This window comes from Phalangium opilio, unplaced genomic scaffold (genome assembly GCF_054372755.1).
Source record: "Phalangium opilio isolate 3A_F unplaced genomic scaffold, DU_Popi_V2 ptg000100l_1, whole genome shotgun sequence".
Lineage (NCBI taxonomy): Eukaryota > Metazoa > Arthropoda > Arachnida > Opiliones > Phalangiidae > Phalangium > Phalangium opilio.
In genome coordinates, this window is record NW_028324203.1 from 3,283,137 (window position 1) to 3,355,225 (window position 72,089).

At 37.7% G+C, this 72,089-nt stretch overlaps 1 protein-coding gene and 3 long non-coding RNA genes across 5 annotated transcripts; 2 read left to right on the forward strand and 2 right to left on the reverse strand.

Annotated features, from left to right (window-relative positions):
* Nucleotides 1-12,918: 12,918 nt before the first annotated feature.
* On the reverse strand, nucleotides 12,919-24,870 carry LOC149632464 (uncharacterized). Its single transcript, XM_089851128.1, has 12 exons — nucleotides 24,759-24,870; nucleotides 22,495-22,604; nucleotides 22,234-22,424; nucleotides 22,050-22,168; nucleotides 16,075-16,725; nucleotides 15,303-15,845; nucleotides 14,498-15,116; nucleotides 14,332-14,423; nucleotides 14,026-14,223; nucleotides 13,700-13,959; nucleotides 13,580-13,637; nucleotides 12,919-13,184 (listed from the first exon to the last, which is right to left on the reverse strand). The coding sequence occupies exons 1-12, from the start codon at nucleotides 24,868-24,870 to the stop codon at nucleotides 12,919-12,921; spliced, it is 3,219 nt and encodes a 1,072-aa protein (XP_089707254.1).
* Nucleotides 24,871-28,832: 3,962 nt separating this feature from the next.
* On the forward strand, nucleotides 28,833-29,429 carry LOC149632465 (uncharacterized). Of its 2 annotated transcripts, XR_016373895.1 has the most exons (3): nucleotides 28,839-28,884; nucleotides 29,020-29,200; nucleotides 29,263-29,429. It is a non-coding gene; the product is annotated as an uncharacterized LOC149632465 (long non-coding RNA). The 2 variants fall into 2 exon arrangements; XR_016373894.1 differs by having other exon boundaries at nucleotides 28,833-29,200.
* A 31,330-nt stretch (nucleotides 29,430-60,759) lies between these two features.
* Nucleotides 60,760-61,164, forward strand: LOC149632466 (uncharacterized). The gene is made up of 2 exons (XR_016373901.1): nucleotides 60,760-60,865; nucleotides 61,059-61,164. It is a non-coding gene; the product is annotated as an uncharacterized LOC149632466 (long non-coding RNA).
* A 403-nt stretch (nucleotides 61,165-61,567) lies between these two features.
* Nucleotides 61,568-63,064, reverse strand: LOC149632467 (uncharacterized). Its single transcript, XR_016373900.1, has 4 exons — nucleotides 62,845-63,064; nucleotides 62,487-62,784; nucleotides 62,328-62,423; nucleotides 61,568-62,247 (listed from the first exon to the last, which is right to left on the reverse strand). It is a non-coding gene; the product is annotated as an uncharacterized LOC149632467 (long non-coding RNA).
* Nucleotides 63,065-72,089: the final 9,025 nt, after the last annotated feature.

The following is a 72,089-nucleotide window of genomic DNA, read 5'->3' on the forward strand; positions in this document are numbered from 1 at the left end:
TGAGGTGACGGTGACGTAGAAGATGATGATGATTCAGATGAAGTAGTTGAGGAAGTCGCCGTAGGAGGGTGGTCTATGGTACCACCATTTGTTGCGGGACTAGGCTCGGGATCATCTGCAACGTTCGATTGTGAAGTGGGGGCATTTTCGGCATTGTCGAAGACAGCTACGTTTGTCCAGTTTTGTTTTAAATGCTCTAAGTTAACTTTCCCTACATTCTGTCCTGAGTTAGCGTCTTCTAACTCATAGACTTGAACGCTTGGACACAAGTCTTTGCTGTAATAGTTTTAAGTGGTATCATTTCCACGAATTTAGTCATATAATCAACAAAGACTATTAAATATTTATAGTGGTGTCTACTTGAAGAGAAGGGTCCCATTATGTCGACACTAATCTGGTCCCAAGGACTTGTTATCTCAGAGGGTTGCATTAGCCCTGGCTTTTTTCTAGTCCTAGCCTTAAATTGTTGGCATAACGTGCATCCTCTAACATAATCCTGGACATCACTAACTATAGTAGGCCACCAATATCTATATGTCACTTTACTTATTGTCTTATCTTTGCCCTGTGAGCTGATAGTGGGTGGTCATGTAATAACCTCATGGCTTCTAGCCCTAACCGACGAGGTAAATAAATTTTCTCAGGATAATTCCTGTAAGGTCTACTATAGAGAAAATCATTCTATAGTTCGAACATTTTATTCCTAACTGGGTTAGGTCCTTGCAAGGAATTTATAATAGGGGAAGCGAATTGGTCTTCCCTTTGAGATGTTCTTACATCTTCTAATGTAAATATTGAATATAGGGCTCTAGGACTATACGACCTTCAACAGACTCACAACTACTACTGGTAGAATTTTGTCTGGTACTGCTACTAGTTGGATCCTGGTTACTAGTAGAATTTGAAGTGGAGGAGCTAAAGTTTATGCTTAGGACGTTTATCGGAGCTCTCGATAAAGCGTCAGCTACTACATTTTCTACACCCTTCTTATGTTTAATGGTAAAGTCAAATGTTTAAAGGTACATAGCCCATTTAACTAGTCGAGAATTTGGTTCCCTGATATTAAATAACCATTGCAGAACCTGATGCTCAGTAAGGACAGTGAATTTACGACCTTCTAGAAAGGGCCTAAACTTTTTAACTTCCCAACAAATGGCTAAACACTCTTTCTCGCTAGTGTAGTACCCCAAATAAATTTTTGATCCTTCCTTTTAAGCTTGTTAATAGGGGCTACTATTTGAGAGTAATGATTAATAAACCTATTATGCCAACCTGCCATCCCTAAAAATCTCTGGACTTCCTTAACATTTTTAGGAGGAGGGAATTTCTCAATGGCTTTTATTTTTGAAGGGTCATTATGCACTCCTTTTTCGTTAACTGTGTGACCAAAAATAGTAGCTTCTTTTTAAGCGAAGCGACACTTCTTCAACTGAAGGGTGAGACCCGCTTCCTTTAATATATTTAAGACATATTCTAAACACGTCAAATGCTGATCCCAATCTTCGCTAAGCGAGATTAAATCATCTAAATAGTCAATTAATTGGAAGTAATCATCGTCTCTAAAAATCTCGTCAATTAAACGCCGGAAAGAGTTAGGGGCGTTACAGAGCTCAAAAGGGAGTACATTAAACTCGTACTTTCCCATATGAGTCACAAAAGCAGTTTTAGGTCTGCTTTTAGGGTGCATTTCCATTAGCCAATACCCTCATTTAAGGTCAAGGGTTGTTATAAATTTAGGTCTTCCCACCCTATCTAACATGTCCTCTATATTAGGCAAAGGATAAGGGTCCTTTATGGTAACCTGATTTAGCTTTCTGTAATCAATACAAAACCTATAGGGTTTACCCCGTTTTGTTTGATCAACTAAAACTACGGGCGAAGCCCAAGGAGATACAGAGGGTCTGATTATCCCGTCATCTAGCATTTCCCTGACATGTTGTTCAATGATTTTCCTTTTCTGGTCATTAACACGATGAGGCTGAGGTTTCATGGGCGGATTATTTCCCGTATGAGTCTCATGGAAGACTAGTCCTGTTCTTCCTACTTTATCCGAAAACAACTCAGAAAATTGCAATAAAAGGGATTCTAATTGATGACGTTGTTCATCAGAGATAGGGGCTGCGGAAACTGCGTCCCTAATGTTATCCACAATCTCCTTATGTATTGGATCCTTTTCAGATGGAATTGAAAAATGGATCTTTAGGTTACCCACTAAACATTGTGACTATTCGAAATCAAACTTGACCCTATGGTCTTCAAGGAAGTCTTGTCAAAATATAAAGTCACTATTGAGGGAAGGAACTATGTAGAATTTAAATTTAAATTGTTTCTCACTTTCGTTTGACTTAAGAGTTAACTCTAGTTCTTGAGAATCTTTTGTTAAAGTATATCGGCCAACGCTCCAAACTACACAATCTAATTGTTCATCTTCAGGTAATTCTGAAGAGTTTCTATATTTACAAATTTTCTGCCACTGATCTAAACTGACAAAAGAGGCATCGGCCCCACTATCTAACTTAGCGTGAACTGTCACGTGTTCAAAAGTAACGGGAATGGTAACCCTTTTATAAACTGAACCTTTCCTGACGGATTCAATCCTCAGGGGGAACGAGAAACGCTTTTTCGTAGGGGAATTTATTGGGCACCGGGAGGAGGACCACGTGGGACCTCTCCCGTCTGGGCTTCCCCCGACTTGCAAATCTTTTTTTCTTGACAGTCGGGTGCTAGATGACCTGGTTTTTGGCAATTATAACATGTGATAGTACGTGCAGAGCGGTAGGACAAGGCCAATTGACGACCAGGAGATTTTAATCTCTGACTATTATATCTTGTATAGGATCTTTGACCTCTATTGGAGTTGTTAGCCTTAGCTTTGGCTCTAGAGTCTAAAGGTTGTAAGGGATATTCCCATTGAGGAGAAGTAGGGGGATTACAAGGGCTTTGACAATGCCCGGGGGAACACTGACTATGGGCGGAGCCCTTATTAGCTAGGCAAGAGGACTCAGTTGTAACCCTAGGTTTAGGGGGTGTTCTCCTCTTTTCCCTTTTCTCAGCATTCTTTTTCCTAACTTCGATATCCTTTTCAATTGTTTTACAGGAATTCCTTAACTGTTCCATTGTACTAAATTGCAAGAAAAGGAGAGGAGTTCTTGGTTCATCTTTTAAATTGCTCTTAATAATAGGAACTAAATCCTTTTCGGAAAGAGGATGGGTCATCCCTAAATTTAACTTCATATCATCCCCGAAGAAATCCTCTACAGATTCCTTATCTTTCTGACTCCTTTGGGAAATCTCTATTTTAAGTTTCGAGTCAGCTTCAGAGTTTCTAAACTGAGCCTTAAAGTGCTTTTTAAATGTCTTCCAAGCTAAATGAGGATGAGCAGGGTTTGAATTACAAATATCGTCATACTGACGGATTAAATCCCGGTACCAATACAAAGCATGCCCTCGTAAAAGGAGAGGCAATGCCGCTAACCTATCTTCATTCGATAGCTTATGAAATTTAGCGTATTCCTCAAAAACAGCTAAAAACTCGGGGGCATTATCGCTCGATGATCCCAAAAACGCTAACCTTTCCGGAGGTTCAATAGGGACTTTTCCCGTCTGAGGAATTGTACTTCTATTTATTGTCGGTAGATCCCTAACTAATTTATCCAAACTAGTAGCTATAGCTTTATTTATTGCTACATTCTAAGCTACGGCTTTAGCCTGTGTGGTAGAATTATCTGCCAAAGTTTGGAGTAAAGGTAATATAAAGGATCTTAATTCCTCGTCAGTAGTGTCTGGTCCAAATTGAGGGACTTGTCGAGACGGGGACATTTGAGTTCCGGTTGTTTTAACTCTAGGAGTAGGTAAAGTTTTAGCAAAACTAACTTTAGGCCTAACGTTTTTGACGCAGATTTAGGCGGAACCAGGGAATCAATCCCAGTTTGAGGAGGTAAATTTGAGGGAGTTGAACTTCCCTTGGGAGCGGGAATGCTCATATGAGGGAATAGTTGATAGGGAGAAAATCCCAATACTGAAGAGGCTGCAGTCCCCTTTCTCGTATCAGTATCTTCTTCATCCTTCTCTTCTTCAAAACGAAGAATCCGGTTAAAATTCTCCAAAGGATCATCTGTTTCTGGCGGTGCTAGCGTGTCGCCATCATCCCCCGCAGAGGCAAACAGATCTTCCTTTGTATGATCTTCCCCTTTATGCAACGTGGAATCATCCTCCTCATCCTCAGATGTTCGAGGCGACCTCCATTGTTGTTTGTTGTCCGAATAGGCCATTATTTACTTAAGTTAAGTTTTACAATAATCAAAATAGTTAAACCAGTTAAGTTTATATACAGGGTGTTTCCGGAAAGTCTGGCACAAATTAACAGGCATGTTCCTTGGGTCAAATGGAGACCGAAAGGTCCTATGACGTTTTGGGGTAAAGCGCTCCGTTGCGACGTTATGGGCTCTCTAAAGTAGGCCGAAAAACAAGGAGATTTTTCAGAATTACAGCAATAGTATTGTGGTTTTGACCCAATTGTTTTCGATTATTGAGCATAAGGCAATGATCGAAATAAGTTCAAACCTAGTGGAGGACCATGAACGTGATAAACGGCCAAAAGCGTTAATCCCTTTGTTTTTATTAATGATTGTAATTAAAGGTAAGGAAAGTAGCTCAGATATCGGTTACTTGTTTGTTCAGATGTACTGGTAACTGACCAGTCTTTTATTCTTTATTTGAATTAGACACATTACTTTCACAATAATTCGAATGAACCCCATTACTTTTACAATATTAATTCGAATGAACCCCATTACTTTTACAATAATTCGAACCGAACCCCATTACTTTTACAATATTAATTCGAATGAACCCCATTACTTTTACAATAATTCGAATCGAACCCCATTATTTTTACAATAATTCGAATCGAACCCCATTACTTTTACAATAATTCGAATCGAACCCCATTACTTTTACAATAATTCGAATCGAACACCATTACTTTTTTAATAATTCGAATCGAACCCCATTACTTTTACAATAATTCGAATCGAACCCCATTACTTTTACAATAATTCGAATCGAACCCCATTACTTTTACCAAAAACGGATTTATGCAAGAAGAACGTTGAACGTTGCAAATTCACTACCCATCCTCGCATACTTTATTGAGAAACTTCGTCTGCTTATATTTTGACTCCACCCACAAGTTCTGTATATAGCAATTTCGAAAAAAAATTTAACCAGAATTTGTGGGTGGAGTCAAAATATAAGCAGACGAAGTTTCTCATTAAAGTATGCGAAGATGGTACTAGAGGCTAAAGCTACGATCCGACGTTCTTAGTACATAAATCCGTTTTTGCTTTTACAATAATTTTGTTCTACAAAAATTGTTCAAAATGGGCACCATCAACGTTTAAGCAAACGTACGCCATGAAGCACGTTAAGGTACACAAATTTAAGCCGTCTGAAAAAAACCTACAACTTCTGACGTTGAAAACTACCCTAATGTTTAGACCAACACAGCAGGGGGTAATTCGAATTATTGTAAATGTAATGGGTTCAATTCGAATTATTGTAAATGTAATGGGTTCAATTCGAATTATTGTAAATGTAATGGGTTCAATTCGAATTATTGTAAATGTAATGGGTTCAATTCGAATTATTGTAAATGTAATGGGTTCAATTCGAATTATTGTAAATGTAATGGGTTCAATTCGAATTATTGTAAATGTAATGGGTTCAATTCGAATTATTGTAAATGTAATGGGTTCAATTCGAATTTTTGTAAATGTAATGGGTTCAATTCGAATTATTGTAAAATTAATGGGTTCGATTCGAATTATTGTAAATGTAATGGGTTCAATTCGAATTATTATAAATGTAATGGGTTCAATTCGAATTATTGTAAATGTAATGGGTTCAATTCGAATTATTGTAAATGTAATGGGTTCAATTCGAATTATTGTAAATGTAATGGGTTCGATTCGAATTATTGTAAATGTAATGGGTTCGATTCGAATTATTGTAAATGTAATGGGTTCGTTTCGAATTATTGTAAAATAAATGGGTTCGATTCGAATTATTGTAAAATAAATGGATTCGATTCGAATTATTGTAAAATAAATGGGTTCGATTCGAATTATTGTAAAATTAATGGGTTCGATTCGAATTATTGTAAAATTTAAGGGGTTCATTCAAATTATTGTAAAATTTAAGGGGTTCATTCGAATTACTCTAAAATTTAAGGGGTTCATTCGAATTATTGTAAAATTTAAGGGGTTCATTCGAATTATTGTAAAATTTAAGGGGTTCATTCGAATTATTTTAAAACTTAAGGGGTTCATTCGTATTATTGTAAAATTTAAGGGGTTCATTCGTATTATTGTAAAACTTAAGGGGTTCATTCGTATTATTGTAAAACATAAGGGGTTCATTCGTATTATTGTAAAACTTAAGGGGTTCATTCGAATTATTGTAAAACTTAAGGGGTTCATTCGAATTATTGTAAAACATAAGGGGTTCATTCGTATTATTGTAAAACTTAAGGGGTTCATTCGAATTATTGTAAAACATAAGGGGTTCATTCGTATTATTGTAAAACTTAAGGGGTTCATTCGGATTATTGTAAAACTTAAGGGGTTCATTCGAATTATTGTAAAGGTTAAGGGATTGTAAAAGTAATGGGGTTCATTCAAATTATTGTAAAAGTAATGTGTCTAATTCAAATAAAGAATAAAAGTCTGGTCAGTTACCAGTACATCTGAACAAACAAGTAACCGATATCTGAGCTACTTTCCTTACCTTTAATTACAATCATTAATTAAAACAAAGGGATTAACGCTTTTGGGCGTTTATCACGTTCACGGTCTTCCACTAGGTTTGAACTTATTTTGATCATTGCCTTATGCTCAATAATCGAAAACAATTGGGTCAAAACCACAATACTAGTGCTATAATTCTGCAAAATCTCCTTGTTTTTCGGCCTACTTTTGAGAGCCCATAACGTCGCAACGGAGCGCTTTACCCCAAAACGTCATAGGACCTGTAGCGACCGCAAGATGTCGCCAGTGCCTCTAAAAATCAATATAGCGTTCGCGTCCTCCGCTCCTACAAACCGAGTAGAAAAAACTCTCTCTCGCCCGGACTCTCGACTGGTAAGCACGGAATTTAAACGCTCCGCGTACCAGAGTTTTTAGTAAGCCTAGGCCCGCCGCGTGGCCCTAGAAATCTTTTGTTACCTTAAGATAATCATTAATAATTAATAACATGTATGCTTAATAAATAATTAAATAGTTTTCTTTAATGTTAATGATCCTGCCTCCATTGATTCTCGACCCAACTACAAAATAACATAACTTAAGGGATCTTACGATTCCCTTCATTGGTGACCCGAACGTCGATTTCAACGCAGTATTCTATGGGACAAAGATCGCTACACCGGACCGTATTTATCCCGCGGTAATGTACGCCCGTTTTCGCTTAGCTCGTGCCTTTTTTTCGCGCTAAAATTACCGCCACTCGCGTTTTTTCCGCCGTACCTCGCTAAGCCTCGGTTTCCTTTATGTTCGCTCCCCACGCAGACAACGCCATTTTTTTTTAGTCCACCGCTCGCGTTCTCGACATGCCTGGGACTCCCCCACCAGGTGCGTCGGCTCCTGCTATCGCCCGCGTTTCTTTCAAAGCCCCTCCCTTCTGGAAAGCTAATCCGGCATTATGGTTCGTACAAATCGAATCTCAATTCGTTACTTCCGGAATCTCGGTGGACGATACGAAATTTCATTGTGTGGTAGCCGCAATGGAGAGCGATATTCTCTCGTCGGTCAGCGATCTCGTCGTTTCGCCGCCTACTACCGACAAGTACGTCGCTTTGAAAACGCGCTTAATCGCTCAATTTGCGGACTCTGAAACCCAACGACTAAAAAAACTTTTGCAAGAGGTCGAGCTCGGTGATCGCCGCCCGTCTCAGCTCCTTCGCGAGATGAGAGACCTCGCTCAATCCGGCGTTCCGGACGACCTCCTTAAATCTCTGTGGCTACAACGCCTGCCAACGCAGGTACAACAGATCCTGTCCGTGACCTCCGGGGACTTGGCCACTTTAGCGACTATGGCCGACAAAATCTCGGAAGTCACGTGTTCGTCGCCGGGGATCAACGCCATCGCCCCTTCCCCGCCCGCGGATGCCTTCGCCCTCCTACAGGCTCAACTGGACAGACTAACTACTCTTTTTGATCGCCACCTGCAGCTCAACGAAACTAGCCGTTCCCGTTCGCGCGACCGTTCTTCGCCGGCGCGCCGCCGCACCTCTCGATCTCGTACGCCTTCCGGTAAGGCCACTCCGCAGCAGTCCAACGGCTCTGCTACGGCCCATACCGACTGCTGGTACCACCGGACCTTTGGGGCGGATGCCAAGAAGTGCCAAGGTCCCTGCTCCTTTTCGGGAAACTAACCCGGCCGTCGCTCGAGGCTGCGAGTGACGAAGGCCAAACGTTAGCCAGACTCGTAATCGCTGATCGCTCCACAGGACTCCGATTCTTGATCGACACCGGGGCAGACATCTCAGTCGTCCCTCCTTCCTTTCAAGACTCGCGCAGACAACCCGGGAAGCTTCAGCTATTCGCCGCTAACGGTACGGTTATCCACACCTACGGCGAACGACTTTTGACGCTCGATCTTAACTTACGCCGCACGTTTCCTTTTCCGTTCGTTATCGCGGACGTATCAAAACCGATTATCGGCGCGGACTTTCTCCGAAAATATGGCCTCCTCGTCGACGTTAAACACAAACGTCTGATTGACGGGTTAACGACTCTCTCCACTTCTGCCACAGTATTTTCCGGTCATTCATCCCGGGTCTCAGCTGTTCAGGGTAACTCTCCCGGGGAACAACTCCTGAGCCAGTTTCCAGAGCTGACGTCACCGGATTCCGCCGCCGCATCACCACCCAAACACGAGGTTCTCCATTTCATCCAAACTACAGGGCCACCGGTGGTCTCAAAGGCGAGACGCCTGTCCCCTGAGCAACACAAGGTCGCGAAACTAGAGTTCGAGTACATGGTTTCCCAGGGTATTTGCCGCCCGTCCAAAAGTCCTTGGGCCAGCCCTCTCCACATGGTTCCCAAGGGGGATAAGGATTGGCGCCCTTGTGGCGATTACCGTCGCCTGAACGCTTCGACTGTGCCGGATCGGTATCCCGTTCCCCATATTCAGGACTGTACGCAACTTCTCCACGGTAAGAAGATTTTTTCCGTCATCGACCTTTCACGGGCCTATCATCAAATCCCTGTTAACCCGGACGACGTTGCCAAAACCGCGGTCATTACCCCTTTCGGGCTATTCGAATTTACCGCGATGCCTTTCGGTCTCTCCAATGCCGCGCAAACTTTCCAGCGCTATATGCACCAGGTGTTGGGCGGACTCGACTTTGCCATGGTGTACATTGACGACATTATCGTCGCGTCCGAAACCGACGCCGAACACCTCGATCACTTACGCCAAGTTTTTAACGCCTCCGTACATACGGGTCAAAACTAAACGCGTCTAAGTGCCACCTCGGTTTACCGGTCGTGAAATTCCTCGGGTACAGTGTCTCCGCGGACGGACTGCGCCCGCTGCCAGAGAAAGTCGCCGCGATCGTGGACTTCCCAGAACCGACCACTATCTTTGAACTGAGACGTTTTCTGTGTACTCTAAATTTTTATCACAGGTTTCTACCTCATGCTGCTCACAATCAAGCTCTCCTGAACGAGTTCCTCAAAGGTTCTACGAAGAAGGATAAACGCCCTGTTCCCTGGACCGAGGACGCCCGCCTGGCGTTTCAACGCTGCAAGCAGGAGCTGGCCAACGCCTCAACTTTAGCGTATCCCCGGCCGTCTGCCCCCTACGCCCTCATGGTCGATGCTTCTGACTTTGCCATGGGTGCCGTACTCCAGCAACACACTCCCGACGGACTTCAGCCCCTTTCCTTTTTCTCCAGGAAGTTTTGCCCCGCACAGCAAACATACAGCGCGTACGACAGGGAGCTCACAGCCGCCTATGAAGCTGTCAAACACTTCCGGCACATGTTGGAAGGTAGGCCGTTTGTTTTATTCACTGATCATAAGCCTCTTACCTTCGCCTTCAAGCAACGCTCGGAACAAGCTTCGCCCCGCCAGCGGCGCCAGCTGGACTATTTGGCACAATTCACCACCGATTTTCGCCACATCCAAGGCGCTGACAACGTTGTCGCTGACACGCTGTCCCGGATCGCCACCATCTCAATGCCATCCGCCATCGACCACGCGGCGCTCGCCACCGCTCAAGCACTGGATGCCGAGCTTCAAACGTTGCTCGCCCAGCCAACCACACACAGCCTGGACTTGAAACGGTTTCCGGTGGAAGGTTCCCCAGACATTTTTCTCTACTGTGACGTAGCCGGCGGTCTCGCTCGCCCCTACGTTCCTGTCGACCTCAGACGCCGCGTCTTTGATAGTCTGCACAACCTTTCCCACCCGGGAGCTCGGGCCTCTCTCAAGCTCGTTCGACACCGTTTCGTCTGGCCCTCCATGCGCGCCGACTGCACGTCCTGGTCGCGCACCTGCGTGCCCTGCCAACGTTCCAAGATAACCCGCCACACATCTAGCCCGCTCGGTTCCTTCAACGTTCCCAGCCAACGGTTCGAACACATCCACATCGACTTAGTGGGACCTCTCCCTCCATCGCAAGGGTACTCCTACTGTCTGACGTGCGTCGATCGCTTCACCCGATGGCCTGAAGCGATTCCTATTGCGGACATCACGGCCGAAACAGTTGCCAACGCGTTCTACACCGGCTGGATCGCCCGTTTCGGTGCCCCTGTTCAAATTACAACTGACCAAGGCCGTCAGTTTGAGTCGGGCCTCTTTAGGTCTCTATCCGCTCTCATGGGCGTCACTCAAGTGAGGACTACTCCATACCACCCGGCTGCCAACGGTCTAGTCGAGCGTCTGCACCGCCCTCTCAAGGCCGCTATCAAAAGCCATGCTACGGAGAAATGGGTCGCCGTCCTGCCATCCATCCTTCTGGGCTTCCGCGCTACGGTTAAAGAAGACATCAACGCGACATGCTCCGAACTGGTCTACGGTACGACGCTACGCCTGCCTGGCGAGTTTTTCGCGCCGGGACCAGACGTTACCGATCCCGCTTCTTTCGTCGCCCGACTGAAAGCTTCCATCAACGACCTTCGACCGACGCCAACCACTTCACACTCCCGCCGCCCGGTTTTCGTACACAAGGAACTCTCCACGTGCACTCACGTGTTTGTACGGCGCGACGCCGTGAAGAAACCTTTGCAACCGCCCTACGACGGCCCATACAAGGTGTTGTCCCGCACTGACAAAACCTTCGCACTTTCCATCCACGGTACGTCCAAGGTCATCAACATCGATCGCCTAAAGCCAGCCTTCCTGCACTACGACGTTACAGACGACGCACCTCCCCCTCCGCTACCGGCCCCTCCCGTAACTCGCCCTCCGGCCCTCCCGCCAGTAGTGGCGCCTCCGCCGCCTACTGTGGCACCTCCACCGCAGATGACGCGTTCCGGTCGGCGCGTGCGTTTTAATCCGAAATATTTGTGATTCGCCGTCTCGCTAAACACTGGTAGGGGAGTACTGTAGCGACCGCAAGATGTCGCCAGTGCCTCTAAAAATCAATATAGCGTTCGCGTCCTCCGCTCCTACAAACCGAGTAGAAAAAACTCTCTCTCGCCCGGACTCTCGACTGGTAAGCACGGAATTTAAACGCTCCGCGTACCAGAGTTTTTAGTAAGCCTAGGCCCGCCGCGTGGCCCTAGAAATCTTTTGTTACCTTAAGATAATCATTAATAATTAATAACATGTATGCTTAATAAATAATTAAATAGTTTTCTTTAATGTTAATGATCCTGCCTCCATTGATTCTCGACCCAACTACAAAATAACATAACTTAAGGGATCTTACGATTCCCTTCAGACCTTTCGGACTCCTTTTGACCCAAGGAACATGCCTGTTAATTTGTGCCAGACGTTCCAGAAACACCCTGTATAATCAAAATAGTTAAACCAGTTAAGTTTATACATAATCAAAATAGTTAAACCAGTTAAGTTTATACATAATCAAAATAGTTAAACCAGTTAAGTTTATACATAATCAAAATAGTTAAGTTTATACAAAATAAACAAGTAAGTTATCTCAATTCAATACAGAAATATAAAGATAATTTTATTTTTAATTTATTATTTAAATTTGTCATGATTAATTAAGATTGAATTTAAATATCTTTAATTATTTATCAATGTGGAAGCCAAGGCTTAACTCCACGTGGGGGGCGGATATACCGACAATGATAAACAGTTTTTCAACGGGACTGACAAAGGCTTAAGGCCTAGTCATATCGAGTCGAGTCCGTGTTCGGGCGCCATTTATGTAACCCTCAATAGAAATTAACTAAATAGGGAGATTCACCCGAGGGCCATAAAAATGAATCAAAGACAACTTACAATGTAATATCCAAAAAACTGAAGACAGTTCTTCGTGACTTTATTGATGTAAAAATAACTAAGGGATAACGATCCCGCAACTTAACTTCGTTAATACAAAGCTCCGTCTTAGGAGAACTTTAATAAAAAAAAAGAGAGAACTACTCTCGACCGAAGCCAACCGTAACTAAACTCTAGTTGCAAAATATCGCAGTAAGAAAAGAGAGAAGGAGCATGTAGCATGGAGGCAAGAGCCCTGCCAGATCCAAGGAGCGGAAGCTTCAAGGATCTGGCAGCCATGCTACACTGGACTAGCCTCTTTGGTGGGATTTTCACCGGTGTGAGGTAATGTTTCTCGATTGGCATCTTGACTGGGATCTTGTGAAGAATTGATCTTGGTGACGTTTCCAAATTACCTTATTTGGAGTTTCGATATGGTAAGAAGTTGGTCCTGTTCTCTTTATTACTGTTGCGGGTATCCAACTAGGCTTAGCTGTGCGTAGACTCTGTCCCCTATGTCGAGAGTTTTGTTGTTTACGGTACTTCTTCTTAAGACTTGAGAAGTTTGATTTTTCCTGACCGTAGCGTTAATGTCTAGTTTGATTAGAGTTAGTCTAGTTCTAGGAGTGCGTTTAAAGAACATATTCGCCGGGGTTTCTCCCGTTGAAGCATGTGGAGTGTTACGATAAGTCAAAAGGAATTCATCTAGTTGTTGTTGGATGGAGGTAGCTGTAGACAAGTGTTTCAGATTACGTTTCAGGGTTTGTACAAATCATTCCGCTTGTCCGTTTGTTGCGGGATGAAATGGAGCCGAATAAACGTGTCGAATTCCGTTATTAGCGGTGAAGTTTGCGAATTCAGAACTGTTGAAACACGTTCCATTGTAACTTACTAAACATTCTGCCAGTCCAAAACGTGATAAAAAGTTAGTAAGAGATTCTATATTTTGTTCTGTTGTTGATGTATACTTCGGGCCATTTAGAGTATGCATCCACTGCAACGAAGAACATGTGATTTTTGAATGGACCTGCATAATCCATATGTACCCTCTGTAGCGGTCTGTCCGCATGAATCCAGGGGTGTAAGGTTCCTTTTATCAGGTTTTTACTAAGTGTCTGAAATACCTAACAAGACTTGACCTTTGATTCCAAGTCCTTGTCTATCCCCTTCTAGTAAACAAAACTGCGAGCGATAGCCTTCATGTTTACTATACCGGGATGATTTTGATGTAACACGTCCAATACCCTAGTACGACATTTGGTCGGTATGACTACCCTCATTCCCCTCATCAAACAACCTTGAGTGGCTGTCAGATCCTCCTTTCGAGCGTAATAAAACTTGAGATCGTCATTCCAATTCTTTGCAACGGAATTTGGCCAACCCTGGAGGGTAAATTCCAGCACTTTTGACAGCAGAGGATCAAGGCGAGTAGCAGAGGCTATGACGGAGCTCGTGATAGGTAAACAATTTAAGTGGTTCAATTGGACCACTTCGGCGCCATCTTCTTTGTTTGGTACGGTGATAGCGAGCGGTAGTCGTGAGAGCGCGTCCGCGTTTCCGTGTCAATTACCTGGTTTATACTTGATAGTATAGTCGTGAGCGGCGAGCATGACCGCCCAGCGCTGGATGCGAGAAGTCGCCAAAACCGGAAGACCCGTATTGTGACCGAAGATTCGCGTCAAAGGACGTTGGTCGGTAAAAAGGGTGAAATGGCGTCCGTAGAGGTACGAATGAAATTTTTTATGCCGAAAATGATAGATAGCGCATCCTTTTCAACGTGCGCGTAATTCTGTTCAGTTTTAGTCACTGTTCGTGAAGCATATGCAATTGGGCGTTCATCGCCATTCGGCATGACGTGAGCTAAAACCGCCCCTACTCCGTAGGGTGACGCGTCGCAGGATAAGATTAATGGCCAGAGCGGGTGATAATTTACTAATACGCGGTCCGAAAATAGGTCGTTCTTGATTTCTTCAAAAGCTTTGTGTCATTCTAGAGACCATTCCCAAGGGGTATCTGTGTGAAGTAGTTGATGTAACGAATACAGCTTTAGACTAATGTTGTGAATAAATTTTCCGAGGTAGTTGACTAGTCCAATGAAGGAACGTAGCTGCGAAACGTTTATCGGAGGGGGTGCGTTTAAAATCACAGAAAGCTTCTTGGGCGTAGGGTGTAGACCCGAAATATCAATGATATGTCCGAGACATTCTAATGAGTCTTTAAAGAAATTACACTTATCCTTTCTCACTTTTAAACCGCGATCCGCCAGACGAGTAAGAGCTTTGTCTAAATTCAAGAGATGCTCTTCGTCCGTTTTGCCTGTAACTAAGATATTGTCTTGAAAGTTACTGTTAGAGTCAAAACCAGAAAGGACCTGTTCCAATGCTTTTTGGAAAATGGTCGGTGATGAAGCGATACCGTATACTAGTCTATTTACTTTATAAAGTCCTTTAGAGGTGTTAATCGTAAGGAGTTTACTAGTAGCTTCGTCAACTTGAATCTGCATGAAAGCTTCGCTGAGGTCTATTTCTGTGTACCTTTTTCCATGTGACAACTGGTCAAACAATTCTTCTATCCGTGGCATCGGATGGTGTTCTACTTGTATCGAGGGATTTACCGTTACTTTATAATCGCCGCATAGGCGAATTGAGCCATTTGGTTTAACTATTGGAACCACCGGAGTAGCCTAATCACTGAATTCAACTGGAGTAATTATACTCTCGCGTTCCAGTCTTTCCAATTCGAGATCTACTTGTGGGCGTAGAGCGTATGCTACGGCGCGTGCTTTACAAAACTTCGGAGTAACACCCTCCCGTAGGTGCAGGTGTGCTTTAAATGACGTTAGTTTACCAATCGTAGGGCCAAAACCTTTGTGCTTTTCGAGAATGTCGTCTAATTCCTTCTCGTAGTCTCCAGAGGATAATTTGGAAATCCTTCTCCGGGAAGAGAGCAATTTCTTCCAGTTTAATTTGAGTTTGTTGAGCCAACTACGTCCAAACAGAGGTGTGTTATTTCCCTCTATAATGTACAGCATGTCCTGAATCTCCTGTGATTCATAACTAACGGTAACTTGTATAACCCCTATTGGCAGTACCGGTTCCTTTGTATATGTCGAAAGTTTCTTCCGAGTAGCTTGAATAGCAATGTGTTTAAATTTTTCGTCATAGAGTGTCTTTGAGATAACCGATACGGCTGCACCAGTATCTAGTTCCATGGACAAGGGTTGTTGGTTGACCAATACCTCCAACATTAGCGGCGAATCTTCACCCATGAAGATTGAATTTAACGAATAAATGTTATTCTGGAAAGATTCTTCGTCGTCCGACTCAGAGTTTGTCTCCTTTGGTGCGGAATCAAGTGAGTGAACCTTATGGTGCTTAGAACTCTGTGACCCTTTTGTACAGATTCTAGCTATATGGCCGTGTCTGTGACAGCTATTGCATTTAGGGCGTTTGAAACGGCACGCTATCTCAGTGTGTTTAGTATCTCCACATCTATGACGCGCAGGTCTTCGGTTGTTAGAGCTTTTCCTCTCCCGTGACGAGATCCAGAAGAATGGGGAGAGTTATAGTCATAAACCTCGAAGGTGTTGACTGACGAAAAGCTGATCGCCAAGACGTACCGGTGCTTATGGCATGGACTGTAGGAGTGGAAACCGAACCGTGCAGTTCAATGGCATCTTTAGCCGCCGTGTCCACTGAGACTGCAATATCTACCGCTTGTTGAAAAGTAAGAGTTCGTTCTGACCAATGTCTCTTCAAGATGCTATCGTTAGCGAGACCCGAGATAAACTGATCGCGTAAAACATTACCTAAATTTTCACCAAAGTCACAACGAACCGATAAGTGTTTTAGTTCCGCGACGAAAGCCGAAATTGGTTGCGACGAGGACTGCCGACAGTGGTGAAACCGAAATCTTTCAGCCACTAATAAAGGCTTAGGGCACAAGTGGTCGCCTAAAATCGTCATGAGCTCAGCAAAAGTCTTCGTAGAAGGAGCTACCGAAGCCGTGAGACTGCGTACTAACGAAAAGGTTTTAGGGCCTAACAAATTTAAAAACGTGGCCACCTTTTTGGCGTCGGCGATATCGTGGGCGATGAAAAAAAGTTCGACGCGCTCGACGTACGTGGGCCAATCACTTGAAGATGAGTCGAAAGGTTCTACAACCGAGAGGGAAGAAGCCGCCATTTTGAGACGCCGGAATAGGGTGTGGACCGTCGGGAAGATCAGTAATCTCCGTCGCCAGTTATTATGATTGTTGTAGGCTTGTAAATCTACTTATCATAAGTGAGCCTATTAAACAAACTTACGTAAATGTATTCTCATTTATTGAAGTTATTCTTTAGTTAGTAAGGCTAATACAATTTATATTCTTATTTGAGATCGAGCGTGGTGTTTCCTTATTCCGACTCTGAGCGCTTCCCGGGCGCGACTGATTCTCTATAATGATAGTGTAACGAGGGAATAACTAACCCCTCTAAGAGGTGGCACTATGGCTATCTAGGTGTAGATATTAGAACTAGTATAGAAACACAACACAAATATATCTTATATTGATATATTTAATTTCGTTGGTACGGTGGCCAATTCCTCCTAACCATTGAACGAACCCATTTTGACCCTTAATTCTAGTACTCAACTCTTATTTAAGCCATAAACGTCTCGTTTCAATTTATTTGCGTTGTATCTAAAATTGTTCTTGGTCTTGGTCTTGTTGAATCGTGTCTTTCGTATCTTTCTACTCCCGTTGCTTGTTAAAAGGCACAGCCTCCACGCTTCTTATGACGTAGGGTTTTACAACTTTTGTAGCAACGAATATTTGAAGACGGCAGAATATGCAGGGTTCTTACGAGCCTGGAAAAACTCTGTAAATTTCGAATTTGTAGTAAAATGAAGAGAAATCAGTGGTGAAATGTGTTGACAGGGCTGAGTAAGTTTGCTCTGAAGGGGTTGCTTCAACTATAGAAAATCACTGACGTTGTACGTGAAGAAAAAAAACCCTGGAAAACTCGGGCGAAATAGGTTTTCTAAAGTTGTACGAACCCTGTCTCGTTTCCAAATAAGACTTAGTCAAACGATCTATGGTCGAATATGGATGTATCTCCAATATAGTGCTTATCTCACCCGCTTTACAACCGAAAGTCTCGGCTTCGGCCATTTTTTGTACGCTTGTTAGTTTAAATTCACAACTAAATTAGCTCAAAAAGCGTTCAAGAGCGCGCAGTGTCTAATAACTCGGCTACTGTTTACTCGAACCCCAAGTTTTTAATTTGGTTGGATGAAGAAAACAATAGACTATAACATACTCAAAGGCCATCCCCGTATCTCTAGTAGAACCAGAGTTTCGAGCCTCCAAAGTTTAGCGCAAAGTAACTTTCTAACTATAAGTGAGACGCTACCCCAAGTTGAGCATTTTCCTTAACTACTCGGCCCCTGTTTACCCGATCACCAATAATAACATATCTGTCAGGACTTGACATTGCTACGCATACTGCTACAAACATTTAAATAGTTACCTCGTTGAACATTACTCTGTGCTTTTCATTTTAAGGTGACATACTTCGTTTGAAAAATGTAAATACACTTAAGAATTTACTCAACTTTAAACCATACAAACTAGAATCAAGAAGCGATATCTAGTTTACTAGGGAGAAGTTATAAGATGCCTAAGTATTGGCGCGCCATAGTCCTGCAGTCCTCCTTTCGAAATACAAGGGGGGGGAGCGTAAAAGGAGGCCGGGCTATTTCGCCTCTCCTTAGTCGGAAAATATGACTGTAATTTTCGTCATTCGCGTCGCGCTGTCATGAGTTTTCAAGAACCAATGAGATGCAGCTGGTTTTAATTTAGAGGCAGCGGGGTTACGGGGATGAACTCCGGACCTTTTTTATTAAAATATTCAATTCAAATCTCACTCTTAAATTCACCATTTTATATTGAAATTAAGGTCACATGATTTTTCAAAAACCTTTCGGGCCTACTTTTTGTCTTAATAAACAGTGGTGAGGCGCTGTCAAAGGCTTATGCCTAGTACTTGCGGGACTAAATAGGGAGACGGAAGATATTTTAGTTAAAAATTAATTACTAAGCCTATTTGAAAATAGGAAAAAATATTTCAGTGAAAAACATATTTCGTTTTGAAAATAGGCCTTAAACCCTCGGTGAAAAAATAGACAATAATACCTTTATATTACCCCATGCTAGAGCACTTTACTTCTAGTTTACTACTTGCTTAAATATTAATTGATTGATTTGTTTATTGTTAACTAGCTGTTACCCGCGGCGTCGCTCGCGTGTAATAAGAACTTCCATCAAAATGATATAAAGAATGGGTAGATTTTACTGATGACTGATATTTTTGTAGCACCCTAGGAGCGAGGGCACTCGGCGTTGCCCGTCAGCCCGTCGGGACATTTTATATTATTTTTCACGCGGACATTATTCTTTAAAGACGGGTTTTGAGTTTTTGGCCTCCATTTAAAATAATGGCAACAAATAGAACCCATCCAGCCCGTCTATAGGTTAAAGGAAACCAGTGTACTAAATATTTGTGAAATCGGTTGAAACGCGCGTACTTAATTGCATACAGAATATTTTTTACATTTCTGGGCGCCATTTTTTAAGATGGCGGCGGATTGGGGGGAAATCTCTCTTAGTACGCGCCTACTACAAGCGGTTTGGGCTGGGCGTTTATTACCAGTCAGTCTGTCAGTCAGTCAGGACTTTGATTTATATAGATATAGATTGGTAATGAAGTCTGAAGTCTTTGTTGTCTACTCGGTATAAATTCTTTATTATTCAAATTAGAGCCATTTCAGAAGCTTTAGTGTGACGTCACCCACGCAGTATTTTCCCATAGAACCAAAGTGGTACCAGACACGGCCACCCACTGTCAAAGGTAAGCCCCTGACATTTTACCTTTGCACTGACGTCACAATTGAGATATCCCTATTGAAATTAAAACTCATGTCCATGAAAACATTAATTCTAGAGGGCCGGTAGGCCCTTCTAGATAACAACCCACACCCTCCCGTAATGTTAAAGAAATAATTCACAGATTTTAGGCTTAGCGTCCCATTGAAAAAGCATGGGATTTTTGGTGTTCCACTCCATCGAATAACTCAGAAACTACTGCGAAGTTAAGGTTCGGAACACTTTTGAATTATCAAGCAATTATGGAATGTTGAACTTCTGAAGTTTGATTAAGAACAATTAAGTCTAAGTATTTTATTTTAATTAATTTATAAATCATGGTAAAACCGTTACATATATTACACTGTTTGCATAGTATTATGTTCTGCCTCCAGCGGGTTTGTGGCGAATAGGATAACGCTTCTGCCTACGGAGCAGAAGATTGCAGGTTCGAGTCCTGGCAAGCTCGGTGTTTATTTTTACAGATGTTTTAGACATCATAAAAGAAATAATCCTATAAATACAATGTTTGGATATTTTTTTTTTGTTGTAACAAATACGGGAATGTGGCGTAATGGATAACGCGTTTGCATTCGAGGCAAAACATTGCAGGTTCGAGTCTTGGAATGCTCGTTGTCAATGTTTGATGAAGATTCTTAGTATAAAGAAGGGAAAATTCTTAAATAACAAACTTTCAATGAAATGTGAGCGTGCTGGCGCATGATTTTGAAATAACGTTTTTTGAAACCTATACAAAATTGTTAACTAAACTTTACACTGAGAGATGTGCCTTTGCTAATCTATTGCTGTAAAATTTTGTTGTGAAAAAAGTGCACACCCTTGGTTGCGAAACCTTGGGTCTAACTCTGAAAATTCTTTTCGCGTGGTAATGTTAAGTTAGGATTGAGTGTAAATAGAAAATCCCTGACGCTATTTTCTAAATTATGGGTAATTTAAACATTTTATTGGACAAAGTTTAGTGTGCTGTTTTTATTTCCGGCCCAGGTCAAGATAGGTGAAACTATCTCAATGCCGTAAATAAGCACAGGACACTGGACATTGTCCAATAAATATTGAAAATGTTCCATAATTTTTATTTAAATCTAAAGGGGTCACCGGACGGTTGACCAGTAAATTCTTCCGAAGTTTTGATATCTTGACCATTGATAAAGGATGCGCGTGAAAAACATTCGTCGCTCTATAGGATGTGCAACTCCCTATACTAAAAAGTAAACAAGTAGATACTAGCTCCACCTGGAAACCAGTGCTGGAAAGCATCGCGTGAAAAATAAAATTTAATTAATACAAATTAAGGCTGAAGGAACAGATATTATATAAAAAAGGCTTCGTTTGCCCAAGCCTTAAAAACAAAACGATAAGAGTTTTTCCAGTTGACTGAAGCGTGGATATTATTTTTTTTCTATTGAGTTTTAAAGACAATCTCTATTTTACTACTCTTTAGAATTTAATTCAATCACCTGATTTTACTGCTAATGGATTAGTTTCCTATAAATTAATTGAAATAAAAAATTACTTATCTCAGATTTTTCAACATCAATTCCATTTTCCTGAAACATTATATCGTGCAGCTATTATTTTGAGGGATAACGTGTAAATTTTAATCAAATTGACCCTTTCTTTTTTAATTACCGGGAATTTTAATTTCAAAAGGTTTTAAACACATCAAGTTTTCATAATGTTGTCAACTAAACAGCAACTCAACCAAATCTTCCCCACAAGTACGGATATACACAGTGCAATAATTGTCACTGCTTAAAGAAACGGACCCCTTTATTAAATATAAGAAAGGTGATAACAGCCCCCTTTTTTTCAAAAAGACCGCATATAATACATTATTTTTGAGAGTATTATTTGAAAATTAAACTACGTTCTCCCTTGAAAAGAGAACATTTCAGGAAAATAGAATTGTTGAAAAATCTGAGATAAGTAATTTTTTATTTCAATTAATTTATAGGAAACTAATCCATTAGCAGTAAAATCCGGTGATTGAATTAAATTCTAAAGAGTAGTAAAATAGAGATTGTCTTTAAAACTCAATAGAAAAAAAATAATATCCACGCTTCAGTCAACTGGAAAAACTCTTATCGTTTTGTTTTTAAGGCTTGGGCAAACGAAGCCTTTTTTATATAATATTATAGAAGATATGATCAAATTAAATTTAATTATTCTAGAATACATGAAATTAATTATATAGTTATTTAAAATGAATGCAGTTACTTAATTATAGGCTACAATAAAAATTTATTTAATAGATTGTATTTTCTTCAATAATTTAAACAGATGTGGTTTTTAACTTGCAATTGATAATTTATTCAGATTTTGATATTCAAAGAGCATATAAATATAATTTAACCAGCATTCTTTATTGTAGAAAATGCACGAACAGTTTTTAATATCAACTTTAGTCGTTTTTGATATGGACAAATTTTTTTCCCAAGAATAATTTAAAGATAAAATTTAGACTAAATAATATTTAACATGTTATTAATTGAAATTTATAAAATTTAAAAAACTATTGAACGAATTTATAAAATTAAAAAAAAACTATTTTCTCAGGGTCTTTCTCGGCATTTCGCCTGCCATCTCCAATTGGGCAATTGTAGTCTGGGGCTAGGAAAAGAAGAAGATGATAATGCTTGTAATTATTTTTAATGCAATGATTAGAACTTGTATCCTTATCAATTTTCACCTGGGCATTTCTACTTGAAGCAACTGGACTTCCAGCCAACGAGAGGAACAGTTTACCGGCAATAGGTTGTCTCACTGCTGAACGCGCTAGAGTTTTGCTATTTGCAATTGTTAATAAAATAATGGACATCTACTTAACAGAACCATTCTCCCCCCATTATACCTGAGATCAACCTTGGGTGTAATCTTGGTCATTTTTCTCCTTCCACCCAGAGGTCGGTAGTAATTTTCATATTGTGTTAAACAGTCAATATTCTCAGCCTTCTTCAAGGTGCCCTTGACCTGCTTCTTGTTGATTTGGGCTTGCCAGCGGAGCCAGCCTGGTTGCACTTCGCTCGCTTCTTGCGTGTTTTTCTGCAAACCAAATTTAATACACTTTAGTAGATTAGTAACTTGGCAGTTAAGCCTAAACTAAAAGTTACGCGATGGACATATCGCTCGAGCTATCACTGTCACTGTCAGTGTCAGTGTCACTGTCACTGTCACCATCCACAGCATTTGCTGAGGCTCCCTTCTCGTCTTGAAGCTGCTGAGCTATAAATAATTATAGGGTGATTCTAAAATGGTGGTATAACCGAACTACTGCGGGTTCTATGAGCGATTTTAAGTCGAAAGTGTTCTATGACATTTTGTCATCCAGGCCACCGTTTAAAAGTTATGATAAGGATCATTTACGGATGACCCCTTAAAATTAATTAAATAAACCCAGCGGGTTGAAAACATTTTTTTAAGGGGACTCACGTGTTTAGAAAGCCTTGGTTTTCTTGAAATTTAAAACTGATATTCGCCGTCGCGCGCCAACATTTAAAAATTTTGTAATGGCACGTGCAGCTTTTTACTGTGCTAAAGTCTCGTGACTACGATCTTCCCAACAATACTTAAGCCTATTTTAAATTAGATTTTAAACAGCGTAGACAGTGAACGAAACCAACCCGCTTTTTCTTAAAAACCAAGTTTTAGAAAACCGCTTTTTGAGCCTAGAACGATAGGTATGCTCGACCATTTCGCCCTCGCCTGGGAAATGCTTTGGTTCATTCCTAGCTTCCTGCATTACTTCTGATTGCCGCGGTTTCATTACTTTAACCATATGAGACTGCTGTATTGCGCCCGATGGACAGAGAGTAAAAAGCGATTCGAGGGCTCTGGTATGGCCCTCCACTAATTACAGCGCTTAATCAAAAACCAAACTGATAATGGCCACTTGTCGTCAAGGTCGTTGCGATGCTACTTTTACTCTTGGATTCACCACAGAAAAGCATTGGCGGGTTATTACATCCACTCTTCATAAACTTTAAATATTACCGCCAAAGATGAAAGAAAACCACTACAATTTGAACTCTTGCGCGTTTTGCAGCTTTAATACCCTTCCAAATTCCAACTGACTTTACAGTTAGTTGCAATCCGGCCACGAAAGCAAACAAAAGCCAGCGATTCATCAAGTTTTGAGAATCGAATGTGAGAACATTTAGTCAGACTCTCATTCCATGAGGCAAAACACGCTACACCGCCAAAAACTGACATTTAGTTGATTTCTTAATTTGGCTTCTGACTTTACAATTTTTACGTTACATTGAAGTAGAGCCCATGTGTTCCGTAACTTCTTACTCCATTGACGATCAAATTTTTAAAATTAAGTTTTGATCCGCTTTAATCAAAAATACGTGTAATTTTGCTTGAAAAGCTTCACTTCTTTTTGCGATTAAACCATTGTTGATTGTTTGTTAGGTTTTTCTCAATCCGGCAAGAATCTTCCCATTTGGTCCTTTTTTATTAAATTTTCAATGCAATTCCCCATTGGGTTAGGTTTTTCTCAATTCGGCATGAATCTTCCCATTTGAACCCATTTTCAAGCTTACATTGGTGGAGGACTTCTTTATGGAGTTCACGGGGAAGTAAATCGCGAGCGCGATTACTAAACACGTGAGTCCCCTTAAAAATGTATTCAACCCGCTGGGCTTTTGTTTTCGAATTTAATTAATTTTAAGGGGTCATCGGTAAATGATCCTTATCATAGCTTTTAAACGGTGGCCTGGATAACAAAATGCCATAGAACATTTTCGACTTAAAATCGCTCATAGAACCCGCAGTAGTTCGGTTCTACCACCATTTTAGAATCACCCTGTAGATTAAAACAAGGGCTTTCAGATGGTTTGTACTTTTGTACATATTTCAATTGTGGTGGTACCTTGGCACAGCGTCAAAGACCACCATGTTTTTACAATTTTTCAAATCTTGTCGGTGTTCGAAGTCAAATGGCACCGCATCCCTTGGTCGTACTATAAATCTAGAAATGTTTTCGTGTTCCCCGGTTCAATTACTACCAGAAGGCGTTATATTTGATTAATTTTAGCTTGGTTTTTGGAATCGGGAGATATTAAGTTAAAGGCTATTTTTCGCGTTTGGTTGAATTCAAAGAGCACTTTGATGATTTATAGAAATAAAACAAAATGTTCTTCGCAAACTATTATTAGCTTAATCTAGGCTCTACCACCCATTTGAAGAATAAAAAAGGTTGTAAGGTTATATTTGGTTTTATTACCTAGATATCGGCTGTCAAAATCGCTGGAATTGGGGGTGAAAAGTTTCCTTCCCCCATGTGAGGGTTTTTCAATTATTCATAACTTAAAATATAGATTGAATTTTAACTTGAAAACTTGGATTTCCCGATGAAATAGTCTATATTTCAACTGGTTAAAGTTTCCTCAAAATCGGTGATGGTGCCGTCGGGACACTGCCTGATTTCACCTGGACTGACCCAATAATGTTTAACTGGTTTATTATTTTCGCAAAAGGCATACATTACTTGCAAAGATGAGAGAATGATTTTATTGAACACGATGTTGTCAGTACCGTTCCAAATGAGTAATATGATCATACTCATAAAGGTCATTGCAGCGCTATTAGATTGGTAATTTGTTCCTCAACATTCCAGGCTCAACCACATTCCACGAAAAGACTTAATAACCAATTACCAGTCGACCGCTGCGGTTAGACTCTTCGCTAACAATACACCAGGTTTAGTATGATAACTTTTGTTGATGGTACGTACATTCGAGTTGGCCTATCGTAGGATCATACTGTTTTTCACAAATCCATTTGTGTTCACAAAGTCAGCATATATTCAAATATCTCTAAAGTATAGTTATTTTTGTAAAGGTATGTTCAAAATGGGTAAGTTTGGAAAATTTCCCATGTTATTTCCATGGAGATTTTCCACTTTTTCATCAAAAGGTGTGATTAACTTTATGGAAATGAAAACCACCCTTAGCAACTTTATTTCTATAAAATTGACTAATTAATGGATCTCTTTGAAATTTTAACCACATATTGAGAGCCCGAATTATTTTTGCAAAACATTTAATATAATACCAAAAAACTACATACAAACAAAAAACCCTCCTTATACATTAAGAGCATTATGAAGTCTTATCTAAGAGAGCTACCGCTCTCTCAAAAATATTTGATCAACAAATTTTGGGATCATAACATACACTAAACAAAAAAACTTATTTTTTTTTGTTTAGCCCCTTAATGTTTTGTTCATCGCATTCCTTAACTGCCAAAGCTGTAAACATTTCTATAGGCGTTTGGTCTAAAAGAGCTGGAATTAGGCCAGTTTTCTGGGACGTTTTTCTCGGTGTCCCTTTGCGGTTACAAAACAAAACTTTCCCAGAATTATTACTGATTTAGAGCTTAGATATGTTCCATCTTTCAAGTCATTTCAGGTGGGTTAAGACAGCCTACTCCGAGGTTTGATCTGCCTGTTTTGCCTATCTTTAACACTATGGAGCGAAACAGAAAATGACTTCAACTCGAAGATTCTTGAGATTTATTGCCCTCTTTTTTCAACAAAACGATGGAGATCCAACCCACGTAGAATACAAATGTAGAAACATCGCAGCAGCGAACAAAATATTTTTAACATTAGCTCGTCCAATATCCTATGGGCAGTTGCCCTTATTCTTTTTGGGTCTACCTAAAAGTCAAAACGCTTGGGTTTTAGCTCAAAATTTCGAGAAAATCTGAATTGACTAACTTTGCCTCGCGATTCGTCTATGCACGTTTTCCAATCTAATATAATTTCGTCTTATATTGCAAAATTACCTACAACTCTTAATTCAAACGGAGAGTTGGAAGTCGCCTTGGTTGAAATAATTTAAACTCATTGTTTCTATAATGTTCTAAAAGATGGTGAGGACGAAATGCGCACGAATAAGGGAAATTGGTTTAGCTAAGCCCCGCAGGAAAGGGTTGATGCCCGTGGAAATGAAACCGACGTCCAAGGGAGAGGAAAACAAGACGTCCCAAGGGCTCGTAATAGTAGCCACATCATACGAGTGAATAGCCTCTCTATACCCTACCCTAATGAGTGGATAACCCCTCTCTACCATACCATAATGAGTGAATAGCGCTATCTTTTACAATGCTTAAATGATTTAGATTTACCGTACATAAAAATCAGAGTGAATAGCCCCTCGATGCCCTACCCTAAACAGTGATAACCGTAATACCGGTAGAGGCAGAGCAGAGCCTCAGCCAGTCAAGGCCGGCGCCCGCGGGAAGGGGAAATATAACAAGCTATACCTTTCTTTCCTTTTAGCTTTAAAAATTTAGATTATTAATGGTTATTTTAAGAATTAAAGTTGCCACTTCCACTTTAATGAAGTCTGGTGGAGTATACGACACCAAAGATACAAATTCAGAAGTATTCTACCCTAAAGATACAAATTCAGAAGTATCCGACCCCAAAGATACCAATTCAGAAGTATCCGACCTGAAAGATACAAATTCGGAAGTATCCGACCCGAAAGATACAAATTTAGAAGTATCCGACCCCAAAGATACCAATTCAGAAGTATCCGACCCGAAACATACAAATTCGGAAGTATCCGACCCGAAAGATACAAATTCAGAAGTATCCGACCCCAAAAATACCAATTCAGAAGTATCCGACCCGAAAGATACAAATTCAGAAGTATCCGACCCCAAAGATACCAATTCAGAAGTATCCGACCTGAAAGATACAAATTCGGAAGTATCCGACCCGAAAGATACAAATTCAGAAGTATCCGACCCCAAAGATACCAATTCAGAAGTATCCGACCCGAAACATACAAATTCGGAAGTATCCGACCCGAAAGATACAAATTCAGAAGTATCCGACCCCAAAAATACCAATTCAGAAGTATCCGACCCGAAAGATACAAATTCAGAAGTATCCGACCCCAAAGATACCAATTCAGAAGTATCCGACCCGAAACATACAAATTCGGAAGTATCCGACCCGAAAGATACAAATTCAGAAGTATCCGACCCCAAAAATACCAATTCAGAAGTATCCGACCCGAAACATACAAATTCGGAAGTATCCGACCCGAAAAATACAAATTCGGAAGTATCCGACCCGAAAGATACAAATTCGGAAGTATCCAACCCGAAAGATACCAATGCAGAAACCCCAAAGATAAAAATTCAGAAACCCCAAAAATATAAATTCAGAAACCCCAAAGATATAAATTCAGAAAATATAAAGAAAAGAAATATAAAGACCAAAAGACACAAGTTCAGAAGTATTCGACCCCAAAAATACATAAGTATCCGACCCCAGAAAGAAATAGGGCCCTCCCTCATTCCCGACCCTTTAGTGATAAATTAAAGGAAGAAAACTCGCTCTTATTGTCAAGCCCTCGTGGTATAGTGGTAGAGTGTCTTACTGCTACGTGAACGACCCGGGTTCGAATCCCGGCTGCGACCATAAAAAAATTTAATTACAATAAAATCTCTATCCAAGCTCAGGTCCCCCTATGGATGGTTCGTTCAGCGTGTCAGCAGAACTATACTAAACTACAAAAACTTCGTTTCGGCAGATCTACAAGACTCAGTCAGATATGCTCCATGGGAGTTGGCGTTCTCGACAAACATCAATGAAACATGGGACCGTTTCCTGGACCTTTTTTGGGCTCTTGTTAAAGACAATGTTCCAAGCATTACGCTACGGGGCAAAAAACGATCACCTTGGATCACTGGTGACCTCGTGCATCAAAGTCATGTGAAGAACTAGCTATTTAATAAAGCCAAACGAAGACAACGTCAGTCGGATTGGAGCGCTTACAAAGTATTTAGCAATGGTTTACGACGTATAACGCGTATCGCTTACGACCATTATGGGTCTTCATGAAACCCTCGCTATGTACCCTAAACGTTTTTGGAGCTTTATACGATCTAAGAATCAGCTACCACCACCGTCCTCCTTTAAAGGAGATTTTGGCGAACTCTCCTGTCCTTCCATGGTGGCGCGTGTGTTTGGCGACTTCTTTTATAAATGCTTCAGTATCCCGGATCCAGATCGAACTTTTCCGACTTTGGATGCTCAAGGTCCTCACATTTCCATGGACTATGTCACTCGTTTAGATGTGGAACTTGCTTTGAAGCGCCTCAAACCGGGGTGAGCATGTGGACCAGATGGTATTACTCCGAGACTACTGCTAGCCATAGCCCTGCGGCCGTATTCTGCAGAAAACTTAAGCTCCTCCTTCTGCCCTTGGATCTCTGGTTGGACCGTCTACCATTGCCCTTGGCCTTTTAATTGGCTACGTCTACCGATGACGTTACATGCCTTGGCTCAGTGATTGGTGCAAATTCCGCGCAGACTCAGATGTAAACTATCAAATTATACACCAAATTCAAAATGTTTTTTCATAAACTGACAAATGAGTTACCGGTTAAACGCTATGTGCTGAACGCACTTACTGCAGACGACATTTTAACACTTTCTATCAACCTCCCGACGTTGATCAACGTGTCGAGTAAAGTGGTGAGTGTAATTTATGAAGGATTAATTAATTTATGAAGTATTCAACTAAACTCTTTAATTTTCCCCCTTAAAAATCCGATTTAAATAAAAACACACCATTTAATTTATTTCTTTTATTATTTATTACTTATTCAGATTGTGTGGCAACTGTCGATCGCAGTATAGAAGTCACTGCAGTAAAAAGGTGAGAGGGCTGATCGCCCGTGGTAACTGAATGGTTAAAGCCTTATTTGAGCACTTAGCAAGAGCAACTCCATGATTCGTTCATGCTCTTGTGGCACTAACAATTTCGCACCTATCATATTCTCATGGAATGGTGTGTTGATGAGCGAGATACACCCATACCCTTTAATCAATATTTATCCTTTCCTCTCTCAGACGAGGTATATCTTCCAACTGCTGACGAACAAGCTTATCCAGACACTGAGTGTCAAGCCATTTGCGCCTCTCAACTAAAACTGGAAGTCGCGCATCACCCGCTTAGCGCTTTACAACTGCAAGTCGACATAACTTATAAAACATAACCAGTAACCATATTTACACCTTCCCAATGGACAGTTACTTGAAAAGTAAGCATTTCAGTATGCAGCAATTGGTATAATCACCAATTGGTGGCTCTTAATATGAATATGGTAAATCTGAAATAGGTCTAATGAATGACAATAGAATAGAGAAAGACTAATTTTGCGAAGAAAAACTAATGGTAATGATTTAATACTTTATTAGAAGTAAGTTTTTTCTAATAAATATAACAAGCGGAAAGCTTTCGACCCGAGGGTCTTCATCAGTCTAAGCCACTACTGGCTCTGACAATAGAATAGTTAAGTTATATTTAAAATAGGTATGTGGTCATGAAGACTTCGGAGGATGTAAATTGCAATCATGCAACAGAAAAGAGCAGTGAACTCTTGACAGTCAGAAATATGTAAAGTTTAATACACGTGGAAAATAAATTGCTGAATTTTTGGGTTTGAGAGTGTATCGGGACTGATTGGGTGCTGGCATGCTGGTTATAAATAATGTCATCTTGAGTAAAGGCTAGACATCATCAACATAATTCTAATTTGAACAGATTAAAAACATGCCATTAACGGTTTTAAAGCATTAAAGGCGGTAACAGACTTTTTCTTCTTTTTTAAACCCCTCCCCGGCTCCACTTAGCTCTATGAGGATGACAAGCACTATCCACACAGGCGCAAAACCCCTTTTAATAACAGTCAATGATAACAAAAATCCAAATAATTTAAAAAATGTTATGAAGTCTATCTAATAAATTATTCAATGCATGCATATAACCCATGCAATAAATTTAATTGGCTTATTAAATGAAGCGTCTACTAAATTACAATATAAGTTAACAGTAAACTAACACGTTTGCGAGAAATAAATCATAAAATACACGTAAATAGCGCATGTAAGAAATTAAATGGATTAAACGCGAAAAAAATAACTATTTATAATGAGAGAATGAAACAAAGTACGTGTCAAATTGGATATTAAAGAAACTTTGGTAAAAATGAATTAATAGAATATCTACAATGAGTACTATAAAATCACAAAGGAGAATACAATAATCAGAGAGAGTTTATGCCATCATGAAGAAAGTGCATGCCAAATTGAGCATTGAAAATAATCGAAATACAGGGGAACGTTATTCAAACAACCTATCATGGCATTTAGAATATTATCTACAGTAAAGTAGAACATGCTTCGCTTGAGCATGTCTTCAAAAAACAAAACTAGTCATTATTTTCAGGCTGCAATTTTTCACTTCGGTCATGATGAATACTCTCGGTTTACAGTCTAAACCTTTTATTTTCAAACCTTAGCTTTTCTATTCATTCCTAGACCTTTCATTGTCAATCATTATTTGCCAAACAGACGCAAACATGAGTAGGGCCTCCAAACATGCATTAGCGGAAGCTATGAGCGTTTCTTGCTTTTCTTACTAGGCAGCGACTAAGCTATAAGAAAGTTTAGCCAATTTATAAATGAAACAATAAAGGAAGGCCATGCATGCAGAAACAATAGCAAGGAATGATGGAAAAATTACAATGAAATGTTGAAGTGAAGAATAAAATTCAAAGGACACCGCAGTAACTCTTAATGGTTAACTGACTTTGCAGCAACCCTCTATCTCAAAAAAATGTCCAAATTAAATTTTCAGAAGGTGGACTTTTATACCCTACGTCGAATAGAAACCATTCTTATGACCATTTCTGTGTTCTTCAGTGGAATTGGATGAGCATCATGTTCATGGAAAGCAGAAGGCTCTTTGAGGAATCTTCAGCAAAAACTGGAGGAAGGCTATTCAAGAAGCTTGCACCCACCTGCAACAAAAACAATAATGTTAATAACATGGTTAATACATTACGAGAACTTACAAAATATGCAATACGCAGAGCTTCACGTTCTTCTATAACAAGTGGAATATTGTTGAGGAATGCCTTTCATTGTCACCTCGGGAAATGGTTCTCTGTTGGCGGTGGACATCATTTACCTGCTTTGTGATATGTTATCACATCTTTGTCCTCTCTTCGGGGGTGTTACCTAAGTCACTGATGACCAACAAGGGTACAACCTTCAACTCATAGAGGGAATGCGGCGCCTTTTTCAGTTTTTTAAACATGTTTCATTACTATGTATAATTCAATACAATAACTACAAATAAATCTTACCAATGTTAGAACATATAAATGTAATTACAACTTCAAAAGTTGAAGATAAATTACACAGGAATGAAAACATTACTGTTTCACCATTACCAATAAAACTACTGACACAAAAATCTGTGTGCCCTTCACATTATGCCTTCATTACGCTTAGGTAGTTGTGGTTCGATGTTATCAAAGTAAAAACATGGAAACAGAGAAAGATTTGACGTTACAATTGGTTTTTAATTTTTTATACAAATATGTCAAGCACATTATTTACGTGAAAATATATAACTTACTTAACATTAAACGATGTTACCTTAACAAGCGGCTGTCTCAAATACGTTGACGTCATTTAAAATTAAAAAAGAGCAGACGGCACGAAATTACTATTCAATTTATACGATAGGTGGCGTTAATAGCTTAAACGTTTCGGGTGAAAGGTTGCAGCACTGACCTTTGGCGACAAATTTACACTGTACACTGACCTTACACCGAAATTTGGTTCAACTTGAAACTCAAACTGAACTGAATTCAAAGGCTTATTTTTGCCGGTTGAACCTCCAATCACTGAGCCAAGGCAAGGAACGTCATCGGTAGACGTAGCCAATTAAAAGGCCAAGGGCAATGGTTGACGGTCCAATCATATTAATAGCTTTGGCGTTTCTGGAAAATCAATAGAATTTTTAACTAAGTTATATTGAAGCGCTACTTCTTCAAAATTCAGGATTATCGGGAAGAGCTGCACAAGGTTAAATTGGACCTGAGTGACATAAATGAATTCGTGGTAGTTTGTTTTTGCCCAGCAGGAGGAGGAGGAGGGTTTTCCAAGCATTGCATAGCTGTCCTACTAGGCTACTACTCGTAAACAGGGAAGATCATCTTCCGACGCGAACCTGCACTGACGTAAAACAAACTTGGTGCAAACTAAAAAAATCAGTTCAGGAAATGCACAAGGGCGTTTTTTTTGGTTCCTTTCAAGTTTCAAGTGACGAGCTAGGTCTGAAATAGCCTTACAGCTTCGAAAATATATATTCTAATTGATAAACTGTGTTGTATACAGCTCCCACGTACAAACAAGTGCATTTTGAATAAAAAAAAACACCTAATCCTCAAATCACTAATAGGAAGTACAAACTACGAAGCAGCCTTACAAAAGCACATGATAGAACCCAGTGAAAAAATATTAAGTCACGTCAGAAAAAGACCACAGGAAGAAGGAAGCGAGGAAAACTGTTAACTGAAAGCCCTATGAGGAATGATAAAAATAGAATTCAATGTGGTAAGAGAGACAGCGTGATGTTGTTTTTCAATATTATGCTGGACAGAGTGGATTTCACGCAGCTCAAATTAGATGCAAACATTACGATTAGTTTAAATTCACTAACCGATGAAGGGAAAGATTTCTCATAGAGCGGTGAATGAAATGCTAAGTTTTAGTGGGGAACAGGATGAGAAATAAGGCGGTGGTACTGGGCAAATGACCAGTTTAAAAATTGCTTTGACCAGTTTATTTATTAAATGCCTGGGGGTCCAGTGGTCACCGTGACCACTTTTTAAATTCCCCTTCTTTAGTAAAAAATAAATTTCCAGTAGTGGCTTATAGAAATTAATCCATTTCAGTGCAGCTCATACAGTATGTAGAAATATTAAGTGGTCATTGACCAGTTTTTTAATTAAAACCCTTGGGCTCTACTGGTCAAATGACCAGTTTAAAAAATTTCCTTATTTCTCACCCTGGTGGGGAAATGTAAAGCCCCGCCCATTGACATGCGCGGTAACCACTGGATATTTTACTTCCAACAGTGACATGTAGATGGCGCGAAATTTAGAAACCTTTGTTTTAGAACATTGGTGTTGCTATAATGTTAGTTCAAATCTTCATAAAATAAAGACTAACAGTTTTCTAGTAGCTACTTTGTTTCAGGGATAATTTTTCTCTGAATTTTTGCCGTTAATTACAGGATGAGGAGAGTAGTCTTTGTAAAGTGCGGCGCTTGGAGTCAATTTAGGTACCAAAAATGTGAATAATCACGATAATGAAACAGACTGAATGCATGTTAAACTAGTTTTATTATGGTCTTAACTTAGCATTAATATGGCCAAAGCAAAACTAGTTTAACATACATTCATTGTATTACAAAATCGTGATTATTTACATTTTTGTTTCTGTGCTTGCCTTCTTTTGGCAGACAAAAGGTATAAGCTTATAAACGTACAATATTTTTCCCTCTTTTCTCCCTTTTCGCCCCTCTTTTTTCCCCTTTTTTGTCGTGCAAAAGCCCCGCCTTTTTTGGTGTTTATGCGTTTACCAGCTATAGCGCCCAGCACCATAAGAAGCTGTAAAATAGAACCACATTAGGCTTGGGATCATAGAAAAAGAGACCCACATTAAGCTTAAGATCCAAGATAAAGAGACCCATATTCGACTTGGAGCCCTCCATAAAAAGTGTTCCAGATGAAACTACAAGATCAACACTAAGTTACTTTACTTATTGTAAAGCACCGACACTGCAATTGGAATTTTCATAAAAGGACGCAAGGCCCCAGTCCACCGATGGACTTTAAAGAAAGTTGTTCAAACTTCATTCGTTTCAAAGTGAAATTTACAGACGTATAATTCTCCCTTTTAGCAGTTTATTTTATATCTATTGTATCAACTCTGAAGTAAAAATATTGCTGTGGGGCTAATTTTAGGCGATGGTTGTATATTTGTATATGAGTACAATCATTGAATAATTTTAGTTCCAGTCACATATTATGCTACAAGTATCAATTTTGCATTAAGAAAGCCATTTACAGTAAATGTCCCAGCCCGTTGGATAGAAATTTATTTTAATTACATGCCAAGCACCAAAGCGTAATATGGCCGGGGCCATCTTGTTGGCTAGTCGTTTATGGTTTCATAACTTAGTTGCGATCCTTTTTCGTTTCATAATCCATTGCCATCATGTCGGAGATTCCGGTATCTCTGGATCCAATTAATGCATCGTGCTTTCCGCCGACCCACATCAATGATTGGCATCACTTTGATATATTAAGTGAAATGCAAATATTGTACGAAGTAAGTTTCCAAGTAGAAAGTGTTTAATGATTTTTGTTGACCTTAACTCTAACTAAAGAAATTATTAAATAACTAAACTGATTTTGCTTTTTTACCCTATTTTATTTTGTGAAATGTAAATGTGTGTCATAACTCTGTACAAATTTTAATTAGAAATGTTTTCTTTCATATTGAAATACTAACCCTTCAAAAATAGCTCAATAACTCATTAAATAAAAAGTTTTATCAATAGTCTTTTTGGGTTTCTCTTGCCCATAGTCCTCTTTTCACTTTCCCGTGAGTCACGCTTATGGTTTAAAGTATTAATTTTGTTTGTGAAAATCAGTTCATTATTCCACCGAATTCGACGTTAGCTCGACCAGTTAGTTCTTTAATAATATATTGTGAGAGAATGAAAATGAATTAATAGCATAACAACATCAATAAATATTTGATCTAAGACAGTAGAAAAGTGTTTTGTATTTCATGATTATTCTCTCAAATTGTCCTTTAATTTACACCCCCAAATTAGGTGATTGATATGAGTTAACATACTTGAAAGAACTTCAATGGTCCTTGTCATTTTGAACCTGCTTCGTACTTCGTTACAGAATTTGAAATGAAGCGCTAGAACATCTGTATTTGATAATATTGTTTTCAAACTGTTTACCGATTAATTTTGGTTATATTTTTCGGTTTTTGTGTTTTCGTGACAAATAAGAAAATCAATATCAGGCAATGTCAGTCAAATTTCGTTTCTCTAATATTAACAAGTTAATTCTTGAATGATTGTCTTCCTCAAAATGGCGATATTTTGCACATATAAGGAATTCAGCTTGGGTTGATTAGGTGACCGACCCAAAATTTGGCTCTGTTTACTATATTTAGCCCATCATTTTTGTACCACCGACAAGTAGCCGGTAAGCAAGTTTTCATAACAGCTAGATTGAAGGGAGACCGTATTTAATTTCGAAAATATGTCATAGAATTAAAGATATATACGATCTTTTCAGTCAAGCCCCCGAACACTTTTTTAATTTGTCAAAGAAAATGCAATTTTGTTTAACTTCAGGAATATAGAATACACAAAACAAATAAAAAAAAATTTGACAGGCTTTTCTTTATTTTAACTTTAAACTCTGACAATATCAGTAACAACGTTTACTCTTTTTGTTAACTACATAATCACTGGACCATCACAAAAGTAGAATAAGAGGTAGATTTGGACGTTCTTGAAGTTGGCCTTTGTGCAAAATCATTGCATTCCTTACTCCTATTTAATTTAATCACGATCATATATTATATAGATAACATGAAATATGTTTAACATTAATGTTGACTACCAGATGAATTTACAAAAACGTTTTCGTTACAGAAAATCATCGACTTATCAGTTGCAATAAAGATTACAAAATACCTCCAATAAAAACAGTGCGAAAGCTAAAATATTTCCAGAAACGTATATCCATAATACAGCTTCAACATCGTCCACGGTTATGTCCGACTGATTATTCTCTGGCTCCAACCATTTGAGAAGGGTTATAATGTCGTCAATATCCTTTGATAAACCAGTGCTCTTGTGTTTAGAATGTTGGGTTTCCAACAAGCTCAATATTCTAAATTAAATTTAATGATATAACTAAATCCAGGAAATCAATTTTCTAAAATAATAATAAAAAAAACATCGAACAAATACTTCATGAACTAGCACAAAAAGACTAATTGGTCTCACAGATTTGGTCTTGGGACCATTTGGCCTTGTGATTTTTTTGGTCTTGGGACCATTTGGTCTTTTGATTATTTTGGGCTCGGGACTTTTTGGTCTCGGTACTATTTGGTCTCGTGATTATTTGGTCTCGGGACGGTTTAGTCTCGTGATTATTTGGTTACCAAATTAGTTCCCACCTTTCCCAAAATATTCTCCTACTAAATAGCTGCCACCTTTTCCAAAATATTCTCCTATTAATTAGCTGCCAACCTTTTCCAAATGTAGTCCTATTAATTAGCTGCTATCTTTTCCAAAAAATGTCTATTACTGCTAATAAATTGTTCGTGCTAAGAGGCGGGCTTTAATTCTCATATAAATAATCTTCTTACCTCCAAACAAGGTTGGGTTGGGTTAGGTTTGGTTTGGTTAGGTATTTTATGGTTTGGTTTGGTTAGGTATGTATGGTATGGTATGGTTTGGTTAAATTTGGCTGGTTAAAAAATGCTGAAGTGATGATATTTTTTTAAACGAGAATTTCGTGTCCAGAGACCAATTTGTCGCGAGACCCAATTGTACCGGGACCATTTTGTACCGGGACCAATTCGTCCCGAGGCCCAATTGTACCGTTACCAATTTGTCTCAAGACCAAATTGTCCTGATACCCATTTGCCCTAAGACCCAATTGTCTTGAGACCAATTTGTCCCTAGACTAATTTGTCCCAAGACCAAAACGGCGAGACCAAATTGTCGCGTACCGTAAGGGTTAGTTTCTGCGAGAACGCATATTTTCTGGTGTCCGATTAGGGGAAAACAGGTTAAACCATTGCTTTGAGTGATCGCTACCTCTAATGGCGACACTATAGTACCCGTAAGCCCTTACTTGTGTAGATAATTATAAGATAATGGTCGCACGAGTTACGTTATTTATTTCCGAGGGTTTTTAAAAATATACTTACATTTGATTAACATCTTCTAATAGGCTCGATTTCGAGAAATTTGAGGAAATTGGAAGCCCGACATAACCTTGTGAAATCGGTGTCGAAAAGAAAATGTTCTCTCTAATTGAAGCGGTTTTATTGTTTAACCAAAATTGTCTGTATGAATTACGCAGTATTATATTCAAATTAAATTTAGATGCTATTAGAATGTTTGTTTCACGAGTTTCAGGTGAAAGTTTTTCAAGTATTCTATGAAGTTTATTATTTGGAAGTGAAGAAATTGAAATATCTTGTGAGTTTAAAGTCGAGTCATCTATTAGCTTAGAACAGTTAAAAATAATTCGTTTAAATATTACATATTATATTATTCTTTGATATTGGAGTTTGTTTTACCATATTGGTAATGATTTTGTGTTCCAGTGAATCTTTAATGACGTATACAGTGACATTGTTGATCCGCGAAGAGTCTCTGAACGTGTTAATTGGATAAAACGATGATTTAACGAATTTTGACTTAAGCTTGCTCGACATTTCAATATAAATAATTAGTATAGATACGAGCCATGTGCCGATTAATATTCTAGTCGACCGATTTTTAGGAACGTTGATGTAGGCTGAAAGTAAAATTACACCTATTTATCTCGCTCGCTCTCTAAACCATCCAGCCAGCCAGCTAGGTGATATTTCTCGATAATTTTCACGTCCATCGAGACTGCGAATTACCAAAAATTAACCTCTTGATTTATAGTGTTGCGAAACCATAATAAACCTCCGAGTCGAGGCTAAATACCATATTAAGAGGTTTTCCTTAAATAATTAAATAAATATAATTGATATAAATTATTTAAACATCGGTACTTTACTTTAATTCTAGTTAAGTCGTTTCAAGAAAGGTTATTCCTAAAATCATTTTAAAACATCTATTTTTAATTATTAATGACGTCTACCAAACTCATTTTCTCAAATTTTGTAATTTTGGGTATATAAGGCGATTGATTCAGAGTAAGTTATAAAAAAGCCGCAATTGCATGAGAATTTGGCGCAAGCTCTGCCATTGACAGACAGGTCGACACGTTCAATGTAGTAAATCTCCGTGACGTCATCGTCACTCGGAGAGGTAAAAAGAAAACTATATCACTGTACTTGGGGACAGGATAGGCATATTTTTAAATTGAAAATTAACTCACGTTCAAAAAAGAAAATGATTGTTGATTCCCAAATATTTTGAAGAGCTTCATCAAAAACATTTCCGTGTTGTTTGGGCTTCATTTTATTATGAAATTTATCGGAGATTGTTTTAATTATACTATTTGATATCAAACTTGCAATCAGAAGAACTACAACCTAAGTGTAATAAAGAGAAAACAATTAACACAACGTTTGTTGGCATAATTAATTATTTAATACTATATTTTCCATGCTTAGAAAATCCGTAGAAACCGATTTGACTTCCTTGGGTTTGGGTGACAGAATTATGGTCGAAGTTTCTTCGAATACTTGCGTCAGGTAAATAGGATTTGTTAAAGCTGTACGTGATAGGGACGATAGGTCAAGTGGTATCAACATCATATCTATATTCTAAAATTTATGGAACCAAAAATTAATGCCAAGGGCTCAATTGTTACAGGCCTGAATATTACATTGTTGAATCTTAATGCAAATTCATCTCTCCAATCTGAATAATTTTCTTTAATGAAATGATTATATTTTAATCTAGATAAAAACACTGAATTTGAAATTTCACACTTTGTGAATCTAACCGAAAAACGTCCACGTAAACAAGAAGCGCGCAAGGTTTCTAGACTTTTGCGCTTTCATTTCGCTAAGCTTAAATTCCGCAAGAACATGCGCGTCTTAAGCTGTTTTTGAAAAGAAACCTGTGGTACGTTTCCGTTATTCATTAATTTTATAATAGCGTATACTTAATGTTTTTTCGTGTGGGTAGGGTAGTAATGACATCTATGAATCGGTAGTTGATTAGTCCCGTTCCCTATTACGCAAATGTCTCTGATTAGTTATCTAATATCGTGTATTATTTTGAGAAGTAAGAGCGGAACAATATTAATAGGTACTTCATGAAAGTCAATGAAAAATGTAATGAACTAATTAACTAAGTGAAGTGTTTGAATAATTTTTACTCCATGATTATTCTCCAAATTTTTCACCCATTTACAAGCGTCTAATTATTTAATTGATATGCCATACCATACTTGAAAGAACTCCAATGGTCTTCGCCATTGGAACTGGCTTCGTACTTCGTTATAGAATTTGAAATGAAGCACTATAACGTCTGTATTTGATAAAATATTTTTAAACTGTTTACCAATTAATTTCTGTTATGTTTTTCGGCTGTATAAGTTTTATTGGCAAATGACAAAATCATAATTAGGCAATGTCACTCAAACTTCGTTTCTCTAATATTAAAAAGTTAATGCTATAAAAATGTTTTGCTTCAAATTGGTGAATTACTATTAAAAAAAATTGGGATCTTTATACTTGATTTTGGTTCTGCCCGGTTTAGTCAGACAACCGGCTACAATGTTTTCATATCAAGTAGATTGATGGGTAGACCCTATTCAATTTAGGAAAATGTTTCATCAAAGTAAAAATGTTCACAGACCTTTCAATCAAGTTCCAGAACGCCTTTTTTAATTTGTCAAATAATAGCTTTTTTTCCCCAAAATATTGATTACACAAAACAAATCAAACATTTATGTCAAATTTATGTGCTTTTTAACAATAAACTCGGATAATGAGTGAAAACTTTTGACAAATATAATTTCTGTTTTCTCAACAACATTATTTTTTTTATTCAGCATCACAAAAGTGCGTATTATGGGTAAATTTACACTTTCTAGAATTTTTGAATTCCTTACTCCTATTTACTCTTGATCATAATAGATAACATGAATATAAATGGTGGACACTAAATCAATTTTCGTAGCTTTTCTGTTAATGAAAATTATCGACTTTTCATTTAAAATGAATTTTACTCGACACCTCCAATAATAGCAATGCGAAAGCTAAATTATACAGCTTTATCATCGACTACGATAATGTCCGACTGAGTATTCTCTGGTTCCATCCATTTGAGAAGAGTTATAATTATTTCGTCAATATCCTTTGATGAACCAGTGTTCTTGTGTTTTGTAAGTTGGGTTTCCCACAAGCACAAACCTTGCCCGAGGATATGAACAAATGTTTAAACTTCCTAAAAGTATGGATTGACTGTAAATATTAAAGCTGGCAGTCATATTTTCTAAACACAAAAATTTCAAAGCACAGTAACAAAAGATAAAACTTATTTCCAAATTACGGGGGTTAATTTCTTGGGCGAGCAAGTAAAAGTTCAAATTGATAAGTGCAGCTGTATACTAATTTCAGAAATATGGCGGATCGACTTTCTAACAACCTGCGCTTTAGCTCATGCGTTTAAATGAATTCTAATGTCAACATTATTAGACTATAAAAGACCACCAAAGACTTGAAGATACTTAATTTTGTTCCTGACGAGGAATCAAATCTAAACATTTGGATCGGTTCCATTAGGACGGGGCGCTTAAAACCGTATTCTCTAACCCAATTCCAATTCGATATTTGGATCTCTTGCCAAACCTTTGTCCAAATCGACATTTGGATCTCCCGCCAAACCTTTATCCAAATCGACATTTGGATGTCCCGCCAAACCTTTATCCAAACCAAATGTACGTCACTCCCCTTTCATTATTTTTTTACTACGTAATTTTCCTTCTTCTTTATTGGTCAATTCTTTTCCGCGCTTACTTTTTCATGACGTAGTTTTTCTTTCTTTACTTGTCAATTCTTGTAAAATGTGAATTTTTGTACTGAAACGTTTTCTTAGCCATCGAAGTTTTCCTATCTTCGATGAGAAAGATTTGTCATTTTTGGGGACTCTTGCCCATTGGGTCCAAGGGGTCACGTGCGGTACGGTAGCTGCTAGCAACTCCATATAAGGAGCGATTTCTCTCCCCAGCGAGGTTGTGGCGACTTCAAGTTTGCATACCGTAAGCGTGACTCACGGGAAAGTGAAAGGGCGACTATGGGCAAGAGAAACCCAAAAAAGACTCTTGATAAAACGTTTCTATAAAGGGTTAGTATTTGAATATGAAATGAAACGAACATTGCTGCTAAAATTTTGTACACAGTAATAACACACACAAATTGGATTATTAAGCAAAATTAGTTTCGTTATTTAGTGATTTTATTAGTTAAAGTTAAGGTCAACAAAAATCATTTAACAAATATATAAACGATTGCACAGGGATTAATACCGCCATGACTTTAAAACTTTTTTATTTACACAGTACTGTAATAAGGCATGTGGTTCTTTAAAACAATTTGGCAGGAACATTTTTATAACCACTTAAAAGGAGTAATTGTAGCCATATTACTGAAGTGCTAGAATTAATCCCAGGGTATTAAAATAAAACAGTATACATTAAGTTATTATTAACATAGTATTACAAAATACTAGAAAGCAAATTAACTGCCATTCCAAGATAATATTACTATCACAAAAACCGAAGTTATACCATTAGTGCACTGTTTCTCTTCGTTTGGGATTGTTTCATTAGGGAAATGGTTTAATCCCAATTTCCAAACATTCCTACCACTCTAACACCCAGAAATACTTGACTAAAGAGATAAATTTGAACCTATTTATCTTCAAAATATTTAGAAAAACAAACGCAACATGAAAACAAAAAGGCGAGATTCCCTCCCATTGGACCGAAATCCCATTCAACCGAAAGCAAAGAAGGGAGGTCCCATTGGACCGAAATCCCGCACCTTGGGCGGTTTACGAAAAGTGAAGATAGCCATGAATGGCTGCACTTAACGTTAGTGTACACTGCCTAGTTATCTCCGATAAAACGAAGTAGCAATGAGTTAACCGTGGAAACGGTTTTAAAGGCTTATGTAAATTAAAGGGAAAGCTAAAATAAGCCGTAAACCGTAACATTTTCTTTAATGTTACTTAAATGATACTTAAAACGAGAGATTTATATTATTTATATCAAGGTGAATATACATTTTACACCATATTGTTGATTCTAAAATTTTATTTTATGTTTTGCTTGTAATACAAAATTACAGCAACAGAATCGAGGAAGAGACGTCCTAATAACCAAACCAAACCTAATATAACAGTAATGTTTTGGAAGAAGCATATTATTTGAGAAGTCAATGAAGCGAAACATCAATATTTTGGAAAAGGCGTAACATTGTTAAATGATTTAGAAAATATTATTATTACTAAACTAACTTAACCAAACCTAACCTAACATAACAGTAACGTTTTGTCAAAGTCATATTTTTGGAGAAGTCAATGAAGCTAAACATCAATATTTTGGAAAAGGCGTAACATTGTTAAATTATTTATAAAATATTACTAACCTAACTTAACCAAACCTAACCTAACATAACAGTAATGTTTTGGAAGAGGCATATTATTTGAGAAGTCAATGAAGCTAAACATAAATATTTTGGAAAAGGCGTAACATTGTTAATTGATTTATAGAATATTACTAACCTAACTTAACCTAACATAACAGTAATGTTTTGGAAAAGGCATATTCTTTGAGAAGTCAATGAAGCTAAACATCAATATTTTGGAAAAGGCGTAACATTATTAATTGATTTACAAAATATTACTAAACTAACTTAACCAAACCGAACCTAACATATCAGTAATGTTTTGGAAAAGGCATATTATTGGAGAAGTCAATGAAGCTAAACATCAATATTTTGGAAAAGGCGTAACATTGTTAAATTATTTATAAAATATTACTAACCTAACTTAACCAAACCTAACCTAACATAACAGTAATGTTTTGGAAGAGGCATATTATTTGAGAAGTCAATGAAGCTAAACATAAATATTTTGGAAAAGGCGTAACATTGTTAATTGATTTATAGAATATTACTAACCTAACTTAACCTAACATAACAGTAATGTTTTGGAAAAGGCATATTCTTTGAGAAGTCAATGAAGCTAAACATCAATATTTTGGAAAAGGCGTAACATTATTAATTGATTTACAAAATATTACTAAACTAACTTAACCAAACCGAACCTAACATATCAGTAATGTTTTGGAAAAGGCATATTATTGGAGAAGTCAATGAAGCTAATCATCAATATTTTGGAAAAGGCGTAACATTGTTAAATTATTTATAAAATATTACTAACCTAACTTAACCAAACCTAACCTAACATAACAGTAATGTTTTGGAAGAGGCATATTATTTGAGAAGTCAATGAAGCTAAACATAAATATTTTGGAAAAGGCGTAACATTGTTAATTGATTTATAGAATATTACTAACCTAACTTAACCTAACATAACAGTAATGTTTTGGAAAAGGCATATTCTTTGAGAAGTCAATGAAGCTAAACATCAATATTTTGGAAAAGGCGTAACATTATTAATTGATTTACAAAATATTACTAAACTAACTTAACCAAACCTAACCTAACATATCAGTAATGTTTTGGAAAAGGCATATTATTGGAGAAGTTAATGAAGCTAAACATCAATATTTTGGAAAAGGCGTAACATTGTTAAATGATTTATAAAATATTACTAACCGAACTTAACCAAACCTAACCTAACATAACAGTAATGTTTTGGAAAAGGTATATTATTTTAGAAGTCAATAAAGCTAAACATCAATATTTTGGAAAAGGCGTAGCATTGTTAAATTATTTATAAAATATTACTAACCTAACCTAACGTAACCTAACCTAACCTGACCTAAACTAAACCGACCCTAACCTAACCTGTCCTAATTCAACGTCACCCCGTTGCATTCGAATCGATGGGATCTCCTTATCTTACGCAAATCCCAGTGGTTCGAAAACCCGCCGTTCCGCTAGTTTCTTATCTAGTTTGGCGTATTTCGGTTGAATGGGATTTCGGTTCATTGGGAATTCGGTCCATTGGGAGGATACCAAAGGCGATGCTATATCTTTTCAAAGCGATTCCGTTTTTAAGTTCTTTTAGCTATATTGGTATGAGAACTGATGCAGCGTTTACGTCTCCCGCTATTGCCAGTCCAGCTCCAATGAAGTCATATCTTACGGTAAGGCGTTCGGAATACTTATAAAAGACCTCATCACCTAGACTACCACCGACTGCAATTTGATAGTTACATCCTTTCAGGAAATAATCGGCAATGGATATAGTGAGTTGCCATCGAGTGTGCTGGTGCTTTTGTGGAAAAAGACTTCCAAATAGTAGTAGGCACTTGACGCTGGAAATCTGAGGTACTTCGGTTATCCTTGAAGAAATATTTCATTACATTTTCCACTTGGTTTTCATTTGCATAGTTTATTAACATACTTAGATATCTGATCCCCATTTAATAAATTTTCTGTACCATATATGGGTCGTTTTAGTATAAATTTTATTTCAAATGGATACAATTGAACTCCGGGGATATTTTTAGGAAAAACAGCGCGGATAAGGTGGGTTTATTATAGGTTTAATAAGGCCAGATTTTGTTCACGGGTGTTCCAATAACACCGTACGAAGACATACAAAGTGCTGAACATTGTTTGGGTAAATTTTCTTATATCCATCTTACTGAAACCACAAAAATTAATTCCAAACAAAAAACAAAGTCTGTCTCTTCTGGATCTACCTTTCTAATTTTATCAATCGTCTGTGGAATGATAATATAGTCTTAGATATATTTCATTATTGACATGGGGGAAGAGAACTTTACAGGGCGTTGGGGTCCGTGCGTGTTAGTAAGCTCCATCTGGCGTTACCTCTGTGTGTATCGGAAGAGACCCCTCCGCTCCTGCGTGTTAGTTTCTCTACAAGTAATTACAGGAATGGTCTATTGACAAGAATGTCGAAAAAGCTAGATTCACCTGAAAATATGTAGATGGGGTTAAAAGTTTTTGTTTTTCAGTGCCAGCAATCTTGGGCCATGTGCTACAAACTCTGGCGCATTTGTTTAAATCTCTGGCTCCTAAAATTTAGAAAATTTTCTCTATAACAAGTGGGGTGTAGAAAATGAATGATCGAACCTATTCATCCACCACAGGAACATTATCTTTTTCCTGCTTTGTTTCTCTTTTCAAACTTTCATCTTCATCAGATGAAGTTGACACCACTTGTCAGAATTTAATGATTTTTCTGTATCACTGGAATTATTTTCTACGTCTGCTGAACTTTAAATTGGTGATGGGTAATGCGGAAATACATATTGAATTTATCTCTTTGCAAAAAAATTATAAGCAGTGTCTACAGAATAGATAATTTTCGTTTATGACGTTATCAATTGAAAGCTGAAATAAGCAGTTGCACCATAGATAATATTATTTGTCTTATCAAATAACCGCTTTAGTTTATTGGTTTATCTATCAGTGTTTTAACTCCTAGCCAGTAGATTTCCCTATTAAAATTTTAAAAGAGCTATATATTCAACTTTAAATACTTCAAAACTTTTATGTACTCTATTGTATTATTTTATAATCTTTCGTACACATTCCACATTACGGTGGTCATCATAAGTCGTTTCCGGCTTTTTGTACCGAAATCAAATCAGGAAGTAAATAGATAAATATTCATAATACGAAAAGCGCTTTCAAAATTATTGTCCAGTTACAGTTTTAACACGAATATTTCCAGTACTATGGCGAATTTATCGTCTGCTATGGTTAAAGATTGGAATTCCCCCTGCGCCCAGCGGTCGTATTCTGCAGAAAAGTTAAGCTCCTCCTTCTGCCCTAAGCTCGCTGGTTGGGCCGTCAACCATTGCCCTAGGCTTTCTAATTGGCTAGGTCCACCTATGACGTTCACATTCCTAGGGTCAGTGATTGGTGCAAATTCCGCGCAGACTCTTATGTAAACTATCAAATTATACACCAAATTCAAAATGTTTTTCATCAACTGACAAATGAGTTACCGGTTAAAAACCGGTTTTAATGGTGCTTCGGTAACACCATGTGCCGATCGCACTCACGGCAGACGACATTTCAACCCTTTAATCAATCTCCCGACGTTTATCAACGTGTCAAGTAAAGTGGTGAGTGTAATTTATGAAGGATTCAACTAAACTCTTTAATTTTCCCCCTTAAAAATTCCATTTAAATAAAAACAAACCATTTATTTGATTTCTTTTCTAATTTGTAACTTGTTCAGAATGTGTGACAACTGTCAATCGCAGTATAGAAGTCAATGCAGAGGATGGGTAAAAAGAAGAAAAGGGGCTGATCGCCCGGGGTAGCTGAATGGATAAAGACTTATTTGAGTACTTAGCATGACCAAAATTGCACGACCAACTCCATGATACGTTCATGCCCTTGTGACACTAATATTTTGGTACTTAAATTTTCGCACTTATCATATTCACATGGAATGCTGTGCTGATGAGCGAGGTACACCCTTACCCTTTAATCAATATTTATCTTATCCTCTCTCAGACGAGGTATCTCTTCCAGCTGCTGACGAACAATCTTATACAGACACTGTCTGTCTAGCCATTTGTGCCTTGCAGTTAACACTGGAAGTCGCGGATCACCCGCTAAAACATAACCTGACAATAGAATAGTTAAGTTTTGTTTAAAATAGGTATGTTGGCATGAAGACTCTGGAGGATGTAAATAGGAATCAGGCAACAGAAAAGAGCAACGAACTCATGACGGTCAGACGTATGAGGTAACGTTTAAAAAAGGGGAAAGTAAAATGCTGAATTATTGGTTTCGGGAGCGTATTGGGACTGATTGGGTGCTTGCGTGCTGGTTATAAATAATGGCATCTTGAGTAAAGGCAAGTCATCATCAATATACTCCTATTGTGAACAGATTAAAGACATGCCAGTAACGGTTTTAAAACATTAAAGGGGGTAACCGAAGTTTTCTTCTTCATTAAACTTTTCCCATCCCCGGCTTCACTAAGCTCTATTAGGATGATAATCACAGTCCACACAGGCTCTCAGCTCCTTTTAATGGCAGTCAATGATAGGAAAAATCAAAATAATTTTAAAAAATGAAATGAGGTCTATCTAATAAATTAGTAAATGAATGCATATAACCCATACAATAAATTTATGTTGCTTCGTAAATAAAGCGTCTAATAAATTACAATATAAATTAACAGTAAATTAGCACGTATTATTAAAATTATGAAATGAATGCGAGAAATAAATTAAATCATAAAATTCACGCAAATAGCGCATGTAATAAATGAAATGGATCAAACTGAACGTGTACACGCCAAATTAAGCGTGAAGAAAATACCAATTTATAATAATGAAAAATTGCGTGTCAAATTGGTCATTAAAGACACTTTGGTGAAAATAAGTTAATAAAATATTTACAATGAGTGCTATAAAATCACAATGGAGAATAATCAGAGAGAGTTCATGCCGTCATAATTTAAACGCATGCCAAATTGAGCATATAAATAGTAGAAATACAGGGAGACGTTATACAAACAACCATAACAATTATCTACAGTAAAGTGTAACATGCTTCGCTTGAGCATGTCATCAAAAAACAAAATTAGTCATTAATTTCAGGCTGCAATTTTTTGCCTGACGTCCCCAAATCTTCGGTCTTGTTGTTGGCTTGAATACTCTCGGTTCAAACCTTAGCCTTTCGTATTCATTCCTAGCCCTTTCATTTTCAGCCACTACTTGCCTCCGAACATGCAAAAGCGGAAGCTATGAGCTTTTCCTGCTTTCTGACTAGGCAGGGACTCAGCTATAAAAAAGTTTACCCCATTCATAAATGAAACAATAAAGGAAGGCCATGCATGCAGAAACAATAGCAAGAAATGATGGAAAAAATAACAATAAAATGTTGAAGTAAAGAAAGACCTTATGAAGAATAAAAATAAAAGGACGCCGCAGTAATTATTAATGGGCAACTTACTTTGCAGGAACCCTCTATCTCAAAAGAATGTCCAAATGAAAATTTTAAAAGGTGGACTACTATACCCCCCATCGAATTGGGGGTGAATATTTTAGAAAACATTCTTATAACCATTTATAGGTACTGAAGTGGCAAGTGGATCAGCAACATGTTCATGGAAAGCAGAAGGCTATTTGAGGAATCTTCAGCAAAAGCTTACCTACAACAAAATAAATAATGTTAATGACATGGTAAATACAATACGAAAAAACTACCAAATTTGCAAAACGCAGAGCTTCACGTTCTTCTATAACAAGTGGAATATTGTTCTTTGTTGGCGGTGGACATCATTTACCTGCTTTGTCACATCTTTCTTCTCTCTCTTCTGGCGTGTTACGAAAGTCACTGATGACCAACAAGGGTACGGCCTTCAACTCATAGAGGGAATGCGGCGACCTTTTCAGTTTTTTAGCCATCCCTTACCAAAATGAGTCTTATTTTAGTATAAAGTAAGTCTAAAATAAGGATCAAGGATATTTGGGTACCAAACTTAACTCAAAAATTGTTAGAAAATATAATGGTTTCATATTGGACTCCTTTGAGACTAAATTTAGTCTGACATAAAAGGGCTCAGTTTTCGAGACTGTAAAAGGATTGCTTCTAGACTTGATTGAGAACACAAATCTGCGACTTATTATAGGAAACCTATGAGACACATTTTAATCCCACTAAATAAGGCTTAGTTTTTGAGATTGGTAAGCTATTCTTTCTAGACTTGATTGAGAACACAAATCTGCGACTTATTATAAGACTCCTATGAGACACATTTTAATCTCACCAAATAAGGCTTAGTTTTTGAGATTGGAAACCGATTCTTTCTAGACTTGATTGAGAACACAAATCTGCGACTTATTACAGGACTCCTATGAGACACATTTTAATCTCACCAAATAAGGCTTAGTTTTTGAGATTGGAAAGCGATTCTTTCTAGACTTGATTGAGAACACAAATCTGCGACTTATTATAAAGGTTTTATTAATTTCACCCTATATGTTTCCAATTTTAATTACACTAATTTTAGTTAATGCCCTTCAAGAAAATTACACGGTTCAACGATATATTGCGTATGTTTCAACTTAATGCTATAACACATAATAATTAGATTTTTAACAGGAACAGCCAATAGATCAGAATTATCCAAAACCTTTACAATACATGGATGAATCTGATTTGAGACTGTACCAGTTGAAAATGCTGTTTGGAAGGAAAACATCTGAATAATAGCGAAATATACTGGTTTGCAAAGGCATTGTAGCTCACAAAAACATTGGGAAATATGCTTTACAAATATCTTAATTTGGCCATAACAAACTTGATGATTTTCCATAAATGATACTACTGTGCAATTGTGACTCTTTGCTCTGATGTAGTTTTCGGAGTAATATAATGCATTGTCTTTTTTTAATCTCATGAATGTCCAATATACATTGGTTCTATCCATTACCTTGTGCAAACAAATCTCAATATAATCTAATCTTTCATTTCTATTATATCGCCCCATAGCAAATATTTCCTGAAATGCGTTCGAGTATTTTCTCCGTTTTGCTCTCATTCCACATATCATAGCAGAATGAAAAAACTTCAGATTCAGAATTTAGTTTCTCCAAAATAAACGGAATGCTTAAAGCTGTGCTTATGGCATTAGCTATTTGCGTCTCCGAGGAACGCGTTCCATGGACGAAGCTAAGAACAGTGCCATTCAAATCCTCGAAACTGAAACAACTAATTGTCCAAAGTGGTCCCAGATTTTTGACTGTATCGGCCAAATGAAGCAACTGATGAACATTTGCCGACATATGTCGCTTTCCATACAGTTTTTCATAATCAATAACATATTGGATAAGTAGTTTTTTGGCAAGATGAATTTCTTTAGCGTTCACTTTATATTTGTTCAAAATATGTAAGGCTAAAACCACGTGCACATAATGTTCAAAGTAAAGCTTTGGTAAAACACCGAACAGCAATGGAAGAGAGTAATAGTATAACCAATTCCCCCATTCAGTTGCTTTCCAGTAACTGCTCTCTTCCATCGATCTGGGAACTCTTTGGACGTATCCAGGAGGCCTAATTTTTATTAGATTTTGGTCAACGTCTTTCTTATTTCTACTTATTGAAAACGGTTTAGTAGAATATTGGGTGTTAAACCATAACGAGTGTAGTTTTCTTGCAACACCCAAATAAACAGTATGCGTAGGATCAATTGCTGTAGAATTTACTACATCACTGACTAAAGAGCTTAACACGCTAGGGCCTTTAAAAGTCCATCCACACTACAGATATTTCGCACGCCTCGCACGCGTTGCCCGATCGCTAGCTTGGCGCGCTTCGCTCGCATCTCGTCCACACACACGAAGTTTATTTTCCATTGTAAGGAGCGCAAGCGCCACGCCTGTGTGTTTCAACCAATAGGAAATGCCGGACTTCGAAGTCTAGTTTGCTCCTTTGCCTTTCTCAGATTTATGTATTCTGTTGTGCACATCCTTAATTTCGGGACTAAATTATGAAAATCTCCGTCTTTCTCACGGTCAGCGAATACTTTCCAAAACCCATACTCTTCTTTAATTTTTATTTTTGATTTTATTTCTACGATTTATTACAAGTTGGGAAAGCCAAAATATTACCTCTCCGAGTGGAGATGACTATCACTACCCCTTAAACAACCTAAATATATGCATCTACCGCTTTTTTTAATTCTTTGCAAGTGCAGGAATTCAATTTTAAAATAGTCAATTGTTCAAGCGTTTTCAATATCTCTCAATTGCTGTGGAAACTCTACTCTCTCGCTATACCTCAACCGTATTCTTAGTCTACCAGTATGATTTGTAACATTTGTCCATATCAAAGCTGAATCATACCTCGCCACACAAAAAGCAAATGTCCCCAAAACATGGAAGCCACAACACAATCACACATAAGCTAGGCTCCCACTTAACCAAAATAATTATTAAACAGTTAAATACTCACAAAGATGGGCAAAATCAATCTCCTTCAGTAGTTAAATACTCACAAAGATTGGCAAAATCAATCTCCTTCAGTAATACGTAACGCTTAAATATATTATTTGCCGAACAAAATTAATCGAGCAAATTTAACGTTTAACTTCTGCCTTTGAAATTCTATCATCAAAGAGTGATTCAACTGTTTAAAAAAAGGTTTTTTTCGCAAATAGGGCGCTATCATATCAACCGCAATTCCGTCATATTTAAAAAATATACATTGCCAACACTTTTTTAGACACAATAGTGGAAGTTTTAGCCTCATTTAAAACATGTAAAACATTATCTCATCTACAAATAGCTTACACATGTCTTTTTTACCAATACCTAGCCGTTTGGATTTTTCTAAAGCAATCTTAGCACCAAAATATTTTTTGATACAAAATTAATGTTCTATATTCTTCATTTTTGAAAATATATTTTTAAGCGTTTATAATGATTACTCTCTACACCTACACTAATCTTACACAAACAAGGAGTATAAATCCACTAGTGGAAGCGGTGTTTTTATTGAAAATATATATTTTTAAGCGTTTACCATGATTACGCTCTACAGCTACACTAATCTTACACAAACAAGGAGTACTATAAACCCACTACTGGAAGCGATATTTTTATTCAAACGTAAAACAATTTCGCTTAAGTTTATCATCTCTAGGCATCGTTAAAAATGTCTCTATCACTCCTAGGTAACTGTATGCACAGGATTTTACGACATTGTAACTCAAATTCATCTGATTATGTTTTACCAAGGTTAAATCTAACTGGGAGTAAGATGAAAGGAGTAGAAGCTTATCTGTCTTAGGAAATATGAAATTTTATCTTTACAGTTCGTTAAATCATAAGTATATAACGAGAAAACGCGGAAGGGGAAAACGAGCAGACAACAGCGATTTTTGGGGGTAGAAGGTTAAGAGCGCCAAAGTTGAACTTCCTCTCGAAACGCAATGAGAAAGTGGATAAAATAATGCCATCAGCTATTTAACTGCGTCGATATATTTAACGACTTGACCCATGACATGCGCTTAACACTGGCTTTTATGAATCCTATTTAATGTTGGATGCTAGGAAACTTGGTAGACGTAACAGTCTGTACTAGTACCCAAGCATCCTTCAATAAACGCCTGGCAACATTTTGGTACGCATGGTACAACTAAAAACTAGGATGTGTATTTATCTTTCGACTCACTCCAAGCCTTTAAGCCCTCATTATAGAAGATTTGAAACACTATCGTAATTCCTAGTGTCTCAAATCTCTACGCTCCTGTCCATTATGAACAGTGCTGAGAGAATGATACATCAGAAAGAGCCATTCAAATCGAATTGTCGAAAATATTATCCATATTTTCATTTCATATAACAGAGAAAACAAATTATTATGGTTCTGAGAGGAGCTTCCCATTTTGGTTGTTGTTTTCAAAAATATATCGCAATGCACGGGCCTCGATAGATATAGGAGGCAATGAAGGAAATATATCACAACACACGGGCCTTGTTGGATATAGGAGGCAATGAAGGAAATATATCACAATGCCTGGGCCTTGATAGATACAGGAGGCAATGTAGGAAATATAACGCAATGCACGCGCCTAAATAGATATAAGAGGCAATGTAGGAAATATAACACAATGCACGGGCCTTAATAGATAGATAGGAGGCAATGATTTAACGACTTCGGTTCTTGGGTTTATCTTTAATATTTAAATAAATATAATTATTTTTAATTATTTTAATCGCCAGTAAATAACTTTAAAAATAGTTAAATCGTTTAAAATAAAGTTGTTCCTATTATCTTTCGAAACTTTGCTAATATTGACGTTTAAAGTGAAGGGTACCCCTCTTGCCCGCTTTTTTCAAATATTGGGGTATATATACGATTCGTTTCCATTATAATAATAGATAAAAACGCATTCGCGTGAACCGATGGTGGAAGCCCTGCCATTGGGAGGCTAGACGTTTCTCGTAACCCTAGCCGATCGCCGCGTATATCTTGAAACCAAACGGTGACGAAGGAAAAGAAGCCGGAATGGACTGACTGGCGTCCATGTGGAATGGATAAAGACCTGAAGATGGTGGTGCGTAGGAGCTGTTGACAATGTGGAATTGACGAAGAACAGAAGATGGTGGTGCATAGAAGCTGGTGCAAGGTGAAATTGACGAAGATCAGAAGATGTTCGTGCTAGGAAGCTACCAAGTACAGACTAGTGTCCATGTGGAGTGGACGAAAACCATAGCTGGTGGTGTTGGAACTCAAGTAGGATAGCCAGAGGAGACAAACCCAAATTTCCGTGAACTGTCAATGCAGTCCGGAAATTGGGAACACGTTTGCTCCGATACGCAAACTGCGAACGCGGTCACGTGGGGTCTGACAGACAGACACACAGACACGGCCGGTGTAATACCTCTCCGTGACATACGTCACTCGGAGAGGTAAAAAGTAGAGAAAATATCACGAGATTATTCATTTCTAAAAACTGCTTGCGGTGTGTTTCACCTATCGACGCCATCTTAAAAAGATCACGTGATTCATTGCCTCTCCTGATTGGCTGTGTAGGCGCGTACGACGCGAAAATGTTTGAAATTTTCAAACAAATTTTCTTGGTGCTGCGTACAGAGCGATCACGCGTGCAAAGCAAATATTTTGTGTGTGAACGAGGCGCGTAACTGGCGTGCGAAGCGCGCGCGCAAGCGAAACTGAAAAATACCTCTAGTGTGGACGGACCTTTACTCCTAAAATCACCTTCCTGAAATATGCGCTTCTAACCCCAATGCCACCATTTCCTTGTTGTTTCTTAATAGTTGATCAATGTTTGGGGTAAATGGGTATATATGGACATGCGATTTCTCACTAACTTTGAATGTTTCTCCTTTCTGTTTGCAAATCGGGCAGCCGTAAGCGCCATTATATTGCACCGTATATAGCACCATACATTTAGCAGGTAAATCGCAAAGAATTTTGAACATCGTGGCTTTTAACGACAATACCACTTTTCGGAGTTTCGAAAGAATTAAAATATTTCCCAAACAAAACATTCATGTTTGGTTTTCGCTGCCCAATCCAAATTCCGGCAAAGAGAGTATTTTCTACTTTGTTTCGTAAATGGAATGGTAGTTCTAATATGCGTAAAAACAATGGCCATATGCTTTTTTTAGATGAATTGAAAAGGGGTATACCATCCGTGTACCACATTAAAGATATGTTATTTCTGAAAGATAAAATTTTTGGGGGCTCTGACAAGTTTGTGAACAAACTGCCATCATAGATATCAGTTAAAACTCCTTCTTCACGCACTCCTAAAAATTTACGACCAAGATTATTAAAAAAGTCTCTTCTTTTAAACATCTTGTTGAGTTGTGATAAGAAGTTTAGTTGAAATAGCTGGGACACATTGTTTTCAATCGTTAAATTGGTATTGCAAACGATACAAAGTACCAATTCTGCTGGATTTATTGGGGACAAACATTTGGAACAATACTTATCGATTATTTGAGGTAAATTGAAAACTTTTAAAAAATTTCGAAATTTATAGAGAGTATTTATACGTAAATTGGGACAAGTGCAATGCAACTTAATCAGGGTTAACAGGTCTTCTATAGCCTCTCCAGTTAAACTGTGCCTTGTTGAAAACAGTAGTATTGCTACTAAACTGTCTACAACTGTCAGAGGTGCATTTTTATAAAGAGGAACGTTTGCCCCTTTTAAAAAGTCCTCATCATTTTCGCCCTCATTTTTGGCGTCATTATCTTCATTTTCTTCGTCATTTTCGGTGACATTGTCCACGACATTTTCGGTGACATTGTCCACGACATGTTCGGTGATATTTTCGTCATCTGATAGCTCAGAATAAACCACGGCTTCAACTTCTTCATTTAAAACCTCAGGAGCTAATTGGGCCGGATCAAATTCTTTCGTGGAAGCTACTTGATCTGGATTTAAGTAACTCCCGGGAGCTGTGCCATGGTTGAAGTTTCTATCGTCCATAAATTCATCAAAACAAACTTCACGCAGTGTTTGTTCGTCTTGAATGTTTTATTGGTAGTTAACTGGAAACAATTTTTAAAATTCTCAACTAATTAAAATACTCTTACGCGGGGTGACCAGACCTATTTCCAATACCCTCCTATAAATTCCAATAATTGTAAGTTTTCGCCTATACAGGGATGTTTTTATAAGCATGTCATAAATTAAGGGGTGTGTTCTTTGGGTCAACCTGAGTGAAAAGTGTCTAAGAACATGGGGTCTCCAAGGTTTCGTTACCGAGATATGGCCCCTCAAACATTTGCCTCAAAAACAAGGAAATATCAAAAAATGTTCAGTACATTTCGAATTACTAGACAATTTCAATAGCCTTCAATTTATATACCTTTACATTTCCATTCCTATAAAATTAGCAAGGTCACCCTGCTTGTGTTGCCATACTCTTTAACCGAGGAGTTGAAAACTTGTTGTTGTGTAAATGGTTCTTAGATTTAAAAATAATGATTAAAATCGCTATACTAATATTTCAGTCTAAGTGTATAGGATTTTAACAAAGTGTTTGACCCCTGGTCTAAGTGGTCTTTTTCTATAAATATAAAATTTTTATTACCTTTGTTAGTTCTTTCGCGCTTTAACGTCATGTTATAGGCTCCTGGCCCATTCGACCGAAACACATTTGACCAAAAACCATTCGACAGAATCCCATTCGACCAAAATGTAGCCGAATTTGGCGGTAAATTATTGAAGTAATTTGGTCTAAAAAGCCTCTATAGTTAACTTCTTATAAAAATGTTTTAGCCAATGTTTTTATACTTTGTACTTGAATATATGAAAAATTAAAGGTCATATTGCACTTATAACTTTTTGGGTACTAATTAAGGTTATCCCCATTTCATCCAATTTAAAACACCCAATTCCCAGTTCTCCTATTCCAATTAACCCAATATTGCATACTCAAAAAGACTCAAATATTTTAGAATTTGATGTTTTTATTTATTTATTTATTTTCATTCCATAAAGGATACACTTACTTGAAGTGTATAACCACTCCAAAGAGGAAGAGACGTCCTCCTAACCAAACCACCTCACATAACAGTAATGTTTTGGAAAAGGCATATTATTTGAGAAGTCAATGAAGCTAAAGTAGTATATAAATAAGAGAACGGGATGGGTATGAATTTCCCATAGAGATAACATGGGGTATGATACCCTATGAGAAAATTAACATTGGGTATAAAAATTCGACGGTCTCCAAATTTTTCGAAGCGGCTCTTTTGTGCACCTTGGACGGCATGGAGAGTACGTAAGTTTCACGGTAAAATGAGAACAGAGCGGGACGGGTTAGGACCATACAAATAACATAGGGTGTATAAGTTTTGCCACCTCATAGTACGGTACAGGCCGACAAAGGTAGTACGGAGGGTCCGTACACAAATCGACGAGGGGGATTGGATTCTTACCGTTTCAGAGTACGGGGGAAGACCGAATTAATTGTTCGACAATTATATGCCTAATCATCGATGCTTTCCTGGGATATTACGGCAGTCTGGTTTCGAGACATAGCGACGAGTTCTCAAATTTCCCTTCCGAGAGAGAGGAGAACGTTTTTAGTATAAAAGAGCGCGCATTATAAATTCTCCATAGGGATTGTACATACAACATTGACTATAGGGTTTTTATATTTTTCTGAACCAGGTAAAAAGGGGATAGTTTTTAATTTCACCGATCCAAAGGTACGGGAGAGGCCGACTAAATATTACGGTTAGTGCATACCTCGGAGTCGATGGAGGATTCAAATATGGATTAATTTTTACCGGTTCTATAGAAAATCCTGGTATAATTATAAATTATCCATACCAGTTGTACAGTATACATATAGGGTTTATGATTCAGAAGTTTATGCGTGACTTTCACCCATACGAGGCAGATGTCTACGGTGGTGTGTTTTTACCTCTCCGAGTGACGTATGTCACGGAGAGGTATTACACCGGCCGTGTCTGTCTGTCTGTGTGTGTCTGTCTGTGTGTGTGTGTGTCTGTCTGTCTGTCAGACCCCACGTGACCGCGTTCGCAGTTCACAAATCGGAGCAAACAAATACCCGATTTCCGGAACGCGTTCGCGGTTCACGGAAATTTGGCCATTCATCTACCAACACCAGTCTTTACTAACTGGCTTCTAAGGACCACAATCTGCTAGTCTTTGTCCATCCCACATGGACACTAGTCTGTACTTGCTAGCTTACAAGCACAACCATCTTCTGTTCTTCGTCAATTTCACCTTGACACCAGCTTCTATGCACCACCATCTTCTGTTCTTCGTCAATTCTACATTGACACCAGCTTCTATGCACCACCATATTCAGGTCTTTGTCCATTCCACATGGACGCCAGTCAGTCCATTCTGGCTTCTTTTCCTTCGTCATCGTTTGGTTTCAAGATATACGCGGCGATCGGCTAGGGTTACGAGAAACGTCTAGCCTCCCAATGGCAGGGCTTCCACCATCGGTTCACGCGAATGCGTTTTTATCTATTATTATAATGGAAACGAATCGTATATATACCCCAAAATTTGAAGAAAGCGGGCAAGAGGGGTACCCTTCACTTTAAACGTCAATATTAGCAAAGTTTCGAAAGATAATAGGAAAAACTTTATTTAAAACGATTTAACTATTTTTAAAGTTATTTACTGGCGATTAAAATAATTAATATCATTTATATTTAATTAATTATTTCAGATAAACTTATTTCTATGTGATGACACAAGTGAGAGTTTATATAGAACGAGTAATGAAGATTGCATCCAAATCGAAACACTACACGCATATCAAAGTTAATATAAAGCGAGTAGGATGATACGATCTCTTACAAAATGATAACATTTCCTTTTTGCAGAATATTAAATGGAAATATTTTTAATATTTTTCGGCATTACGATTCTTTAAGTAGTTGTGTAGCTATAAAGCTCTGTTTCATCTTAATATTCCAAGAACAGGAGTAGCAAATTTCCAATTTAAATTTATGGTAGCAGACGACGTTCTTACAAATGACAGGCAGGGATTGTAGAATCTTCATTCTATAATAGGTTTTCACAAGCCCAAGGCTGAGGGAACATTAAATGCTTTTCTTCCATGGTACTACTATTCCGAAGGTTTTCATCCCCCACTTAACCTGGGAAAAAATCACAAACTATGGCTTTCATACAGCCGGGCTGCCAGACGTTCATTGCGAATAAACTTACAAAACCAATCCATGTGGTTTGCGCACTGAACGCATTTCGACTTGTAGCCCAGGCTCTTATTATTTGAAAGCATGCAGGGCCGGAAATAAGCACAGGACACTGGACATTGTCCGAAAATTTTAAAATGTCGCATAATTGTTTTAAAAACGAAGGGGGTCACTGGACAATGTGTCCAATAAATATTTCCGGAATTTTCATAGCTTGAGCATGAAGATGCGATGGTATTTTGGCAATAAAATAAATAGAAAGACGTTTTAGTAAAATATTTAGTCTCCTGTATTATTGCTCCATGGTGGCAGATTTCTAGAAGCCGATGGGGTAATGGAAACGGGGATAAGGGAGTTGAGATGGATTGGAAATGATGATGGGCGACCTGCGGCACCGTATCTTTCCCAATGTACCTCGCGCACGCCCCTATCCTTCGGTAGGCGATTGATAAGTGCTGCCGCGTAGCGAAATTTTATTTGTATGAGAACTAGCTTCTATTTTTAAGATACGCCCCCTCCCTAGTTTGAAAGAGATCTTTTTTACAAGCTGGTGTTAAAAAAATTCAACGGCGAAAAAAGTATTTGACAATCTAAGAATATTTTTTAAATATAAAAAAATGCTGTTTAGTTTATACGCCCCCTATTTGTGAAATACCTTTTTTACGCACTTTTATCATTCTTCAAAGGTAGTACTTCATAATTCAATCTTCTGTAATAAATTTCTTCGGAAAATAATATTTCAAACGTTACAGAGTCTTGCAAGGGGATTGCTTTTGCGGATCTTTGTGAGTATTTAACTGAATAATAAAATGGAGGAAGATAATAATTTGAGTAAAGATGAAATCAGAAAACGAAAGGCAAGGGAAAGAATGAGGGCAAAAAGGTCAGGGGCCGTATTCTGCAGAAAAAGTATGCTCCTCCTCCAGACTTAAGCTCGCTGATTGGTCGGTCAGGATCGAACTTAGAGCTTTTCATTGGCGGTGGCGGTTTTGGGGCAAAACTCACTTAAGACTTGTGATAGGTTGAAATTTTCGAGCAGACGACATTGAAACGTGTCAAAATATACACGAAATTCAAAGTAGTAATTTTAGAACTCGGCAAACCGTTCAGCATCATGAATCGGTTAATTGACCGGTTTTTTTGCTTTCTTTTTCCAACGGAACTTAGCAGACTACACTTCGTCGTTGCTAATGGCGGTAATGGCAGGTAATGGACAATATTGTTCTTGGTAATGTTGACTTTAGAAAGAAAGACAATAAATTATTGTTTTAAATACTGTTAGTTTACAAAATATAAGGGTTTGCGTTGTTATAATTTAAAAAATATGCCTTTCTTTTGTGGGAAAATGAAGTCGAACTATGCCCGAACTTCCCCGAAGTCGAAAAGGATTTACACCGAGGCTTATGACGAAGAAAGTGCTCTGTAGACTGTAGTAAGTAGTAAAGAAAGATTTTATTGTTTCTGTTATTTACTTATCGTTTGGTTCTGTAAGATAAGTTTCAAGCAAGAGAGGCACGCTAGTAAATGATTGGAACATGAAATGAGGCAACATCCCATAGCGAAGGTATTTCGTCATTCATTGGCCATAACCAAGATAATTGTGTTTTTATACAAATATGATTGCCTAATCCTTATGGGTCATGAAAGCCTGATTCGTTAAACTTATAATATATATTCCATGACTGTCACAGCCATCTTCCCTGGCATTTGGCACCATGAACCGTACTAATCAAATCACCGACAGCGAAAGCAATTCTTCTACCTTTTATAAAGCAACTATTGCATTAATGTTCAACTGGTAAATAGTGTTGCACCAGAAGTTTATGACTTCTTATCCTGGGAAGTATTGGACTCAACCATATCAGGAACCATCTCTGTTAGCCAACTTCTTATTAGGTCCGATCACCGCGCCACCTACGGCGTTTCCCTCATTTTGAGCTGGCAGGCTGATTTGCGCGCCAGCAGCGGGCAACTAACGAAACTTTAAGGTGTGTCCTGTGGTTTGAGGTAACGAATCAGAAACGGCTCAAACTAGAGTAGGGTCCTAGACCCACGGATTTTTATGGGTTTTAAGAGTTCTAGACAGACGGCTTTTCAACGATTGGCGCTGAAGAAGTTTTGAACACGCCCCACAGTTTGAGAGCCGTAGCCTCTCGGCATGGGATTTTTTCAATAGACTAGATCGTTTTCCTAGTGGGGAGGAAACTTTCGACCCTCTTTTACGAATACCATAGGCAATTTTGACTAGCAGAGATGGATACTATATAAAGCCTTAGTGTCCAATACTTCCCAGGATAAGAAGTCATTAACTTCTGGTTGCACTCATGTCTAACAAATAGAAATATTCATATGCTATTCTTTTATTATAGATTTGTGGCATTGACATTTCTATCATTGACACTGGCAATGGCAATGGAGAATTATCTAGGGTGGGCAATTCCTCTAAGGATATCTGCCAACATTGAAGTGTTGTAATCAACTTGCATATTAAGGTATTAACACTTTTATTAGTTGAGCATGCTTTACTCTAAGGTATCCCTTTAAAGAAAAGGCTGGCATAGTTGTTGCAAGTATAAACTACCAACAAGTATATACAAATATGAGGTAGGCTCTTTAAAGGTTTGTATAAGATAAACAAATCAAACTTAACTAATTATTATTATGGTAATAAAGAATAAATTATAGGAAAATAAGTAACGGAGAGGAACCAATGTCGAGACTGAATGATGAGCTGTTACTAAAAACAGTTTAGCAACATTATTTAAATAAAACTGAGTTTATTTTGACTTTATCACATAGGATTCTTGATGTAAATTAGTTTCTTATTTTCAATATCTATAAGACCATTTTATTAGACGGCCACTAAATGCACATCAATGGTATTATTATCTGATTTAGGCAAATGTATACGTCTGTTGGAATGGTATTAGAATGAAGGAGGACTGGCATTCATGTGCATATGTTCTTGAGCATTGTTGTTTATCAATTATCATTATAAGATTGTATTAATATAGGACCAATTGAAATTATGTATCAAACCTAAAATCCTATATAATAAGGAAAAAAGGCTTTTATCGATCATCTTTGTTGCAGTTTTAAAAGAAGATTCGCCATATTTGTATTTCCAATTGCACATTTCAAGTCACGAAGCATTACTGAAACAGCAAGATATTTAAAATGACCTTCATTTTGCATATTCTATTCTAAAAACCTACGTGTTTCAATTTGAACTTTAATTATTGATTTATTCGCTACTACCCCTTTATTGTTAAATCACAATTAAACGTAGTAAAATGTGTTATGTCCTCTGCATCATTTAACGAAGAGTCAATTAAAAAATGTGCCACTATAGGAACTAGTAAGCCTATTGGTGTTTTTATGGTTATGTTTTTATCTAAGTGATCTGTCTTTAATGTTTCGAGCACAACTATGTATTTAAGGGAAGATGCCACGCAATTAACTAAGATAATAAAACTGTAACATTTGAATGGGTAGGAAATAGGGAGTCAACATATTCTTGTGTTTCATTATTATTTCTCCAACAGTTCCATAAAAGTTGGACAATTACCAACTACATATTTACATACATTGCTGGAGAATATCCGAATTTGAATATAAGATAGCTAACAATTTATGGCATACAGACAAATGTCAAGTTCAAAACTGGGAATAAAGGTAAATTTTAGGAGTTCATGGACGTAACTGGTTCCGCCTCCAGTTTTACCGCTCTCCATTGTCGACGCAGTCTTCATTCATATATCGCCTTTCAAGATGGTCACTATCTTCTTGATCTCTTCCAACCAACAATCTTCCTCATTGACATCATTTAACCTATCTGTGTTCCCTGATGTTTTATCCAGTTATCCTTCCTCTGCTGTGTGGTGTTTTGACAGTGAATGAAGTTACTAAAGTACATTGTCCCTGTATTGCTGTCTTTAATTTGCTAAAATAAACCTGTTAGTAACAGAAGAAAATGAAGAGAAATTCCTACTATAGAGGTCAAAAATAGTTCCCATTCGGGTTCATGTCAAACACGTCATTAGCACAAATCTATAATAAAAGAAAAGCATACGAATATTTCTATTTGTTAGACATGTGTGCAACATTATTTACCAGTTGAACATTAATGCAATAGTTGCTTTATAAAAGGTACAAGAATTGCTTTCGCTGTTGGTGATTTGGTTATAAAATAGGTACGGTTGCCAAGTGCAAGGGAAGATGGCTGTGACAGTCATGGAATATTTATTATAAGTATAACGAATCAGGCTTTCATGACCCATAAGGATTAGGCAATCATATTTGAATAAAAACACAATTATCTTGGTCAATGACGAAATACCTTCGCTATGGGATGGTGCCCCATTTCATGTTCCAATCATTTACTAGCGTGTCTCTGTTGCTTGAAACTTATCTAACAGAACCACACAATAAGTAAATAACAGAAACAATAAAATCTTTCTTTACTACTTACTACAGTCTACAGAGGACTTTCTTCGTCATAAGCCTCGGTGTAAATCCTTTTCGACTTCGGGCAGAGTTCGACTTCATTTTCCCACAAAACCAAGGCATATTTTTTAAATTATAACAACGCAAACCCTTATATTTTGTAAACTAACAGTATTTAAAACAATAATTTAGTTGTTTTTCTTTCTAAAGACAACAACACCAAGAACAATATAGTCCATTACCTGCCATTACCGCCATTAGCAACGACGAAGTGTAGTATGCTAAGTTCCGGTGGAAAAAGAATGCAAAAAAAAACCGGTAAATTAACCGATTCATGATACTGAACGGTTTGCCGAATTCTAAAATTACTACTTTGAATTTGGTGTATATTTTGACACGTGTCAATGTCGTCTGCTCGAAAATTTCAACCTCTCACAAGTCTTAAGTGAGTTTTGCCCCAAAACCGCCACCGCCAATGAAAAGCCCTAAGTTCGATCCTGACCGACCAATCAGCGAGCTTAAGTCTGGAGGAGGAGCATACTTTTTCTGCAGAATACGGCCCCAGATCCCGAATTTAGAAAACGCGAAAATGAAAGGAGAAGAGCGTTAGCCGCGGAAAAAAGTCTCTTTTGGGAACAGGTTCTAGCACACAGAATGTTGGTCCTACCGCGAGGCCAGTTGCGGTAGTAATAGTAATTGTTCCTCCTCCCCTCTTATCTCCAATGACGCCTTGCTCCCTATCAGCCCTATAATATTATGGAAATAGTGTAACAATGTTGCGCCTTTTCTAAAATATTGTTTATCTTCATTGACTTCCCAAATAATAATATTGTTTTTCAAAAAAATTACTGTTTACAATTATCTACTTCCAAAATAAAATAACCTTTCTCGAATTATAATATGCCTTTTCCCAAAAGTTACTGTTTTCAATTATCTACTTCAAAAATATAATAGCCTTTCTCGAATTATAATATGCCTTTTCCAAAATATAACTGTTTACAATTATCTACTTCTGAAATAAAATGTCCTTTCCCGAATTATTTTTCTATACTGGTACGAGAATTGTAAACTGATACAGCCGGAACAATAGTACATTATTTAAGTTTACTTAAAAAATATTCATAAACACGTTCCGTTAGTAGGTCACATTACTGATTAAATTATCACAGAAAAAGATAGTTTTTGAAACCAAAGAATACAACTGCATTGTTAAGAAATGCGATAAACTTAACACAAACACTGCAATATCCCAAAATAGCAGCCGCTATTTCTAAAACAGCAGTTTTGAAAAACACCGCTGTTTTTTGGAATCGCGGTTGCTATTTCGAGAACTGCTCTACCGGGAACTGCTCATACGAGGTACACCCAAATATCCACGCCAAACAGAGGCTTAAGAAACCCTCCTGGTACTAGCTTACACGGGGGCTATTAAATGACTCGGGCAATATTCCCTGGCGAAAAAATGAACATTTTCAGTCGCGATCAAGAAGCTAGTCTACAAGTACATATTTCGTTCGATTCAGTTAATTTTAAAGTGAAAATATTCCAATGTGTTAATTTCAAGTGTCAATAAATGTTATTTTTGATATCCTCTCGCCTCAATACATTCGTTAACACAATCACGAACAATTATACTACTTAGTACAATGTTTGGAGGTTTTTCCAAAATAATATCACGGCTTGTCTTTTGAAACTAGTATATGCTGAGAGGCTCTTTTATCCTTATACTTCTAGTAACTGCTAGTAATTTTTCATTGAAGTATTGAAAGCAAAAACTCTTAATATAAAATATTATTTTTAGCGACATCGTAGTATACGATGAGGCTCTTAGTTTGACCCGAGCCGTCGTTGTAGTAGTGGCCGGGGTTGTCGCTTCGTTATCGTTAGATTTTAGCTTAAAAGGAATTCGATAGTACCTCAACCCACCCATAGGGGTAACTGAGCTTGGTTAGAGATTTCATTTTAATTAAAATGTTTTTTGCTCACAGCCGGGATTCGAAACCGGGTCGCTGACGCAGTAGTAAGACATTCTACCACCGAGCCATAGAGACTTGAGAGAATCCGCGAGGTTTTATCGTTTAGTTTTATCACTAACATGTCGGGGTGATGTGGGGTGGAGTACCTCTTAATCTGTGGGGTCAGATACTTATGAATTTGTATGTTTGGGGTTTTTATACTTATTTTCTTTTTATTTATGTGCTAATTAAATAGATAACAATTTTCCCGTTTCCTATCGCGCTCCTCGTGTGTTTCGTTCTCGTTCGGTAGCTATCGTCAGAGAGTATAGCTGCCAGTATACGGACAAGATGTCCGTATAAAGGCGGCATATATGGAGCCCTAGGCGTTTACCCCCCCCCCATTTGGTGCCCCCCTTTTCTATCTATGTCTTTCCTCTAGGTTGTGCCGTGCTTGAGGGGTGGGGGGGCATAACCATTGGCATACCCCCTGGTGGTGGTGGGTGATCTGGTTGATTATTACTATTTGCCAAGTGGGTATCATGCCTGAGGGGGTGGGTGTTGGGTGGAATTGATGACGTCACGTGATGGTGTGCGGGAAATTTGAATTTATAGGTGGTTTTTTTCGTGTATTGGTATGACGTCACGTAATTTACTGGTGTTGAAGGCATTCAGTGTCCATAGTGTTATTATTTTGGTGTATCTTTTGGATATTGTGTACATTTAGGGGATAATTTCTTGGTAATCCTATAGGTTCTGTAGGTAATTTCTGCACCCAACCTTCCCGTAATGTTATTCTGTGTATGATTTTAAGGTATCTCCATGTATGCTTATGTTATACTAAAGAACTAGTTTTAATTGAGGTATGGTTTACATTGAAAAAGGGTACAAATTAAGCTACGATGCGGTTCTAGGTGTACTCATGTTATGTATTGGTTAGTAATCGAAATACAGGTTTAGAACAATAGTACATTTTAGTATCAAAAAAGAAGAAAAACTTGGTAGCTGGTAATTAGTTAGAATGAACCAATATTACTATAAAATATCATAAAATTCTGATCCTAACAAAAGTATTCTCGAATATAGCTTGACTGTTTCGTATATTTTCTATTTTGCACACATTTTAAGGGACATTTTTACCAAAACAAGAATTACATATACCGTATCACATGATTTCTTACAAACCTTGTCAACAACCTTTCTCTCCAGAGTTCGGAAGTGAAATGACTCTCTGTAGTTTTCAAAATTCCCTTTTGGACACTCATAATGGTTCCATCCTTTTTTGTCAAAAGTAGGCTTGGCTCGTATCCATTCACCCCGAAAACGGCATAACATTCATGCCCATAGTCTAACGAGTGCATTTGCTCGGTTTTCTTGAGAGTGCGGGGTTGATAATTAGCCTAAGGGTATATTGACTGATGCTTATCTTTTTTATTGTCCTTTATTGGCTACATACCAGGTGGTTTAGGACCTTAAAAGGGGGCGTGGCTAAAGCTTAACGAATGGAATTTACCCCCCATCGGCTTTTTATTTATAGGTAAACACGTCCAGACGAGTTTTAATGACGTCACGTGTCTTAATCTTTGGCTTATGCTATAGTATATCTTGAAACATAGGTTTATGCTAGGTTATTCTATGGTAGATCCTGAAAAAGATAGGCTTATGCTAAGTTATTTTAGTTGTACAGGCGGAAGAATCAGAGTTTGTATTAGGTTTAGAACATTTAATGAGCACGAAAATCTGATTTTTCATAGAAATATTACTACCGTTTTTTTCATTCGAATACTACTAAAATACCCATGAATATTGATTAAAATACTGGCATTTATATAATACTACCTAAAAAACACCTTTTTACCATGCACAAGTGCCTTATTATATACTAATGCTGAACGTAATACAAACATTACTAAATTACACGTGATTTATATAAAATACATGCAAAGGTTATAGCTGACTACTACTACTAAAATACACATGGATATTGATTAAAATACTGGCATTTATATAATACTACCTAAAATAACACCAATTTTACCATGCACAAGTGGCTTATTAGAAACTAATACTGAATTTCATACGAATAATAATACTAAACTACAAGGGATTTATATAAAATAAATGCAAAAGTTATAGTTGAATACTGGCTAAAATACACATTAACTACCTAAAAACACAAACTTTACCATGCACAAGTGGCTTATTATAAACTAATACTGAATTTAATACGAATAATACTAAAGTACACATGAATATCGACTAAAATACAAACATTGTTATGATGCAAAGTGAAACATACCCTTTTTTATGAAGCAAAAGTTGATTTGTTTTAACTATGATGCTTCCACAATTCTATTTCATCTCGAAAGTCACTGTCGAACCTGATATAAATCTCTGGTGAATCATCTGTCCATTTGTAACACGGGCACAAGTCCTTAATCTGGTATTTAAACTCACCGCACAGTGTACAAAAGTTTCGCTCGTCTAGAAGATGTCTTCGCTCTTTATGGGGCGACATACGGATAAGGTTTTTAGATTGAACTAAAACACAACGTCTGAAGTGCGCACAGTCACGTGATGTGCAGAAATAATTTAATTGGCCGCAGTCAGGCACGTCTTTTAAAGTCCCAGCACAATGAGGGCAGTGTAGATGACCCGTACGTGGCATGGGGGCATACCCTAGTTTTTTGAGGTTTTCATCAACATTTTCGGCCATACCGAAAGAGATGTGGTCAGATGAATGAAATATACCGGAATATTACTTATTATGCTAAAAAACTTACCGATCTTAACATTTCCGAGTAAAGTATACACGAATATGGCTAGACTGTCTCTTATGTTTTCTATTTAGCACACATTTTAAGGGACATTTTTACCAAAACAAGAATTACATATTACGTAAGGTGCATCGGAGGAAACACGTGATTTCTTACTAGCCTTGTCACCAACCTTTCTCTTCAGAGTTCGGAAGTGAAATGACTCTCTATAGTTTACAAAATCCCCTTTTGACCACCCAGGTGTGTGTTATATGACATTAAGGGGGGAGAAGGGGGGTCGAACATGGTTCATAACAAAAGAATTTATCCCAATCTGTTTTTTTACTTATAGGTAAACACGTTCAGACGTGTCGTAATGGCTTTTGGGGGCGTGGTCGAACCAGTTGTATTGTTATCAATGGAATTTATTTTATCCTTTCTTTAATTGGACCACCCACCAGGTTTTATGACATTACAAGGAGGGCGAGGGTAAACCTTTATCCCCATCTGTTTTTTTATTTATAAGTAAACACGTTCAGACGTATCTTAAGGGCTTTGGGGTGGTGGTCGTACCATTTGTATTGCTATGAATGGAATTTGTATTTTGAGTGATTATTGCTTTGTTAATTATATAAAAAAAGACTTGGTTTGCCCAAGCCTTAAAAACAAAACGATAAGAGTTTTTCCAGTTGACTGAAGCGTGGATATTATTTTTTGCTATTGAATTTTAAAAACAGTCCGTATTTTACTACTCTTTAGAATTTAATTCACCTGATTTTACTGCTAATGGATTAGTTTCCAATAAATTAATTGAACTAAAAAATTACTTATCTCAGATTTTTCAACAACAATTCCATTTCCCTGAAACATTTTATCATGAAATTTTTCCTTTTCAAGGGAGAACGCACTTTAATTTTCAAATAATACTTTCATTAATAATGTATTAGATGCGGTCTTTTCGAGTACAAAAGGGGGCTGTTATCACTTTTCTTATATTTGATAAAGGTGTTCGTTTCTTCTTCAAGCACAGTCACAATTACTGAACTGTGTATATCAGTACTTGTGGGGAAGATTTTAGAAGTGTTGGTTGAGTTGCTGTTTAGTTGACAACATTATGAAAACTTGATGTGTTTAAAACCTTTTGAAAGGAAAATTCTCGGAAATTTAAAAAGAAAGTGTCAATTTGATTAAATTTACACGATATCCCTCAAAATAATAAATACACGATAAAATGTTTCAGGATAATGGAATTGTTGTTGAAAAATCTGAGATAAGTAATTTTTTAGTTCAATTAATTTATTGGAAACTAATCCATTAGCAGTAAAATCAGGTGATTGAATTAAATTCTAAAGAGTAGTAAAATACGGACTGTTTTTAAAATTCAATAGCAAAAAATAATATCCACGCTTCAGTCAACTGGAAAAACTCTTATCGTTTTGTTTTTAAGGCTTGGGCAAACCAAGTCTTTTTTTATATAATATCTGTTCTTTCAGCCTTTATTTGTATTAATCTGTTATAAAAATAATTATATGCTTGTCTTGTCAAACGTCATTAATTCGATGTTCCAGTAAGATGTTCGTGAGCATATTGGCTCACACCGAGTGTCTCCTATTATTTTATGGAAAAGTTTAAATGATTTGGTAGGGGAGTGGTAAATTAATTCAAAATTGGTAGGTGGTGGTAACTTATTTCATGATAAAAAGTCGGTTGGTAACTCAATTTACGATTGGTTGGCGGTTGGTAACTCAATTAACCATTGGTAGGCGGTTAGTAACTCAATTCACCTAGGTATTATTCTGAGCCTAATCTTGTGACCCTCATAATAAGTCTTACTAATGTTAACTGGTTTTTAATATTTAGATTTTAGGTTGTATTTGTATAGGTTTAAAAAAAGTTATTTCTAAACCATGCGCCAGCACGCGCACATTTCATTGAAAGTTTGTTATTTAAGAATTATCCCTTCTATACAAATAGAATCTTCATCAAAAATAGGAAACGAGCTTTCCAAGATTCGAACCTGCAATGTTTCGTCTCGAATGCGAACGCGTTATCCATTACGCCACATGCCCGTACTTCGTAACAAAAAAGTTATCCATACATTGTATTTATAGGATTATTTCTTTTATGATGTATAAAAGATCTGTAAAAATAAACCCCGAGCTTGCCAGGACTCGAACCTGCAATCTTCTGCTCCGTAGGCAGATGCGTTACTCTATGCGCCACAAACCCGTTGGAGGCTATACAAAATGATATGCAAACACTGTAATATATGTAACGGTTTTACCATGATTTATAAATTGATTAAAATAAAATACTCAGACATAATTGTTCTTAATCAAACTTCAGAAGTTCAACATTCAATAGTTCCTTGATAATTCAAAAGTGTTCCGAACCTTAACTTCGCAGTAGTTTCTGAGTTATTCGATGGAGTGGACCACCAAAAATCCCATGCTTTTTCTATGGGACGCTAAGCCTAAAATCTGTGAATTATTTCTTTAACATTACGGGACGGTGTGGGTTCTTATCTAGAAGGGCCTACCGGCCCTCTAGAATTGGTGACCCATCCTACCACCAAACATTTAATTGATTTCAGGTGGTTGCCCCGAGGGCATTATCCGGACAAGTCTCAACAAGTTATGTTTTTGTAGCGTTAGCAGAGATACATCATATCATTAGACCGAAGCATTAACCTAATACGTACTACATTTATCAAAATTATCAACCTCGTAATCAAAAATTTGTGGAAAACGTAAAACGGTATTGAAAGAAGCATCATTCAAAACGCATTTCGTGTTAGAAGTAAAAAACAATCGAAACGTTTTTGATCATATGGTTTACAATTGACCGACACGAAAACGATAATTTAAAATTCCTAAAACCCCATAGGAATACATGGAAAAATGAATAGACCACCGAAACGAAATCAGTCTTTTAGCATACATTCTACCGACACGAAACAGGTCATTTGAAAAACATTTCAAATTGTTGACCAAAAATCAAAGGTAAGCCTAATTTAAGAGTGGAACCTTGCGTTGACAAAGCATCCATTTACCGCCAAGGACGCTAAAATATGCGGTACAGAAATCCACCACCGATTCAAATTTCCCGCCAAGATCATCACGACGTGACGTCATCAACTCCCCCCCCCCCATCCCCCCAACCCATTCCTATATCGAATTTGGTCTATGAGAGTTCCACAAAGTGACTTATCGCCTTTTGGGTGGGCACAGCAGAAATTACACTACTTCAGAAAAAGTTTAAATATTATATTAAAAAAGTTGGGAAAACCAAAATATTACCTCTCCGAGTCAAGAGGAGGCCTACTTACAAACTTATTTACCCAGATATGGAAATGTTTCTTTTTTTAAGAACAAATACTGAAGTTCATTTTATGAAATATTAAAGAGGTATACAAAGCATAGCGAATGTACTGTAAATCAGACGACATCTTACATCCAATACGGATATACTTGTACACATTAAAATCATCCAATGGGGGAAAACCGGGAAATAAAGAGATAAAACTTTGGAGGGGTATTACTTTTACGTGTTTGTAGAGGCCCAAATTTTCTACTCCTCAACTGTATACCCTCTATGTTCAAAACCAGATTCACAACAGGGTTGCAGTGTAAACATGACACTTGTAACAGCGCTGAGCTCTGCTGAACGCGGCCTAGACTTTCACCATGATGCTCTATTCAATTATAAAATCTAAGCCTGATTATTTAAAAGTATATTTAACTTTCGGCTCACTCTGAACCGTTAATGTCTCTGCTTTACAGAAACGAAAACCAAACCCAAGCGTTTACTTTTTGGTTCACTAGGCCTATTGAAAAATAAAAGTTCATTAGGCCGACATAGTAGCGTTCTTCTCGTTATCAATAACGAAAGGATTATGCTATAAACAGATGTAGTATAGCTTAAGTAATATATAAACATCCATTTCAAATAATAATATAAAAAAATATTCTTGGGATATCAAAATGAAACAGAGTATTAAAGATACAAAAGTACTAAATGCATCGTAATTACGAAAAAGATTTCCACATATTCACTTTATATTATGGAAAAAGTGAATATTAACACATCAAAACAAAGCGAACTGTTAAAGCGGCGCAATAGTGTGAAATTGGACAGACACACAAAGACAAAAAAATAGACTGCTTTTAAACTTTTCCGTATTAATTTTGAATTGAGAAACAAGATTATCTTAAATATTAAAATAAATATAACTAATAGTTAGTATTTTCTTCGTTAGTTGTTCGCCTTATTGAGCGTTACGTCGTTTTAAAAAAGAATAATTAAACAACCTTGAGAGACTTGACTACTATTGACGTTTGAAATGAAGCATCCTCCTGTTGCTTCGCCTTGCTCAAATAGGTAGTATATAAAGGATTCGAATAGCAGCTGTAGATAAGAACATTGCAATTGCGTGAACCTTGGAGGAAGACCTCTCCATTGGAAGGCTAGACGTTTCTCGTAACCCTAGCCGATCGCCGCGAGTGTCTTAACCTTAAGGATGATGATGGAGTTGAAGCCATGTGTACCAAAACAAAGAC

What these genes read in the sequence shown, in the direction of transcription:
- LOC149632464 (XM_089851128.1), bottom strand. Translation starts at nt 24,870, where the DNA reads ATGTATGCCTTTTGCGAAAATAATAAACCAGTTAAACATTATTGGGTC. An exon ending in GCTCGAGCGATATGTCCATC is followed by an intron (nt 22,425 to 22,494) that starts GCGTAACTTTTA and finishes TTTGGTTTGCAG; the next exon opens with AAAAACACGCAAGAAGCGAG. An exon ending in GAAAATTGATAAGGATACAA is followed by an intron (nt 16,726 to 22,049) that starts GTTCTAATCATT and finishes TATGATAAGTAG; the next exon opens with ATTTACAAGCCTACAACAAT.